The following is a 70,898-nucleotide window of genomic DNA, read 5'->3' as shown; positions in this document are numbered from 1 at the left end:
GTGTGTGTGTGTCTAGTGCCTTCACTCTCAGTCTGTTCCACGCAGGTGTTATCTGTGTTAGACTCTGGGCTGTGTGTGGGGTGCGGGGACAGCAGTGTGGGGAACCGGACCTGCAGTGCAGAAGTCATGTGACTGCCCCGTCTGTGGAGTGGGGTCTCTGAGTGACAGGAACCCACAGTGACATGTTGTGAAGGCTTATGACTCAGGGGTCAATGCCATGTACTATCCACTCATTCATGTATCTCAGAACATTTTAGAAATATTTATTTGGGGGGCTGGAGAGAGGTCTCAGCGGTTAAGAGCACATGCTCTTGCAGAGGACCTGAGTTCAGTTCCCAGCACTTACACAGAGGTTCGCAACCATCTGTAACTCCAGTTCCAGGGGATCCAACACCTTCTACTGACTCTGTGAGCACCAAGCATACATGTGGTACACAGACATACATGCAGGCCGTACATCCATACACATAAAATCACAATAATAAATTAAAAACAATTAAATAATTATTTAAAGTCTCCTGGCGGGGGGGGGGTCACACTGATGATAAGAGGCAGTGCCGGGAGGGCAGGGCTCTTCAAGTCACATCTTGGACACTGTGTCTTTGGAACTGTGAGTGGGATGGATTTTATCTTTCCTGTTTTGATCCTTGGTGAGGCAACAGGTTGGGGTGTGGGGCAGGGTGGGGACAGTTATCAGGGAAGACAGTAACTGCAAGGTTCTTCTTTTGGACACTTTAGCAACTTCCTGTGACTCTTGAGAAAGGACAGGTGTAACCCTTTTCCCCTGAGGTGTGTGGCCTCCAACCTAAGGCCTGTGGTCGCAAGGCCTAGGGCTCCAGCTCAGCCAAAGCAAGTTAGAAACCAGAGCCCGTCTGCTGACCACTGGGCACGGGTGGATGCTGAATAAGTGGCCTCAGGAGGACCTTCACTCGTGAGGAATCCAACCTTTCTTCAGCTCCAGCTCCTATCTACCCTCCCTTTCCTCCCTTGAAGTTTGGGAAGCCATGTCTTTCCAGAGAAACCTCGGCACCAGCAGGAGAAAGCTGTGGGCCTGGCCTTGGGTCTCCCATGGAAGGATGCTGCTGGCAAAGTCTCATCAAATGCACATGCACTTGTTACAACATTTCCCTCTGCCACCCACAGCAGGAACTATGCTGAAGGCTCTAGAGGCTGCCAGGATGTGACCCAGGCCATATCTGGGGTACCAGGTATGCTGCTGTGGGGAGCATCCTCTAGATACAAGCATGCCCTCACACCATGACTAACCTGGAAACAACCTGGCCTTGTGGCTCCTTGTCCCACACACTCAGGGACTCCTAAGCCACCCAACATCATTTCATCCAGGACTGTCTCCTCTCTACTCCAAGGTATTCCAGAATCCTCACTTTCAGCCTGCCTAAAGAGGCCCTCTCCAGCTCTCCCAGGCCTCAGCCAGCTGGCCCTCCAAGCTCCCAGACCATTGTCCTGTCCCATCCTGACTAGGCTGGCTGGATGGCTTTCATCTCCTCTTCCTCCTCCATTCTTTGTTTTTAATTATGGACCACGTGTGTGCAATTCGTGTAGAGGCCTGAAGAGGGTGTCAGATCCCCTGGACCTGAGTTACAGGCTTGTTGTGAGCCTCCATGTGGTGCTGGAACTCAAACCCAGGTCTCCTGCAAGAGCAGCCCGTGCTCTTAACTGCTGAGCCATCTCTCCAGCCCCCTGACCAGGCCCTTTCTCTACCCTCAGCTACCAGCTTCCCTGAGCCTCCCAGCCCTGGTTTCTTACTGAGGGTTGCATCTGCCACCCTCTGTCCTCGTACTCAGTCCTGCCCAGATCACTCCAATCCATAGGCAGTTGACAACTCTGCCTTTCCCTGGCTCTACCCAAACCTTCCCCAAAACCTCTCTCCATCACCTTCCCACCTCACATTAGCAAACAACCAAGTCCCTGTCATTAGGAGGTGTGACAGGACACTGGCTCTGCAGTCCCCTGAGGTCCTTCAGATTTCCCCGCCTGCCTGACGCAGCAGCAGATGGACCACCTGGGAGAGCCACCATGCTGCCCACCATCCAAGATGTCACCTGTCCTGCCTCTGCTGCCCCAGTCTCATTGTTCATAAGCCACATCTGATACAAGAGGGATGCTGGCCATAGAGAAGGCAGGGACAGGGAGGCCTGAGGAGATGGAGGTAGTGTTGAGGGGGCTGGCCTGCTTTCTGGTTCCACTCAAGGTGGGGACCTGTTAAGGGGGCCCCATCTCAGTTCTGCTGAAGAAGCGGAGGCTGAGGGTGGGGCACGTACCAGACACAGATCTGGAGAGTCAAGATGTGAGACAAGAAACAGGGACCACTGGGCTCTGGGAGCCTGGCTTTGCTCAGAACAGAGCAGGGCAGGACTGCTCTGCACAGTGCCATGGGAAAGGGGAGGCAGGATCAGATAGGGGAGGGGAGAGTGGGAGGGAGAGAGGGAGGAGCTGCCTGTGAGGGTCCAAGGGGGCATGTCTGCTAGAGTGTGGCCAGCAGGGACAGACCTCAGAGATGCTTGATGGACATAGCCTGAAGCCACAAGAGGTGTGAGGCAGCAGGAGGTTTCTGCTCTGGTTTCTGGCCTTGGCCCCTGGTGGGTGGTGAAAGCCTTCCTCAAGGAACCCAGAAAAGAGCGGGCTTGCCCATGAAGAGTTGGGTTCTGCTCATGCCAGTCCTTAGTGTTAACACTGTGGGGGCACACCTGTCATCCTTGGGAGGTGGAGGGAGGAAGATCAGGGCTTTGAAGCCAGTAGGCCTGCCCAGTGAGTGCGATTTTCCTGGGCTACAGACTGAGAACCTGTCCGGAAAAACAAGGCCAGGGGTTGGAACTCTTAGAAGAGGACTCAGGGCTTGTGTACGAGCAGGGACACCAGAGTCGGGGTCACCAGAACACAGGTGGGCGTGGCCGACGCCTGCAAACCCAGCTTTGGAAGAGACCAAGGTTTGATCCCTGGGAACCGCGTGGTAGGAGACAGCAGACACCCACAAGTTTTCACTTGACACACGGTACATGAGATACATGTGTTTGCTTTAAAATAAGGAAATGGATTCAATTGCAGAGACCCGAGGATTGTTGAGGACTGTTTCTTGTCAGAAACAAAGAAAAGAAAGAGAGGGAGGGAAGGGGGAGGAAGGAAGGAAGGAAGGAAGGGAGGAAGAAAAAGAGAGATAGGCTTGGTTGGTTATATGTTATTTCCAATGAAGAATAGTATGTGTTTTATTATTATGTGTAAACTTTTAATCATCTTCTGTGTTAGCAAAACATTGTATGTGTGTATGAGTGTGTGTGTGAGTATGTGTGTGTGTGTGTGTGTGTGTGTGTGAGTGTGTGTGTGTCTATAAAGTCCCTTGCTAACATTTCCAGAGCACCACTGGCAGACATCTTGGCTGAAGAGAGACAGCAGCTTGACTCCGGATAGGTTCTAGAGGAGGGGAGGCTTCCCCAGAGGGAAGAGGCCTGTAAGTGGGGCTCAGGTGGAGGGGACTGCCCTGAACCGGCTCAGAGACGGGGCGGGGGCTTGGGAGTGGGGGGGGGGGGTGTCTTAGAACAGTGGGGATGGTTGAAAAAGGCAGGTAACTGACCCACCTCCCACCTCCTCTGTCAAGTCGGATAAAGATGGTTTTGAAAGTAAGAAATGAAGAGCTGAGGAGGTTTGTCTGGGCAGCCATGGAGGGGCCAGGAGGAGGCAGGAGGGGACAAGGAAGAAGAAATGCAGTTTGCACAGTGAGAACCAGAGTGGACAGCAAACCAGAGCCCCAGAACACATCTAGATTGGGATTTCTTTGTGAACCCCGACCAATCCTGGGTGGAGCCCAAGGTTTAGAAAACTTAGGCATCGTTCATTCAGGACCCTCAAAGGCAACGGTCTGAGTGAGGAACTGTACGTAGGCAGCCTGTCGGTGCTGAGCAGGCCGACTGCACACAGGTGCCTTGCTTCTCAGCAAAGTCCAGGCTGACACACGCTCCAGGACCGGGGTTTGCCAGAGGAAGCGTGGTCACATGCTGAGGTTTGGGGCCATTGACAGCACTGAGAAAGCCACTCCAAGTCTCAGGCTCCATCTGCCACCTACTTCCTGTCACCTGAGGCGCTGAGCACAGCACCATGCCCGGTGACTCTGCAGCCAATGGTGCATGCATTTATTTATACATCACCGTGTTATTTTGTAACAGTTCATCATTATTGCAAGTTTAAGAAGCAGGTGACCGGTTAGTGATTTACAATACTGCCCTGCCCCTCAGAACATCCAGCAAGCGCTACCCTGTTTCATGGAACCCAACTGATCCTGCCCCCTAGCTGGCTTGGGCAGTTTTTCAAACTGGTGGGGACCCACTGGAGCATTGGGAGATTAACCCAAGTGTCATTATCAGGATTTGAAAAAGCCAAACAGAAGCTGCTAGGACATGTATTTCCATATTTCGTGGAACCAGTTGTTTGTGTTAGGCAACATGTATACCTTTTTTTTTTTGCATGTGTGTATTCATGTTCCTCTGTGTGTGTGTGTATACATGTGTGTGTAGGCTAATCTCAGGTATCCTTCTTTAGAAGCCATCTACCTTTTTTTTTTAAAGATTTATTATTTATTTATTTGTGTGTGTGTGCATGTGTGTGTGTATGCGTGCACATGCCCACATACAAGTGCCCATGGATGCCAGATTCCAGGCGGTTGTTAACCATCCGACAGGGGAACTGAACTGTGACTACGGAGGAGAGCCAGGTGCATGCCTGGGCACTCTAGCTGAGACAGAGGCTGAGCCTGGCCGGGAAATGGAGAGGCAGTGGCCCCTCGGTTTGCTGTGGGAAGCAGGGGAGTCATGCAGGTCGTCCCCAGCCCTCCAGTGACTTCCGAGGAAAGCAGCAGTTTGCCTGGAGGCAGGGCTCTGCTCACCTGCGTGCCTGGGGAGCAGAAGGCGGCTGAGAAAGCTGCCCTGTCTGGTGAACTTTGAGCCATCTAGTGTAGAAGGCTCATGGGTGAGAGAGACAGGATCTTCAAAGGTTCTGTTCAAGTAGAGAGAGCTTGTGGGGATAAAGAGCCTTGGAAACATCGAGCAGAAGGACCCTGGAGGCTTACGTCCTTGGAAGATGACTCTGGGGGCACATTTTGGTGAGAGAAGCCAATGACAGTGGTGGGCACTGGAGTAGTCTGGACTAGGACAGAAGGGATGTGGAGGTGTGGAGGGAGAGAGGCATAGCAGTGACCCAGAGGGTTGTGGGAGGCGGGGACCCTGCAAGCTGGCTAAGGCTCACAGGAACCTGAGAGTACCAGGGAGAAGAAACGAACGTGTTTACTGTATAAAATACCACTTCCAGATGGCCATGCCAGTGGAAAGCTGGGGCAGGAGAGACTAAGGAGAAGTGTCCAGAGCCCAGCAAGCTGACGGCTGGGTCAGGAGCTGTGGGCTGAAGGGCTGCAGGTGCAGTGGGAGGCCACTGGTATCCTCGGACACAGAAGCCAGCAGTGTGAGAGAGCAGAAGCAACAGTGAGCAGTGAGGCTGCTTCCAGAACACAGGGCGTCTTGGTGACCTGATGCTTCCCTCCCCTCCCAGCAGATCCAGCCTTGTATCCTGGCACACTGGCTTGACAAGATGGTTCAGGCTGTACCGTGACCTTGTGGTAGGACCATTGCCATGCCATGGCTCCTGGTGAGACTGCCAGAAAAGAAAGGAGAGAGTCCACCCTTGTTCTCCGAGATGTAGGAACCAGAGGCCCGGAGACTAGTGCATGCCATCTGGATAGAGCAAGGGACTTATGGAGGATCTGGGGGTTCAGGAACTGAGGGTACAGGAGAGGGCCCCAAACAAGCAGCTGAATAGAAGCTACGGGGTGGAGATAGGGGCCTGGGGTGGTGGAGGGAGGAGATGGAGCAGGTTGCTGGCTATCCGAGGCAGAGTCCAGGATGCAGCAGGAGCTTATTCAGGATTTTATTTATTTATTTGTTTGTTTGTTTGTTTTTCAAGATTTTGGTTTTTGAGGGCTTCTCTGTGCAACAATCCTGGCAGACCAGGCTGGCTTTGAACTCACAGAGATCCACCTGTTTCTACTTCCCAAGTGCTGGGATTAAAGGCGTGTGCAACCACTGCCCAGCTGCCAATTCAGAATTTGCTAGGCCAATCAGGGACCTGAGATACTGCTGAGACCACTTGTCCCCAAAGCAAGCTGCCAAGGGAGCTGGCCAGGAACACAGTCAGCAGGACCTGGGTAGAGAGTCCCTGCTTGCTTTGCTTGCTTTTTTACTTTTTAAGAATAGCCTTTTATATTAATTTAGTGTGGCAGTGGTGGTGGTGGTGTGCACATATGTACCCGTGTGTGTAAATGCACATACCCTTGTACATGCATGCGTGAGTCAGAGGTTGACCTGGGGTGTCTTCTGCAGTTATTAGCTATTCTTTTTTAAGATTTATTTGTCTATCTTCATGTGTTATGCCCGAGTGTATGTATGTGCACCACACGCATGCAGGTCAGAAGAGGGTGCTGGATCCCGTGGAACTGGAGTTACAGATAGCTGTGAATAGCTGTGTGACTTCTGGGAACCCTAACCTAGGTCTTCTGCATGCGCAGTAAGCGCCCAAAACCACCGAGTCCTCTCTCCAGTCCCGTTATCTTACATTTAGAGACAAGGCCTCTTGCTGAACCTGGAGTCCACTGATTTGCCTGCTTGTCTGTGAGCACCAGGAGTAGCCCTGTCTCTGCCTCCCTAGTGCTGAGATTACAGGGGCACACCACTGTGCCTGGCATTTTTGTGGGTACCGAGAACCTGAACTCAGGTCCTTATGTTTGTGCAATAGGCACTTTACCCCCTGAGCCTTGCTTCTCACTTGTTTCTATAGAACTTTTTCTTATTAGAGAATATATTCAAATAATATACACCGAAGAAAACGAATATGAGCCGTGGTTCTACTGCTCCCCCGTCCCCACTACCTGAGTTATTGTTTGGATGTATTTTTCTGTGCTCACACACACATTTTCCTCCGGACTGTCTATCCAGGGGCTAACCCTCTCCCCCAGAGCCTTCCTGTCCGCTGTGTCCACAGTTACTGAGACTCCTGTAGCCTTTATCCCCAGACCCCTTACTACACGGTCGGCTGAGATAAATAAAAACAAACTCAGCATTTTTGTTTACGGTGTACTCAGCACAGAGTTTCAGTGTCTTGTCTGTTTGTTTGAGACGGGGTCTCTCTGTGTAGTCCTGGCTGTCCTGGAATTCACTATGCAGACCAGGCTGGCTTCAAACTCACAGAGATCCGCCGGCCTCTGCCTCCTGAGTGCTGGGATTAAAGGTGTTGTGCTCCAGTATTCCCAGCGTAACTTTTCTTTATTTCTTCCTTTGAAACACTATCTCACTGTGTAGTTGAGGTTCAGGCCTGGGATTTTCAATCCTCCTGCCTCAGCTTCACTGTGTGCAAGCCACCATGTCTCATTAGTTTCTCTTTTAAAGAGTCTTTGATTTTTGGTGATCTTCAGTGATCTTGCTGGAATTGCTGTCACCTTGCCCAGAGTCTCCAAGCATCTGTGTATAATGAGTCTTTGTCTCTCCAGCCAGCTCCCAAATAACTATACGGAGACTTGTTAATTATGAAAGCTTGGCCTTAGCTTAGGCTTGTTTTTAACTAACTCTTTTTGTTGTTGTTGTTTTGTTTTGCTTTTTGAGACAGGGTTTCTCTGTGTAGTTTTGATGCCTGTCCTGGATCTCACTCTGTAGACTAGTGTAGCTAGAGTTTTCCTGCCTGGCCCACAGTCAGGACAAATCTCTCTCACCCGCCAGTCCCAAGCCGCTCAAACCCGATCAAGTAAACACAGACACTTATATTGGTTTCAAACTGTATGGCCGTGGCAGGCTTCTTGCTAACTGTTCTTACAGCTTAAATTAATCCATTTCTATTAATCTATACCTTGCCACGTGGCTTGTGGCTTACCGGTACTTTACATCTTCCTTGTCCTGATGGCGGCTGGCAGTGTCTCTCCCACCCAGCTTCCTGTTCTCTCTATTCTCCTCTCTGTTAGTCCCGCCTATACTTCCTGCCTGGTCACTGCCAATCAGTGATTTATTCATTGACCAATCAGCAACACATTTGACATACAGACCATCCCACAGCAGACTAGGCTGGCCTTGAATTCACAGAGATCCACCTAGCTCTGCCTCCGAGTGCTGGGATTAAAGGCGTGTGCCACCCGGCTTTAACTAACTCTTACAATTTAAATTAACCCATTTCTATTAATCTACATTCTGTCATGTACCGCCCATTCTGCTTCTCCCCTGTCTTTTCACATCTCTCTCTTGCACACATCTCTCACGTGATCACGTTCCTAGATTCATCTCCTACTTGTGCTCTTTCTGCCCGGAAGTTCCGCCTATACCTCCTGCCTAGCTATTGGCTGTTCAGCTTTTTATTAAACCAGTCACATCCATACACCTTCACACCGTGTACAGATACCCCACAACAGCTGTGGCTTCTTTTCCTCTCTCATCTCTCTAGATTCAGAGAATCTGGGTTGGTTTCTGCAACCTCACCTGCTTGTGAGCTCCTAGAGGAAGGCAGGTGTGGGTTCCTCAGAGGCAGGCAGGCTGGACCTCTGTACGTGTGTGTGTGTGTAGTGGAATGGAGCCACAATTTACCATCGATCATCACCAGCTGCACTGTAGACTCATCTTATGCTTACAGTACCTTACAATACCTTATAGTACCAATCACCTGGAGATTTTCACACATTCTTCCAGATGCCTAAAAGAGATCACTCTGTCATGCCAGGGAAGATGCCCCTTCAACTACCCCAGCTCCTGTGATGGGAAAGAGCTGGGTTGGCAATACATTAAAAAAAATAGTGCCCTGTGTGAGGTACCTTAAATGCTTTTGTTGTTCACCACTCTGGTTAGCATTAACAGCAATTAAAACAATTTGGGATCAGTACAAAGCTGCCTTTGAGGTAGGCTCCCACATGGCTCGCCCTAAGCCAGGCTTTCTAGTATCCTAGAAGTCCACTTTGTCTGGACATTTCTCGATCTGTGTATCTTGACTGCCTGGGTATTTCATAAGCTGCAGAGGTCTCTAAGGAAGTGGTTTAATGTCCCTGAAGCTGTGTGGACCTGTTTTTTAAGTCTTTCCAAGCTCAGTTGGGTGGGTGAGATGCAAGGTGTAAGAGAGGGAAGGAGGGAGGTCTTCAGGATCTCTCCTGGATGCTGCTGCCTGGCTAGGCAGAGCCCTTGGAACTTGGTGATTCTGAAGGGTGAAGGGCAGAGGGCAGAGGGCAGAGGGAAACCATAATGGGAGAAAAATATGGAAACTCAGTGTGAGGGCCTGCCCCTGAGAAGGAGATTGGGAGGCCTTCAGGACACTTTAGTGATCTTCATATTTGATTGATAAAGGCAGGAGAGAACCAGTTTTGGTAACTTGAATTCCTACGGGTTAGTCAGCAGATTGTGCCTATCAACCGATTGGCTGGTCCTGGTCCTGACCCCAGATCCAAGGGCTCACAATGAAATGGGGCCTAAGTCACAGCTCCCCATACACTCAGATGGTGTCCCGTGGATCAGTGACTCATTCCACATGTCATACTGCCAGTGTGCTGGATTGGCAGAGGTTGCCATGCTGGACCATTTCCAGAGGCAGAGCTCCTGGGCAGTGGTTGAGGAGGGCAAACAAACCAGAAAGGAGGTTCCAGAACGAGTGCTCAGTGGCATTTGGTGAGGACTGAGCAGAGACACTCCCTGTGCGGAGCTTGGCATGGCCCCAAAAGGCAGACATGAGAGCCATCTTGCCACGTGCCTTGGCCCCAGCTGTTGTGAGCGCTGGGCACTTCCCACCCGGTGGTGGTTCAGTATTGAGGAACCTGCCCTGGAATTCCTAGTATGCCTTGCTTTGATTGATACCTTCCTGGATCCCAGGGTTCCAATCCGAACCCCTAGCTAGATTATTGGGTTGGGCCAGGGTCTCATGTATCCCAGACTGGTCTTAAACTATGTAGCTAAGATGACCTTGAACTCCTGATCCTCCCGCCTCTACCTCCCAAGTTCTGGGATTACTGGTGTGATTCCACCGCACCTGAGTTATTTGAAACAGGGGATTGAACTCAGGACTTTGGATATGCAAGACAAGTACTCTACCAACTGAGCTATATTCCAGGCCCCTAGCTATATTTTGGTGTCAAAAATCAACTCCTCATTTTTCTTTTCAGCTAGAAGACCTGATGTCACAAGCCTCCCAAAGCAGGGGCCAGAAGTGGGGCATGCTGTGGGTGGTTCTACTAGGAGCTCTGCCAAGCCTTGCAGTTCACACCCCTGCAGTTCAAAGCCCATGCAGTTCACACCCCTGCAGTTCACACCCCATGCAGTTCACTCCCCATGCAGTTCACACCCCAAGCAGTTCACACCAGTCCCAGGACAGGGCCTTGGGGCCAGCAAAGGTTTGCGCAGGGTACAGCAGGCAGATAGGAGCCCTTGCCCTCTGTGTCCAGAAAGACTGGAGCGCCTCGTGTCATTGGCCTCATGGAGGAGGAAGGAACCGAGGACAGGATGACCCACTTAAAAACCGGCTCCTTTCAAAGCAGCGTGCCTGTGACTAGGGGCTGCTTTAAGTGGGTTAGCTCACATCCATACGTTGGTCTTAAACTCTTCAAAACACAGCTGTTAAGCATTGGCATTCTGTTTTCATTAGCTTGTAAGCCTCAGCAATGGGGACCTGCCTTGTTTTCTGAAACAGCAAGTATGCCTAGAGGCTAATAAACAGCAGGTGTCTCCAATAAAAAGCTCTTCATTCTCCCTATAAATGGGAGTGTAGCCATGAGAAAGGACAAATTTGAATTCTAGTGCTAAGTACCACTTCTCAGAGCCTGCATCTGAGAATGTGGTGCATACAGGATGCATGTTTGGTGTGTGTAGAGTATGTTTCTGTAGCTAGTATCTATGTGTGTAGCAGGGAGTGTGTGCACACACATGCACACGTGTGTGAAGAGAAGGCTCCATCATTGGATAGGACAAAGTGATGAGAACAAACAACGTTTGCAGGGCCTGGTGCAAAATGAAAGCAGGCACGAAAATCTCAGGCTGGCCGGGTGGGAACATGGAACCAAGCCCAAGCTAGAGCCAAGTCCATGAAGGCCTCCTGGGGGACCCGGCGAAGAAAGCTCCGTTCCCATCTCTCTTAGCTCTTCCGTGCTGCCCTGAAAAGCTCTGAGTTGCAGTCTGCCAGGAGCTGCCGGGAGCCTTGCATAGCCTAGCACTGCCTTGGCCTTTCCTGTGCCTTCTCTTTGAGGCCAGGCCCTGCACAGAACACCACCATTCCTAAGGTGGCACTTGTCCTGGGCTCCTTGTGCAAGGAACAGCCTCCATCTCTCTCTTGCCTGCGTGCTGTGGAGGCTCAGGTCTCTCTCAAGCCTCAGCCAGTTCCCTCGGATGTTACCAGGAATCAGGAACCATTCAGAGGCTCAGGTGCTGAGTGTGGTGGTTCACTTGGGGAATCCTGTAGATCTGAGGCCAGCCTGGGCTGTACAGTGAGTCAGGACAGCCTGGGCTACAGAATAATAGCCTGTCTCAAAAAGAAAACAAATAAATAAACCTATCAATAAAAACAGGATTGAGTATCTCCACTTCCCGCCAAGGCCTTCAGGGTGACAGAGCAACTCTGCCCTGGGTTCCTGTCAAGCTGGCAACTCTGCTGTGGAGAGAAATGGCCAAGACAACCAGGAGCTGGGGCAGAATCTACAGGAGGGGGCGGAGGGCGGAGGCTCCCTGTGTCCTTCCTGTTTATTGTCCTGGTCTGCCTCTTCTTGGGTCAAGTTCAGGGTGCCTGCTTCAAAGTACACTCAGAGGTACTCACAGGTGATAATGAGAGCGTTCCGCCCTAGCCTCAATACCTATCTATACTGGTCAATAATTACACTTGATGTCCTGGGTTCTGGGAGGAGGCTGTGGCTCTCACCTTCCCTGGTGGGTTTAGGTTCTCAATACACCATCAGCACTCGTCACCCCCAAGTCTCCAGTTTTCAGGGTGTTCTGGGTGTGGGTACCTAACAAAAGCTAAGGCCTTGAGAACTCATTTCTGTCGTGTTCCCATGACTAGCCAGAAATGGGTCCTGCATTCAGCTAGCAGTCGCAGAAACCATGTGACTCTGGGCAAGGGAACTGGCCTCAGGACAGAAGCCACCTGCCATAAGCCACGGCCACCCAAGCACAGAGACTAGGAAAGCACTTAGGGGTCTGGGGTGCGGCTCTTTACAAGGTCCAAGTGGTGGGTTGAGTGTGGGAATGGAGACTGACTTGAATTCATGCAGGGGTAAATCAGTTTTCAAGGGGAGGGGAAAATCCAAAATTGGCATTCGCCAATTTCTGTGGTATCATTATTCTACTGCATCCAATTTCAAACTATGAATCTACTTAGCAACCAACTCAGAAACTTCCTGAACCTTTAATAATCATCTCTTGCCTCACTATCTGCCACGGCCACTGCCCTGTATGGAGGCCATCAATAGCACAAGCCCTCAGGTCTTCAGGATGGCCTCCCAGCATCCCAACCATCCGGTCTTTATCTGTATCATGTTGCCCCAGTGCTGGACCAGGAGATCTGACTTCCACATTGAGAAGTGTGGTCTGAGAATTCTGTCTCAGACATCTCACAGCTTTCCCCCTGGGCACATGCCTCCTTCAGCCACATCCTCACTCATCCCCACTTCCAGGGGACCTGGTGTGCAAGGTGATGAATCCTGGGGAGTTAGGAAGCCACAGGGTCAGACCTCTGGTCCCTGGGACCACACTCATCCCCAGGACCCCAAGTCTACCCATAAGCATCTCTTTGCAGAAGGGGCTTTCTGGTCCTGTAGGTGGCTGGGCCCTGTCTCTGGACACGTGTTGTTCATTGCATAATTAATTGTCTTAGAGACCCACCTTCTCCTGATACCTTTCCAGCAATCCATTCCACTCCCTTGGGATCCCGGTATGCCACCTTGGCCCCACCTCAGTTGGGCAGCTGTGATGAGCCATGTTGACCAAATGCCATCTCTGATGGCTCACTGTGTCAGATGGAACATGTTGAGGGGCTTGCAGAGTGGCGGGGACCCTCAGACGACACGGAGGAGGACAGAAGGCTCAGCTAGGTGCTGAGTGATGGACAGTCTAAGGGGAGAGACAGGGGCATGCTCTCAGCCAGACACAGCAGCCACAAGTGCCTGCTGACCTGCCTTGATCTCCATTCTCGAATCTCTCCTCCTCCGTGACTGCACACAGCTGGGCCACCCTGTGTCCCAGGATAAGTTTCTAGAGGAGCAGAGGCAACCGTGAATGTCAGTGTTGTGTGCTCCAGCCTTGGTGCATTGCAGGAGGACTTGGGAACAAGCACAAGAGAGTACAGAACACAGTTCAGCCAGACACATGCCCTCGTGCCAGAACAGCGTAGAGGGCTCCTTGGAGAAGAAGGCATCTGAACAGGACCATAAAACTGGGACCCTTCACGGTCCCTAACTCACATACAGGCCAGCTTGAGCCCTTGACACACAGGCTTGCTCTGTGGTTGTTGGAGGCACAGACAAGTCTGTCCATGATCCCAGCAGTGGAGAGGGTAAAGCGTCATCACGACAATCTCCTCTGGCCAGAGCCTCCCAGACCCTCTCCAGGGGCATGCCCCATACTGCAAATGCTCCCCACTGAGAACAAATTAGTAAGGTTCTCAGTGGCGTTTCAGATGAGGCATGTGTGAGAGCAGGGTTGGAGCATTGGGGGAAGGGGCCCTTGGAAGGCCGTCTAGAAGGCAAGAAAGGAGGCCAGGGAGGGAAGATACCTGTACTCAAGGGGCTGGGTGTGGGGCTCACCCAGACCTCGAGTCTGCTACTGGACTCAGGACATCACTCCAGGAAGTTCAAGATTTGTGCCCACCTGCTTCTGGGTCTTCATGAACCCATAGGCTGAGGCCTCGCCCCATAGTGGGCCGACTCTGAATTAGAAGTGGCTGGTAACGGAAATGACCACAGTAAAATGTGTTTATAAAAAATTATTATATATGGGGGAGCATCCTAACTCACATAGAAACAATTTCTGTCCATGCTTGTGAGGGTGTACTTCTGTGATCCCAGCACTCAGGAGGCTGAGGCAGAACAGCTGTGAGTTCAAGACTCGCCAGGGCTACACAGGAAGACCCTGTCTCACAAAGGCAAACTAAAGAGACAGATGACAGAGAAACATATAGCTAGATAGATAGATGATTGATAGAGCTTAGAGACAGATAAAGATACAGATAGGTAAATAGATAATAGATATAAATAGTGAGTATGTGATTGATAGATGTTGGAGACAGACAGACACATACAGTTAGGTAGGTACATGAGAGATGATAGCTATGTGATGGATAGATGATAGAGGCCGACAGGCAGATAGAGATGAAGATGGGTGGGTAGAAAGGCAGATGATGGACAGGTGATAGAGACCCATGACAGACTTGAGATTTCCTGACTCTGGAATCCCCTCTGTTTCCCTCTCTGAGGAAACTTACAGGATCCACACTTAATCTAGAAGGCCTGAGTCACCTCATCGGTGTGGACACTGAGAGATCAGTAGTACAGGTGCCTTCTCCTGACCACCCCAAGCAGTGATTGGGTAAGGCCAACCAGGTCTCCTCTTCTGAAGCAGATGGAGACCTGCTTCCTGTCTCCCCTTCTCTGGCTAATGATAAACACCGGAATGTCATCACCTCTGTGTCCTCATCTGGGTTATTCTGGGACACAGGCTGGGGAGGGTCCCACAGCCCTGTCCTCACAGCCCTGTCCTTTGACTGAGACTGCCTTCCTCACCAGGCGGGCTGGTGTCATGTGGATGGGTACTGAGGGTGAGGCACTCATCCTGCTAGTCAGGCAAGATGCTGGCGGGAGGGCGGGACCAGGGGGTGGAGCTTCTAGAACAAAGGAGAATGAGGAGCCTGGGGGCCCAGGCTGGGCATCAAAAAGGCCGTGCAGAACAAGCAGAACACAGACAGCCTGCTTCTGTGCCCAGCAGCCAGCCAGACACCCTGTATACCTGCTCCCCTCAACTTGCCCAGGCTGGGCAGGTACAAAGCCCTGTCGACAAAAGCCTTGCTATCCAGCGTGATTGCGCCCACACTGCTCTGCGCCTTTCTTTACTTGGCTTGTGTTACTGCTGAACTTCCAGAGGTGAACGGAGGGATGGCCACCGGCAGAGCCAGAAGCAACGAAGGCCGGGAGCATGCCTTCATCCCAGAACCTTTCGATGGGGCTAACATAGTCCCCAGCCTTTGGCTGAACCGCTTTGAAGTCATTGATGACCTCAACCACTGGGACCATGCCACCAAACTGCGGTTCCTGAAAGAGTCTCTCAGAGGAGATGCCCTGGACGTCTACAATGGACTCAATCCCCAGGCCCAGGGCGACTACAGTATTGTGAAGGAGGCTCTTCTGAGGGCTTTTGGGGGCTCCGGGACCACCCACGGTCAGAAACCCAGAGAAATTCTGTTTGCCAACAGCATGGGTAAGGGCTACTACCTTAAAGGGAAGATTGGTCATGTGCCTGTAAGGTTCCTGGTGGACTCTGGAGCTCAGGTGTCTGTGGTCCACCCAAGCTTGTGGGAGGAGGTCACTGATGGTGACCTGGATACCCTTCGGCCTTTTGAAAATGTGGTCAAAGTGGCCAACGGGGCAGAGATGAAGATCTTGGGTGTGTGGGACACAGAAGTGACCCTGGGCAAGCTGAAGCTGAAGGCAGAGTTTCTGGTGGCCAACGCAAGTGCAGAAGAGGCCATTATCGGCACCGATGTCCTGCAGGATCACAACGCTGTGCTGGACTTCGAACACCGCACCTGCACTCTAAAGGGGAAGAAGTTCCGCCTGCTGCCTGTTGGGGGCTCCTTGGAGGATGAGTTTGACCTGGAGCTCATTGAGGAGGAGCCTTCGGAGGGCTCCCATTAAGAAACCCCTTTCCTTCTACTAGCATTGGTTGGGGGGGACCCTGTATTGGGGGGAGCAGATGTCCTCAGGAGATGTCATTGGGCCTGGTCAGTCTTTACATGTGTTCTCAGCTTCCCTCCTTCTGCAGGAGCCTTACCTTGCCCCTCTTGGGGGAGGGAGGGCGGCTTGGTGGTGTAGAGCAGGGTCTACAAAGACCTTCAAAGCTGGCAGAAGTTTCCAAAGAGGTTAGGACTATTAGGTCCCCTGAAGTGTGGCTCAGTCACCTTCAGGTCCCCAAGCCTGCTCAGCTGAGCATGGTCCTGGCTAAGGCCCCCATGATCCAGATCCTTGGAGGAGAGTGACAGCTGCTCCTGACTCCTCCCCATGAGTCCTCCCAACGGCACAGTGCCGTTCCCTCCTTGAATGTTACTTCCTCGAATCCCATGGAGCCTGTGTTAATAATTCAATTATTTCAAAACACCAATAAAGATCTGTTCGTGGAAAAAAAAAAAAAAAAACATGTCATGTGCTTAATAGTCGTGACAGAGCCGGAGGGGAGTGGGAAACATGAGCATTCCCTGAGTGCTTGGCCTGGGGAGGCAAAAGGAAGTAGTAGTACCAACGGGTCTGGGTTTTCTAAGGTGGACTCAACTGCCGCTATTTGAACTTCTAATCCCTCTCACCCCTTCTAACTACTTCTGATTCCTCCCTGTTAGTCTGCAAAATTTTTCCACAAAAATTATCCCTAATGCCCAAAAGTGACCTAAGACTATTTTGTGAGGTGTTTAGCTTGGATATCAAGAAGTTTCTGCCAAGCAAGTAGGTTTAGAGTGGTGCCCAGGGAACCAGACTTGGAGGTAGAAAATAAGGCCAGGAGACAGGCATGGGCACGTGTGGGCAGCCCTGGGAAGGTCTGGGACTCCGGCAACTAGGGGAAACTTGGCCATGAAGGAGTACCTTGTTCCTGGGAGGACATGGGATGGAAGTGAGGCCATGCCTAAGGCTGGGGACAGGTCTCATCTCTTGTCCAGCTTGGTTTTTCTTCCAATTTCTTGCCTCCTCCAAGAATCAGAAAACTCATCAGTCTTACAGAATGGGCTGAAAGCTCCCGAGAGGAGCTGGACCGTGGGCCCAGGAAGGCTGGCACAAGGTCTGCTGCAGGGTACTGGGGACACAGTTTGGGGAGCCTCTTCTTTACTTGGTGATGCCGGGAATTGAACCCAGGGCCTCACACAATGCTAGGCAAGTGTTCTACTACTGATCTATAGTCCCCTTTCCTTTTTAAATAATTATATTTCAATACGGCGTCTCATTAAGTTGCCTAGGCTGGTCTTGAACTCACTCTGCAGCTCCAATGGGCATTAAACTCGTGATCTTCCTATGTAAGTCTCCTGAGTGTCCGGCCTAACAGGCCTGCACCACACACCCGGCCAGTGTTTTCCTGCTGGGCCCCCTTCTCTAGGCCAAAGGAGTGGCTGCTGGATCCGCCTGCGAGGCTCTCTGAGCAGGGGAAGGAAACCTGGCTGGCCCCGCTGTCTGAGAGACCTGAGGACTTCTGGAGGTTCCTAATAGCAAGGGCATCTTTGGCTGGTCCTCCTTGGTGCCAGCTGTGACTCCCCTGGATCCTGACTCAGGTCCTAATTCCTAGGGTTCACTAAAGCCTGGATCTGGACAGCCAAGGCCAGAATTAACTGGAATCAGCCCCTGAGTGTGGGTGAAGGGTAGGTATGGACAGGGGGCCTGGTCAGCAGAGGGTGGTGGTCTCCCTGAGGTCCCAGGCTCCACTCCCTCATTTCTCTGGAGGCCTCAGGAACGCTGCTGTTGTCCTGGGCCAAGCCCTCTCTGTAGGGAGCAAGCCGGTGACACCTCCCTGTGACCTATTTTTCTCTAGGTCCTTCAGATTCTAGCCACGTTCTAGGTTGAAGGAGGGTGGGTGAGGAGAGTGGGTGGAGGTGAAAAGGGGGATCCAGGAAATGGCTGGCCGGGCCAGAATTCTGGGACACTACCCAAAATGTCCCTGCCCTTCTCCTACCCAGAAAGGGGTTGAGCCCTTGCTGGGTAAATTCCTATGGGTGTACCTGCAACACATGTTGTACCTTGGTTTTGAATAAGGGGGGGCCTGGGCTGGCAACTCTTAACAATGTGCCCCTCCAAGAGGAATGAGGACTCCCTGAGGGGAAGGGCCTTCAGAAGAGCCAAAGGAACCACACAGTGCTGGAGGCTTAAGTGGACCAGGGCAGGTGCTTCGTGGGCGTGAGATGATGAAATGTGATTGATGGAGGAGGCTGAGGCCGGGGCTCTGCCGTAGAGGCTTGCCTAGCATGCAGGAGGAGGCTCTGGGTCCAACCCTCTGTATCACATAAGCTGAGTGTGGTCATATACACCTCTAGTCACAGAAATTGGGGACAGAAGAATCAGTAGTTCAAGGTCATCCTTGCTACAAAAGTTGGAGATCAACCTGGGCTACATAAGACAGTCCCTCAAAAAACTATAGTAAACCAATTTGTTTTGGTTGGCAAAATCCCAGGGCTGCTCTCCAGGGATCAGGACCCAGCTGCCCAAAGCAGAACCAAGGAAAAAAGCCATTGGGTTTGGCCATATCCCTGGGAGATGCACCCACCACCCGAGTCGGGCATTTACATTTCATTTACAGATAGTGTCTGGACTCATCTGGCTCTTGGGTGTAGGATGGAATGCAGAATGAAGTGTGGATGCCCTGGCAGTGTCTAGAGGAAGGCTGAAATTTGGAGGCAATGGAGGAGTGATGATGGTCAGCTCCCCTGTTCTCTCAATGTGCAGCTGCCTGGATCACATTACACTGGCGCTCTGTCTTGCCGGTGTGTAGCTCACAGTAGATAGGCAGATCAGGCTCACCGGGCAGCTTGGCTAGCATAGGCCCCGCCCAGACCCAGGCTGGAGCTGCACTAGACAAGGGAACATCCTGCCTGACAAACCCTTCATTGAGGAGCCAGCTCCTCACCTGGAGAAGCTCCACCTTCTCCGATCACAGCTCCACCCACCAATCCCCCCCAACCCCCCAGAGTGTGCTAGATCATGCTGTGTGCCTTTATCCAGCACGTGTTTGTTCTATTGTCAAACTTTTAAAATAATTTCAGGCTTACAGAAAAGTTGCAATAAAACAAAGCATTTCATGTGGTTCCTTAAATGTTAATAGTTAGTAATTAACTTTATGATTCTTCCGCATGTAGAGGACCCATCTGAAAATTGCACATAGGAAATGCTAACTGCTGTTTATTTTAAAAAGACTTTCTCCCATATAAACATAACAGTCACCAAAATCAATAAATCACATGTATACATGTACGTGTGTGTGTGTGTGTGTGTGTGTGTGTGTGTGTGTGTGTGTGTGTGTGTATGTTGGCGGGGGTGCACACGTACATGTGAAGGCCAGAGCTTCCTGTTGAGTACCTTTCTCCACCTTATTTCTAAAAGTTTACTACATTTTATTTATTTATTTTGTGTATGTGTGACATTTGTGGGTGCATTGTGAAGGTCGGAGGACAATCTGTAGGGTTAACTCTCTGCTTCTACCATGCGGGGCCTGGGAATCGAACTTTGGTCATCAGGCTTGGTGGCAAGCACCTTTACCTGCTAAGCATCTTACCAGTGCCACCTTAGTTTTTGACACAGGGTCTCTCACGGAATCTGGACTAGCTGCCCAGAAAGAGGACCTTAAACTTCTGATCCTCCTGCCTCCACACGCCCCACACCAAGTGTTGGGATCACGGGTATGGTTTATGGAGTCCTGGGGAGCAAACAGGGCTTCTGCATCTAGGCAAACACTCCACCAGCTGAGTACCAGCCCTTGTGTCACCTTTCATCTTGTGAATGAGAATTCATGAAGAGAAACCATGTCCACAAAGACCAATTAATTGACTGTTTAAAACTTGAGTGACTCGGGGAGGTTGGAATGTCGTGGGATCAGAACTTAATTACAATTTATCTTAAGCTATGTTTGGCCTACTAAATAACTACCCTATATCTCCCTCTGTTAGACCTAACCTCCTCTGAGTAATAGATAAAAACCTTTTGGAATGAATTACCTTAACCCTAGTTTCCCACCAATCAAAGGGCTAAGAGTTTCATCACAGCAACCGAGGCCTATAGCTGAGATTCCTCGGCTTTGCCGAAACCACCTCCTTAATGCTTCTGCCAGTGTATGTGAAAAGTGTCTTGATTCATGACATTCTTTGTTCTGTTACTATGAAATCTTCATGAAACTGCCTCCTCATTGGAACATGGAACTTGTGGTAACCTAAATCTGTGTTCCCGGCCACAGTCACTCATTTAGCTCCAAAATAAACTCTCCTTTATTCCCCTTGGCGTAATAACTGTTTTTGCACTGATGATCTTATCACTCACTCAGCCCATCTTCATGACTTTGAGATGTGTGGGATACCTGCCTGGTTATTTTGCAGAATGGCCTTCACCTTGGCCAATTCTCCTGTTTTCTCATTATTAGGAATTTGGTGGGAGAACACCCTGGAGAGATGGTGTGCCCTCAGTCATCATGTCAGGGATGCCGCAGCATGCTCACTTGTTCCAGAGCTGGTGATGTGGGCTCATTTGCTCGCTTAGGGTACCGCCAGCCAAGTTTCCCCACCCTCGGGTGACTGCTTTTCCCTGTGTGATGAGTCAGTGTCTATAAAGACCACCTGAGGCTCTGTGAACGTTTCTCCTCAGATACTGAGGTCATTGATGATCCCGCAAGCTGAGCCACTCTTCCCGGGAGGGCCTCCAGTGGGGATTTTCCAGCTCTGTCCTTCCCCAGCTGGCACTGGGCTCCCAGTTTCCATTACCACCACTCAATAGTACCTGTCCAATATGGAGTTACCCTCAGGTGCTATCCCTGTTGATTTTGATGTTTTGGGTTGTTTGGAATGACTGGCCTCTGTCGTCTTCCCGGGGCGTTTTTCTATTGTAATCGGAGCCCTCCTGGGTAGTGGTGCACACCTGTAATCCTAGCTGGTGTGAGGCAGGGACGGGAGAATCTCTTTGAGTCTGAGGCTAGCCTAGACTACATAGCAAGACTTGGTCTTGAAAACAGAAAAGCAGGCAGTTGTCCCAGAGTTACGAGGGTCTGTGTGGGTTTGCCCACCTCGCCAAGTCCTTCCTGACGTGGGTGTAACACTTTTTCCCCCCTCTTTTCTTCTGTCATTTTCTTTCAGATGCCAGCCAGAGACGAAGCATGCGTTCCCAAACAAAAGGGCTTCATTCTTTTTATAAAGCTCCCCTCCCCCTCGTGGGGCTGCTTGTTGGCCATGGCTGACCTTCGTGCCAGCTCAACTCAAAAGCCTCTGCCTTTCTCTCTCGCTCCATTTCCTTCCTGTAGTGAGTGGCTGAGAGTCCCGATTTGCCTGCTTTGGACGTTTTTTCTTTTAAACTTCAATAAAAATTGTCTTGGAGCTTCAAAAAGCACAAATACATACATAAATAATAATGAAAAGTAAGTTCGGGGGACAGAGCTCGGCTGGTAAAGCGCTTGTGGAGCACGCACAAAGCCCTGGGTTCCGGCTCCAGCACTACCTAACATGGACATGGGAAAGGAGGCTATGATCCTGACACTCGACTGAGTGTTACCTGCCGGTAGAGGCAGGAGGTCAGAAGTTCAAGGTCATTTTCTACTTCGTAGTGAATTCAGGGTTGGCCTTGGCTATATGAGGCCCTGCTTCAGAGAAAGAGAGAGAGAACAGGACCTTTTTTTGTTTTCCAGTACGAGATGGCCCAGGTTTATCTTGTCCCTGCCCAGCACAACTTCTCCAAGGAGTCTTGGCTCCTTCCTTAGGATCTGGTATTCAGAAGCCAGGATCAAGGGTCAGTTACTCTTTGCCTTACACACTAATCCTAGGTCCTCTCAGTGGTCGGAGCTAAAGAAAACCACAGAACTCTCGTGACATATTTCTTTATTGACAATTGTTACTATTAACTATGTTATGTGTGTGTCTTCATGTGGGCATGTGCACATATATAAAGGTCTTTGAGGAAGCAGAAGAGGGTATCAGATGCCCCAGAGCTGGAGCTACTGTTAGTTAAAAGCCGCTTGTCATAGGTGCCAGAGCAGCAAATGGTCTTAACCACTGAGCCACCTTTCTGGCCCCTCCCATGGAATATTTCTATTTCTTTCTGTATGTATTAGGAAGATGAGTTTCCACTGGCACTTCCAGTTATGACCCAGAGTTGTAATCCCCGTCATCCATCTTTCTATCCCTTTCCTTTTCATCTTCGCAAATCCTTTTGCTCATAGTGAGGAGCCCAGCTCCAGGTAATTCTCTCAATCCTGAAATACTGAAAGGAGTTTCTGAATTGCTCACCCTGTGTCTATGAAAAACAACCCAGAAGCAACTAATTTTACCTCCTGGGTGCCTCAGGGCCTGGGCGGCCCTTGGCAGCAAACCCGAGGTGGGGTGGCAAAATCTGAATGCAGTCACAAGACAGGAGCTTGGCCTCACGTGTACAGGGCTTGCATCAGGGCCAGCTGACAGAGGTCCCTTATCAGAGGACACCGAGACAACTGGAGCCAGACCAAAGGCCACCAGTGCTTATCCCGATGGGTGCTAAGGGAGTGGCCAGTCTATGTGCTCCAGAGAGTGACCTGGCCTGGCCTGTCGGGTCCTCTGCCACCCATAGAGGAGACACAGAGACAGTTGACAGTGACTGCAGAGGTTCACAAGTCACAGACCGTCCTGGGCAGAGTTTGAGGGGACCTCTGTGACTGTCATTCATTTGACCCGCCCGAGGGGAGTTGGGTCAGAGGGAAGCAGCGGGCTTTGGTGAACTTAACGTGCTCCCCACATCTGTGTGGGGCGTGGGGACCAGCAAACATCACATTGACTAAGTGAGGCTCCTTAGAGTAGACTGTTACAAAGGCCGGCTAAGCTGGTGACCCAGGGAAGTCAGAGACAGCGCAGAGGGACACCTGTGCCCTTGGAGGAAAGTCCAGGTGGCCAGGGAGGTAGATGCCACTCAACTAAAACCTGGGCTGTAAATTTTGTGAGGTTTTTAAAATTTTTTACTTATTCTTTGGCATAAATAAAAACAAAGCTCATGCCATAAATAGACATCAGTGGCATAGCCTGACCCAAGACATGGTAAGATGTGCTGGGGAAAACCTAGGGACCGGCAATGCTGAGATGAGGGGCAAAGATCCTGCCCTCAACCTTGAGTTTACTCAGGAGGGGAAGGAAAGTGTCTTTATCTTCGAGCCAGCACTGGCTCTTGGCACAATAGGTAAGAGGTCAAGTCCCACTGCCTGCCCTGTTGAAGAAGAATCAGCAAACACGGACGGAGGCAATATTAGGCCCTCTTCATTGCTATCCATGCCACTGTGTATTCCAGCAGCTCAGGGTAGGAGACCAGGCAAGGCCTGAGGGAGGGGCCAGCTGCTCAGGGAAGCCATCTGATGAGGAAGGTGGTCAGAAGGAGGAGGCCATATGCTTGGGCAGGCAGACTGGTGGGAAGGCCAGGATAATGAAAGAAGCTATTTGAAGGAGGCCGTCTGATGGGGGAGGTCCAGGTTGAGGCTGAAGAGGCGGCTGGCAGTGGGCAGGATGCTATTGAAGGAACACTCAGGGGGCATTTGCTGTGCAGGAGAGAGGGCTGGGTCCTGGCACTGGTGGCTCCTCAGGGAATTCCCCAACACAGCGGAGGACGCGTTGGCTGGAGAATTTCTTTCCACTGTCATAAAACATCTCCAGAGGTTTTATCCTGACCCCCACCTCATGCCCCACTCCACTCCCCCACCCCACAACTGGGGAAATTCAAACAGCAGGGTTATCTGTTTGGTATTGCTCAGAAGTGAGGGCCCCACCCCTTCAATTAGTCAGCTGGAGCAGTGTGGACAGAGAGTGAGAGGGTGGATTTGGACCGCTCGCTTTGTTCTAAGTAGAGCAGACAGGACAAAGTGGGCAACGATGAAGTCCAAAGTCAAACAGGCGACAGCAGACAGCCTTGGTGATAGGAAACCTCAGAAACACGTTAACTCTGGCTGGAAACATTCGCTTTTAATCAATTCACGAAAACAGAAAAAAATTAAAAATTTACCAAACAAGTAATTGGTAATTGGCTTTAAAATAAACCCATTGTGTGTGTGCCTGTGGGTGTGTGGTGGGGGGATCCCTAGTATTTCCCCCAAACTCCCAATCCTTCCCTTTAATCACTACTTCTTATTCTTGCTAATTCTTCGAGGTTTAAACTCCTTTTAGTGGGTTTTGTTTGTTTTCAGTGATAGAAGCACTAAGTGCTCATCCTCGGAAAACTAGAAAAAACTGAGCTAGTAAAAAAAAAAATATAAAAAGAAAAGAAAAAGAAAAAAGATCCCTAGCACTGGGAGGCCGAGGCAGGAGGATAGCTGTGAATCTGTGGCTAGCCTAAGCTTCAGAGTGAGACCCCATCTCAAAATACAAAATAAATAAAATAAACGAGACTATGAAGGGCCTTGTATCCTTTGCACCCTCTGTAGGTCAAACATGGCACAGTTTTTCCTTTCTTCTCTGTGTAGACACTGTACGTCTGTCTGTCTACCCATCTGCCTGCCTGCTTTCTTTCTTTTTAGACAGGGTCTTACTATGTAACCCAGGCTGCCCTGGAACTTGCTGTAGAGACCAGGCTAGCCTTAACTACTAATTCTTCTGCTTTGGTGATGGGATCACGACACACCCAGGCAGCTTCCCCTCTCTCCCTCCCTCCCTCCCTCCCCTCTCTCTCTGCCTTCCTTCCCTCCTTCCCTTCTCTCTTCGCTCTGTCTTTTCTTCCTTCATAAAGGTTTTTTAAATCTATTCTTTAACCAGTCCCCTAGTTGGGGGTTCTTATGTGGGTCCCACTACTTTGCAGTTTCAGACCTCTGAGAAGGAATGTGTCCCGACCGCCTGCAACACAGACAAATCTCACGTGCTATGTGAAAGAAGCTAGACCCAAAATGTACACAATGACTCCACTCACACAATTTTCCAAATGAATTATGCAAAATTAAACCACAGTGCATAGAGCTGCGTGCTCGGAAGGCAAAACAGTAAGGCAAGAGAGGACAGCCACGCCCTGGAGACCTGCACGCCCTTTAGCTCGAGAAGGACGCTGGGGGCCTCAGGGCCAGCAGCGTCTTGATTCTTGGGGGCCACTTCAGCATGCCATGTCTTCCTTTATGTGTGCATATGGCATCACAAACCCCAAGCTGTCCTCAAGCTTACGGTCCACCCTCCTGCCTTCTGAGTTCTGGATCACAGGTGTATATCACCACATCAAGCAAGTCCTTAATTTTTAGTGAAAGCCTCACTCTCGTTGTCTGTGCTGGGCCATGCGACCATGGAGACTGGCCCGTCTCAGGGCAGAGCCTAAAGTCTCTTTTCATGGGTGCGTATTGAGGAGGCTGCCTGTGCACCAGCTTTGTTCTGGGTGCTAGTACAGAGCCTCAGGAGGCGAGTCCTTCTGCGATCAGAGCCCTACTGGAGTATCTACTTGAGAAAAATGCAAGCTGCCATGCGAAGATAAGAGAAAGCAGAGTGACTCAGAGCACGGGGACAGTGACTAGAAAGCGATGGGCAGGTCAGGAAGAGCGTGAGTCGACATTTGTACTGGCTCCCAAATAAAATGAGGGAGCAGAGGAGGCAGCTGTGCAAAGGTCCTGTGGTGAGGCACACCGGACATTTCAGGAAGGAGGAGGGATAGGGGACATAGGGGTCAGGGTGAAGCGTGATGAGTATCCGCCTCTGAAGGTACTGTCTACTCTGCCAAGTGGATGGCATTCTCTGAGAGGCTTAGAAATGTGGACAATGAGATCTGAGGCCTGTTCCGAAGAGTCACAGAGAGCAGACAAGTCCGGGCAGAGGCAAGGAGGGCAGTGAGAAACTTTGAGCAAGACCAGGTGGAGGCAGGAGAATTCCCAGGGTTGCTGGCAGCCCTGTCTAGCCAGTGGGTGAGTGAGCCCCAGGTTCAGTGAGAAATGATCAAGGAGACACCAGAAATGTATCTCTGGCCTCCAAGCAAACGTGCACACACAAGCATGCACATCTGCACACACACACACACACACACACACACACACACACACACACACACACACACACACGAACACGTACATCATCCCCACTCCCACTCCACCCCATCCCCCTCACCCCCCGTGATTAGGTGGACACAATTAGGTGAAGACACTTGATTTGAACTTCTGGCTTCCCCAAGGAAGTGTGGGAACACACACATTAAGAAAAGAATAAAAACTTTTGGCCCCTGTACTTTGGGGTTTTGGAGGTACAACATGGCCACCCTGGGGTCACCGATATGGGAAGAAACTCTACCACATTCCCAAGGTGATACTGACCAGGGCAGGGCTGAAGCAGGACCCCAGTTGTGGCCCTGGCCACCTTACTAAAGGTACCTGCTTCACAGGTGATGTTAATAAATGTTGACATTGCCCCCCACTCCCTTTTTTCTGAGAGGTGCAGCCCAGGCTTATTTTAAACTCATGTGTAACTGAGGCTGGCCTTGAACTCCTGACCCGCCAGCCTCCACCTTCTATAAATGCTGGGATTACAGGTATATGCCACCACACCTACCTTGTAAGGGACTTTCTAACAGCGTGAAACAGCAGAGCCAAGGTTAGCGCTAAAATAGCATTCCACTTACAGGCGTGAGCCTAGTGTGGGGACTACACAGCTCCGCAGGGGGGCAATGGGTTATCCCTTCTTGCTTCTGACAAATGCCTCTGGCCCTGGTCAACTTGGCCACACCCCTGGACTCTTGGGAACGCCCCAGGAGTCCCCAGGACCGGAGAGTGTCTTCTCCCCAGGCAGCACCCTTCTACAACTAAACAAACCAACAAAACTCCACACTCACATGCCCACCGGATACACGTGACCCTGGCTGCATGTCAATCTGGCAGCTGGTCAATCTGACCACCCTCTGCTTGTGGAGAAAAGAGGCCACAGCTCTCTTTCACACAGTGAGCCTGCAGACAGCCTGATCCCTGCTCTCTGCAAGGGTGATCTAAAACACTTCAAAAACTACATGCATTGTGCCAGGGGTGGAGGTACACGCTTTTAATCCCAGCACTCAGGAGGCAGAGACAGGCAGGTCTCTGAGTTCGAGGCCAGCCTGGTCTACATACTGAGTTCTAGGACTATATAGTGAGACTCTGTCTCCAAAAAGTAAATAAATGAAAATAATTTAAAAATACGTATACTAAAACGGGAAAATTTAAAAATAGAAATTAAGGTCAGAGAAAAGATCAGGGAAAAATTAGGATATCAATATTCACATCACAGAGACTCAATTCCTGAAGGTGAGGTGTGAACTGGCTCTCAGCTTCCTGGCAGCCAAAACAAAAGGAGAAAGAAGATCTGTTTCCTGAATCAGTTCTCTGAAGTAAACACACGCCTTTCCTTCAGGGGAGGCCACAGCATTCCTACACTGAGTTCTGTCCCAACCCTGAAGGACCTGATGGATGAGAAAGCACCTTTCCCTCCTTCCTCAGGCCCTGTCCAGCTCCTCTGTTGCTTCCTCTGGACCCCACGCTGCTCCACTCTCGGCTCCAGCTTGCACTTGACCGGGTGGCTACAGCCTGCAACCTGCAGCATCTCCCTGTTCACATCTGAGGTGGGAAGGCTTCGCTCAGATTCCCTCTGGAGACTCAGCCTCCCTGAGTAGGCATTTCCTGAGCCAGGGTGAGCCAGGGCCCCCGGGTGCAGTCATTCCCTCTTCCAACAAGGCACTGCCCGGAGTGGCCTTTTCCGAAAGCCTTCCTCCCCACCCCAGCCTTTCCTCATAGGCAGTGCGCTGTGCTGCCTGGCTTCCATGGAGACTCCCTTGGCCTTCCTGAGTGTCTCGGGGTGAGGTCCCACCTGATACTGCTCCCTCCCCACAGCCAGTGTCCACATTCTGTCCTGAGTCACCCTCTCTTCCACCCCTTTTGGTTTAACCACTTCCTGACCTGTCTGTCTTCTAACCAGCAGAGTCAGAACGGCATATTTGAACACCCCTCCACACACACCATGTAATTTTCCCTCCAATCTATTTCTCACCGAGGTTTGGCATAGTGCATTTCTGAAAATTCAAGTGGGCTGGGGGTGGCTTTGTGGTAGAGTGCTTGCTTAGCATGCAGGAGGCTCCAGGCTAAATTCTCTAGCACCTCAAATGAAAACAAAGCACCCCCAAACCTGAAGTGGCATGCATGACCACGCTGAGACTCTTCTCGGCTGTGGTCTTATGGCTCGCCTGCATGGTGCTGTCTGCCTGTCAGTCACCAGGATGAGGCCCTGGCCCACTTCTTGCATAGCCCCGAAGTGTCTGAAAAGAGCCCTTTATTACCCCCATATTACAGATGGGGCCAACACTCAAGACTCTCACCCCATATCCCCAGGGGTTAGGGCAGAGGTGGTCCACAGATGGACATCTGTGCACTTGACGGCCAAACAGGCCTGACTCCTGCATGTCAGGGCTGTGGGTCCTGGGGGTCCCTAGCTTGGCCTGCCCGATTGAATCGTCCCTGTGGTCAGACTGGCTCACTCCAGTGCCCCCCCCAGATGGGACAATCGTGGAGGTGAGGTGGCAGTTCTCCCTGCTTTTACCCACAGGGGCTTTCCAGTAAGCACAGATTGGATTCTCATCCCCCTCGGCCCCAGTGCATGGCTGGGGTGACCTCCCTGTGCTGTCCAGCCTGGGGTAGCACCATGCCTTCCTCCTGTCCCTTCCTGGATTTTTCTGGAAGCAGACAGCTCCTTGTGTTGTCACCCTCCCCTCTGCTCAAGGGGAGGTCACACACACCTATCGTCTTCACCCACAACTCTGACAAAGCCTTGGCTCGTGTGCTGGCCCTGGCCTTTCAGACCCTTTGGATTGGACAGTCCAGGGACCACCTGGTCCTGAGTCTGCCTCAGTTTCCCCAGTGATGCCCCACGGTGCAGCCGAACCTGGGTGGATAGTATGGGTTGACACTTGTTCACTCTGGGTTCTCGGCCACTTGGAGACAAGGGACAGCCCTCCAGAGGCGCCCTCGTGGAGGCTACAGCGACGTCAAAGCAGGGACCAAAGCGGCACTTGCAAAGGGGACTCTAAGGCTGCGGAAGCAGAGGGCGAGACTGGGTGAATAAATATGTGTTCCCCCACCGTGGGGTCCTGGTGCCCGCAGCCCTCGTGGGATCTAGACATGGCAGATCAGGCTTTCAGTGAAGGGCAGCTCCTGGGAACTTCTGGGTTTTTTGCTTTGTTCTCAGGAACCTGAGGTGGGAAACAGCTTTCCTTGTTCAAGGTCTGCAGAGGATAGGTGCTCTGTTGGGGGACTTGGTGACAGTAGACCCCGAGAGGGCAGGTGGGGTGGAAGTCTGAGTGCTCAGCTACCACTCATCACCCTTGCTGTGCATGTGGGGCAAATCCCTCTCCCCACTTGGTCTTCTTATCTGTGAAATGGGAGCGGCAGCACCCACCTCCCCAGATGGGCTGTGAGGGCTTGTCTGCTCCGAGCACCCTTGCAGAATGGCACGCATCGGTGCAAGGCCTGGGCAAACAAAGAAAGCCGGGAAGCTGCAAGGAGCCTATGTCTTGGCGTGATGGGGGCTGTTGTGGGGTGAACCTTGCTCCACAGTTATCTCTAGCTCTGAGCTTCCTCTCCTGGGTTTCAGTAAGCCTGATGCCGAGGAACCCCACTTTTATGGGTGCTGCTAGTCACAGAGTGGGCGCTGGTTTTGAGCTGGAACCTGATCAGAGATGGTCCCAGAGGAACAGGGCAAGGCTCTCCTCCTTGTGAGAGAGCTCACATCCTAGGCTAATTTTCTGAAGAAGAAATAACAGGAAACTCCCTTTCTTCGTGATCTATAGGCTTCCAGGGACACTTAAAAACCTTTCTAGATTTTTGGGTGGTTTTTAAGAATAAGAAGTTGAAGGTCAAACTGGGTGTGGTGTTGAACACCTGTCAATCCCGGTGGCTCAGGGGGTTCAGCCAATCTGATGGAGATGGAATGCCTGCCTAGCATGTGTGGAAACTGGGCTCCATCCCTAGGGTTATAAGAGAAGGGAAGGGAGCGAGAGCCGTGGAGAAAAGACCTCAGTTTCTTGACTCCTGTTCCTGAGGTGAGCAAGGGCACTGCAGGAGGAGTCAGGCTCCCGGAGGAGCACGGCCTCAGGGCTCACTAGTGTGACTTCAGCGTGGGATAGAACCTGGCCCAGAGGTCTGTGGTGTCTATGTGAAGAATGTAAATTACCGAAGGGCATGACCCTTAGCAGATACTGCAGGGTCAGTGAGACAGTTCAGGAGGTGAAACTGCTTGCTGCCAAGCCTGATGACCTGAGTTCGAATCCCAGGACCCACATGATGGAAGGCGAGAACCAACTCCTGCAAGGCACATGTGTGCACACAAATACACACATACAGAACAAATAAAGGAATTCTTTTTGTTTATTTGAAACAGGGTCTCTCTACGTAGTTCTGGCTGTCCTGGAACTCACTATGTAGACCAGGCTGTCCTTGAACTCACAGAGATCCTCTTGCCTCCCAAGTACTGGGATCAAAGGTAGGTAATAAATGTACTTTTCTTTTTTCTTTTCTTCTTCTTCTTCTTCTTTTTTTAAAGATGTCATTGTAAACTGGATGCCTTTCTCCTCCCGTGGAGAGCCACATTGGAGCCTTTTCCTGTGGCCCTCGCTGTGGCCCGCCCAGGCTTTTTCCCAGTGAAGCCCCTGTCCCAGTGGGCACCCACTCTCTCCAAGCTGGCTCTCATGTCCCAGGTGCTTTCCTATTTCTGGGCCCCAGCACAGTGCCTGGCTCACCAGATGCTAACAAAGAACATGGTAAGGAATGCCAGCTGGGAGGGGACATGGGTGCCTGGCAGTGCCAAGGAACCAAAGTGTGATTAGTTCTAATCAACAAATGACTCACTGAACTGGGTGTGGCAATACATGCCTGTCACTGCAGCTCTTGGGAGGCTGAGGCAGGGGGATCAGGAATCCAAGGTCAAGCTTTTGTTTTTTTTTTCTAATTAATTTAATGTGTATAGTGTTTTGTCTGCATGTATGTCTGTGTATCACATATATGCCTGGTGTCCACTGCGGCCAGAAGAGGATGTTGGATGCTCTGGAACTGGAGTTATAGATGGTTGTGAGCCACTGTGTGGGTGCTGGGAATTGCACCCGTGTCCTCTGGAAGAGCAGCCAGTGCTCCTAACCACTGAGACATCCCTCCAGCCCCATTCTTGACTACTTAGCAAATCTAAGGGCAGCTTGGGGGGACATATATGAGACTCTATCTGAAAACATTAGCAAGAGAACAGAGAGGAGGGAGAGGAGAGGAGAGAGGAGGAGAGGGAGGAGAGGGAGGAGGAGAGGGAGGACAGGGAGGGGTAGGGAGGGAGGAGGGGTGAGGGAGAGAGAGGCAGAAAGAGGAAAACTGAAACAAACAACAGAGCCCAACTGAGTGGCCATACTTTCAGAGTCAACAAAGAATCCCAGAGTGAACTTGCTGTCAAATGAAAAGAAACAGGAAATTTGATCAATCCACCTCTTCAATGGAGCCTGAGAAGTGGGACACAAGAAGACCAGTGTTTCTTTAATAATGAAATAATTTATTTGTTAATGGACGGACACATTAAGTTTACACACAGCAAGGAGCCTCTAAATCATGATGGTTTCTAAAAACACAAGTGCTAACTGCAGTCCCCCCACCCCCCAAAAAAGCACCATTCTCCACAGTCTTAACACAGGTTTACATTGGCACCATATTTACATAAAGAAACATCTGGAAACACATTTCCCATCCTTCACCTGCAGCTCTCCTGTGGAGGCTGTTCACCTTTAGAAAGATGGTCCCCCAAACTAGCCACTCAGCAACATTCCAGGAGCACCAATTCTAGGGACAGCGGTCGGGGCAAGCCTGGCTTTTAGGTCAAAGCTAAAGTGAAGAATGCCCACCTGACCCACTGCCCTCCCAGGCAGAGTAAGAACTCAAAGTAAGAAATCCAGATACACCTTAGGACAGAACGCCTTCCGAATTCTCACTGTGTGATTTTGAGATACCATACACACTCGATTTCCTTGGCCATCCACGATCTGAATGCAATGGTGCCAATCAGTTATGTCTTCTTTTAGAAGACCACAGTAAAAGAAAAGTACTAGAAGTATTGATGAATCACATTTCACACCACCTCAACCCAGGATCTTCGCAAACAAAACATGCTGCAGACTACAGCTCTGAGCGCACGGAACGAGAGAAGCCAGCACACAGCCCAAGGGCGGGGCTGTCTTCTCCCAGAAAGCACTAAGCAGGAGTAGCAGCGATTGCAATACCAAAGAGACACAGAGAAATAACAGAAAACACACAGGGATGGTAAAGTAGGAAGACAGAACAATGTAGCCACCCCAGGAAGGAAACCAGAAAACACGATTTCGGTGATAAATTACAAAGCACAATACAAGTGGTATTCCTGCCAATATAGCATGGTATAAAACCTTAATGTGTCTATATACGCTCTTCAAAAAATAAGTTCTCTCTTGAAGGGACAGGGAAGAAGGCAAGAGGGAAAAAGTCCACAAAACTCATCGTCAAGTCCCCAAGATATTGCTAGAAGGTTTTGAGTATCATATGCCATCTCCTGTGTTCTTAGACCCCAAATGCCCTTGGCCACATCAAAGATGGGGAGAAAGGCCACAGGAAACTCAGGGAAACCTTGGCTTCTTTTGAACACAGCAGGGGGTAGGTGAAAAAACCACTACTTTGAAACCAAACAATAAAACTATCCCAGCAGCCACCTCACCCATCCCTGCTGGAGTCACCCAGCCTTGGGTCAAGAGGGAGAATCTAGGTCCTGTGACCTTGCTAAGGAGCAGCAGGTCTCCGAGGTCAGAGGCAGCAGGCAGCTGCTACTGAGTTCAAGATACCTGGTCAGTGAAAGGAAACCCAAATCAACGGTGCTGGGTGCTGGGCGTGCACCCAAAGCCAGTCCTGGGTTTTCCAGGACGGTGCAAATGTTTCCTTGAGGAATGAAGGAAGTCGAAGGCCGAGCCCCTGATTTCCTACCTGCATCATGACAGTGAGTGAAGCTTAGGTCTTAGTTTCAAAAGGAACTTCCACATAAAAATATGCACGTGCCCTCACTGACACATTTCTGTTTGTGCATATTGTCAAAGTCTTAACGGCTAGGGTTCACACCTTTGTCCCCCCCCCCCCCCCCCCAACCTAATAGGTTTTTCCTTTTGCTTAAGAAAACAAAAGCCACCCTCAAGTCTAGCTCTTGGCAGACATGCTGGTGATGAGTGAAGGGGCGGGGATTAGCTGCCCTGGCCTAAGCCTGCCGGCCCCCAAAGCTACAGTTTTGGTCAGAGAAAAGCCTGCCTGCCACACTGACTCAGTCTACCTCCGGCTTCCAAAGCCAGGCCTGACCTGGGCAGTTAGCCTGTCCCAAGTGTTTTAAAACCACAGAGATCTACCACACACAGATGCAAGGACCAGCGGACAGGGCAAAGGTCAAATGATACTGCTTTATGTTGAGACAGTACACTTCATACTTCAACCGAAAAAAAAAGAAGAGCAAAAAGGAAAAAAAAGCAGTTTAACTCAAAGGCAAAACAAGGAAAACAGAAAATAAAGGCATCTCTCAGACACCTTCTGAGTGAAATGAACCTGTGCACAGGTTTTGTCCCCTCCCCGCCTGTGCAGCCCACAAGCTTCTCCCTCGGTCTTGACTTTCTGATGGCTTGGATGCAGTGAGCAGACACAATGCCCTCAGGGCCTAGCACATGGGGACTGGAGGGGACCTCAAGGCACAGCTGTGTCTTTTAGACAAAGGACAGACCTGGCCAGCTCCTTGAACACCATCACTCACTCAGACTCTGGAAGGGACTTTATAAATGCAAACGACCCAAGCTGTGTTTCTGTGCTAATTTTCAGCTGGTATTTGGGAAACAATCCAAAGGGGTGGGGGTGGGGCACAAAAACAGGACTTCAGGATCATTAAGGAAGCCATGACTTCCCCAGACCACAGAGTGACCTTGTGTGGTCAGGACTGCTCTCTCTGCCAGGGTCTGTTTGGATCTGAGGAGAGGTGTGTGACTGTGCAGCTGCCTGCTGCCAAGTGAGCCATGGAGCCTTTCGGTGGCACCTGTGGATCTCAGGAATGTTCCATTACTCCGTGACACAGACTTGACTCCGAGCAGGGCACAGATTTTACAAATGGTTCAGACTCAATGAAAAAGATTCACCAAAGGCTGAAAACAGCCAGACCTCAAAATACAAATGCAAAAATATTCAGGGGAATGAACTAATTTGTAGACAGCTACATACAAAGTTTCTAGAACATCTATAAAAGCAGTCGTAAGAATTTATATTCCATTACATTAGTTTATATAAAATGAATAAATAGTATTTATAGGTTTTGTGTGTCTTATGTACATACACATGTGCTCTGGTTTAGCTTAAATAAAAATGCCACAAGGGAAAAAAAAATCATCCTTTTAAGCCATCACCCAGAAGTCTCCAGAAGAAAGCTTCCAGATGTGTCCAAAAATAACTCAGCAGGAGGTTTTGGTGACATGGGGACCCTCCTGTTCACTTGCCACAGAGAAGAAATGTGGCCTCTTTCTCTCAGAGACAGTGGCCACTAGCTCAGCCAGTGCCGAACTTAGTTATTGCTGGGAGTCCAACGGGAAAACAGGTTGGAGTGGCCGGGAACAAAGAAGCGTAATCACTTTTGTTGTGTGGACAATGGAGATCTCATCTATCTCTGAGGTAGGACAATGTTCCAGAGACAAGTAGCATCAACAAACTTGGGGCGCGGGGGTGCCTTGAGACACAGCACACAGCCAGGCCCCCAGAACAGCACGCAGGGGGCACACTGTTCTCCTGAGCTGCCGAGCGCCCGCTCTTAAGCGGGGACACTGAGGCACCGCGGCTGGGCCGCAGCAGGGCTTGCTGGAGGTATTCCTGGCTTCTCAGTGCTCTTCAGTTTTGCTTTCAAAGCTTCCTTTGGGATTTCTGAGACTGAGTTCCCTTTGAGAAGTTTGTTTGCTTCGATTTCCTACGTGCCAGACAAAGCTTGAACTTCTCTCCTGGGCGAGTACCATCATGAGCCAGAATACTAAGAAGGGCCTGGCCGGCTGCAGGACAGTGCACAGGGGCCGCTGAGAAGTGACACTTGCTTAGGGCTGAGGGTTCTTGGGCTCTTCAAATGGACTGGAATGTACGGTCTCTCAGCGTTGACGTGGAGGGACAGAGAAGCTACCACTGAACGCACTCAGAACCGCAACCCTACGTGCTTTCTGCAAAACGGACAGCTGATTTTGGTCAAGGTGGTACGTGAGGTTGGCGTGCAAGGGCGTCTGGGCAGGTTTGGTACACTACCTAATCAGGTGTGGTGGAGAGGACCTGCGGGCCCTCTCCTATAGCCCAAGACCTGCCTTGTGCCCATCCTGGAGCTTGGCTCTCTTGACGCTGGCACTGGCATAGCCCTCGTCACTGCCCAGGCTCTGCATGCTGCCTCGCTCGTCCGAGTCACTCACACTGCTGCTCCAGCCCAGGTCCCCAGTGAGGTAGTCTGTGCTCTCCACATCTACATCCACGTCCACGTCCACATCCACGTCCAGCTCTTCTGCAGGGGATGAGACACACGGGTGAGGACCTGCTGCCGAGCCCCCGGGACGCCTGAGTTTCCCACACCCCTTCGTGGGCACTGCTATCTAACTCTCGCAGTGGGGCTACAGCAGTCCTGCTGCTCCGCTCCTGAAGGCCTGAGCCCCAGCTTCTTAAAGTTTTAGTGCATTTTTATTTAGTGTGCGCATGTGCGCACCGTGGAGGTTAGAGGACAGCTTTCGGGGGCTGGTTCTCTCCTCCCACCATCAGCCCGGTTTCAAACTCAAGCAGAGTGGCAGGTCCATACACCCACAGAGCCACCCCGACAGCCCCTGTGAGGCCTGCCTTATCTGTTCCGGGGCTGGCTCTGTTGCCTGACGCCCCTCTGGCAGGTGTGGCTCACCTCTGTCTGAGTCAGAGCGCTCTGAGGAGACGACAGAGCCCACGCTGTCCATCCGAGTCCTCTCGGCGCCCAGTTTCTCCAGCCGCCGCTTCAGGTGCCGCTGTTCTCGCTGAAGCTGGTCTATTTGGTGAACAGCTTTTCTGTCACAATCCTCAAGTTTCTGCAAGTCAAAGGGTGGTTGTTGGAGTCCATGGGGCGTGTGGAACACCAGCAAAGAACCTATACCTGCCCTGCCAGCAGGGAAACGTGCTGTATATCCGCAGGAGACAGGCCGTGTGCTCCTTGTCGGGCTTCTCTCCTAGACTGGGAGCTGGCTGGCCAGTTCCTGTGGGCTTTGTCTAACTCCAGCAAGCACTGTGGGGCTGGCTTCTCACAGAGATGCAGGGAGAGTTCAACAGTTTGAATCTTACGCCCCTTACCCTTGGTAACCCAAAATACTACAGCTCCCTGACCTGGTCTCCATATCTCCAGTAACCCTCTGGACACCTCTCAGAACCGGAAAGCCACGTAGCATGTGAGCTATGAAACACTATTTAAAAAGACTTTTATCCCAGCGCAGTTCCAATTACAAAACAAGTTCTCACGTCATGCCAAACCCCAATTAACTTCTGTTGCTAGTGGGAAATCAGGGCCCTTTTAAAGTCCTGACTCTGAATTGTCCAACAGAAGCGTCTAGAAGTGCGATTCTGCAGATGACTTATTCTTACAAATCTGCCCCCAGCTCCTTATATTCTGCAGATAATTAATGAGAGTGTTTAATTGTAGCTGTTTTGTTTCCAACTGAGGCTCTCTCCCAGAGCTGTCCTGTTTGCAGGCCGCTAACCGTTAATAAACTGGTATTTGTCTAACCAAGCCATGGCTGAATGGTGATGCTGACTATGGCTCAGTAGTGCACACAGAGTCGACACAGACAGACATCATGAGGCGCTCAGGACGCACGGATGTACAAAGACCTGGTTCTCTTGTGGAGCAACAGTACAGTTCTAGAGACACCCAGCCACCACACAGGACACTGATAAATGAGTACCACATCCATCAGTGAGCCAGGGGCCCCATGACAGGAAAGAGTCAGCAAAGGCCTCGAGCACTGGGGGCCCTGTGCAGAGATCCGCAGCATGAGGGGAGGCTGGCCATGGAGAAGAGGGGACAAGGGACTGCAGAGGGAATGGCAGCTATGGTGGCTCTGGTTCCGGAACACGACAAGCCCAGGAACAGAGGAGGCTGCAGTGGGCTGCTGCAGAGACAGGAGACCCGGTGACAGCTCGTCAGAGCCCCTGAGGCATTTAGAATAATGTGTGCGGCTGAGCTACAGCAGCTTTGCTGCTCAGGGTGCAACAGATGTGTGTGGGGGTTCAGAGCATGTATGAGACTGTGGGGTCTCTTTCAGTTGACAGTGGTGGACACAAAGGTGCTGTGGGATGGTCTGTATGTCAAGTGTGTTGCTGATTGGTCAATAAATAAAACACTGATTGGCCAGTGACCAGGCAGGAAGTAGGTGGGACAAGGAGAGAGGAGAATTCTGGGAAGCAGAAGGCTGAGGGAGACACTGCCAGCTGCCTCCATGACTAGCAGCATGTGAAGATGCCGGTAAGCCACGAGCCATGTGGCAAGGTATAAATTTATAGAAATGGATTAATTTAAGATATAAGAACAGTTAGCAAGAAGCCTGCCACGGCCATACAGTTTGTAACCAATATAAGTCTCTGTGTTTACTTGGTCGGGTCTGAGGGGCTGTGGGACTGGCAGGTGAGAGAGTTTGTCCTGACTGTGGGCCAGGCAGGAAAACTTTAGCAACAAGTCAACAGGTCAAGCTGTGAAACACTGAGGTCTTGGTGATGGTGGGGATACCAGTGGCTCAAGGCATCAGGGCCTGAATTTCTGACTGGACCCTTTAACCAGGTTTTAGATGTTGGGGAGGCAGGTGGGGTGGGAGGAACCCAGAGACCATTGTGGAGACACACTCCTGTTTGTCCCTCACAGCAGGCCTGAGGAGGCAGAGCAGCAGGCCAAGGCACCTACCTTTATGTGCAATTTGGCTTTCGTCAGCAAACTCAGTGTGGTGTGTCGGCTTGACTCAGGGCCGAGCGGCACCAAGCCCTTCAGCTTCTCGAGGCACAAGCGGAGATGAGCACGCCTGTGAAAACAGAACCATGCAGCACTTGAGATCCCTACATGGGTTCTGGAGTGTAGGATTGCCAGACCCAGCAAAGCCTGGTGGCAGCAACACTAAGAGGCCAGGCACCTGCACTGAAGCCCAGTGAGAAGCAGAATTTGGAGCTTCTAGGCTGATTCCATGTGTAATTCCGGGGCGTGGGGTAGAAATCTGCTCGTATCAGGCACTTTTATCAGCTTCTCCTGAATCAGAAGATGACATGCCCAGGGGAAAGTCCTCAACCTGTGCTTCTCTTTCAAAGTTATTGGATCTAATCATTGCTGTGCACAGAACTTTTATGTTTGTAGTTATTTACTGAGGCTTTTTTTTTTTTTTTTTAAATATAATAGCAAGGATTTCGGGAGCAATCCAAACAACCACTGTTGGGAATTAGTTAAATAAGTTACAGTATATTTACATAGGGAAGACCATGCAGCTATGAACAAGACTAAGCCTGTGCTCGATGGCAGTGATCTGAGCCAACTGAGTCCGCTGTCTGCACATTCACATGCTTGTGCGTGCATGAGCCTGCAACAGTTCTTCACGGTGGCCCTGGCTGGGCAGAGAGAAGGCAGACGTGGGCACAGAGGGAAGGAGGGAGGGACGTTTTTACTGGAAAAGTTGTGGTGTGACTGGTTTTGTTGACTGTGCAAATCAACTGTTATTCCAAGAGTTAAATACATTTTTTCCTACGTACGGGACAGGTATATCACAGGTAACGCTGACAAATGTGTGGCTGAGAGAACCACTCCTCCATCTCCAGTGTGCTGGACAAAGGCTGATGTGGAGGGACCATGGCCACACACAAACCCTGTGCCACAGCATGGCCAGAAGAAGTACAGGAGCCCCCACAACTTTGGATGTTTATGGTTTATTGAAACCTTGGTTTGGACTCCACTCTAGAACGGAACAGATTTTATGGTTATGAGAAATGGCCAACTTCCAGGTGTCTGTGTAGGCCTAGCACCTCCTTAAAGCCTCTCTGAGCCATCCCAGCCAGCCCACAGGGAATCCTTATTTCTGGGGTTCTCCATGTGGTTTGGTGTCTGTCTCTCAAGCTTCACTCCTTGGGAAGCCCAGCTGAGACTCATTCACTGACATTGACACTGACATGCACCGATGACTGCGTCAGCCCTTCGAGCAGTGGACTTTAAGCTTCTCGAAGACAGAGTTCAACTCATCACATCTACACAGAGCTTGGCCCCGGGCAATGCCCATTCCCACACTGCCAGCGCCTCCTGAGGCAGCCCTGGGCAATGTGGCTTGGACCTCGTTCTGAGCCCCCTGCCCCACCTGGATCATGGCGCGCTGAGGGCCTCTGAGCTCAAGGAGCACAAGCAGGCTGGCCGATGGAAAGGCCTGGATGCTGGCTGTGAAGTCCTGCCCTAGGGAAGGGCCCGCAGCAAAGGCTCCATAGCATTAGCTAGATGCTGGGAGTGGGGGAGCAGAAGCTGTGTGTACAGCACGGATGGGGGATAACATTCCACCACAGATCATGCCATTAGAAATACTGTATGAGCAGAAGCAAGATACAATGTACATGTATGAAAATGCCACAATGAAACATTTACCTGCACACTAGAAAATTAATACTAAAGAAACCCCATGAAGGCTGGAGACAGATTAGTGGTTAAGAACACTGCTGCTCTTCCAGAGGACCTGGATTTGGTTCTCAGCACCCACACTGGGCAACTCACAACCAGTGGAAGATCTGATGCCTCCCGTCTCCACAGGCACCTGCGCTCACGGTGCACACCCACACACAGGCACACATTTTTGTTCGTTTGTGTTACACAGAGACAGGGTTTCTCTGTGTAGCCCCGACTGTCCTCAAACTCAGAGATTTGCCTACCTCTGCCTCCTGAGTACTAGGATTAAAGGTGTGCATCACCACTGCCCAGCTTGGAACATAATTTTTAAAAAATCTAAAAAAGGAGAAACTATGAAAAAATACCACTAGTGACTACATATGACACGACTCGTTTACACTAACTTAACTCTCACTGTAAGGCCTGCAGACTAATTATATTTAGAAGTTCACCAGCTTGCTTGCTATCTGCAAAGACTGAAGGGGACAAGTCTGTCCCACTGTCCTCCTGGGATGTAGTCACACACAGACACAGACTGGCAGTGTACAGATCCGTCCCTGTCCCCTGGGTCATCTTACTGCCCCATTAGATGGTCTTCTGTTACCAGAGTGGCCTTTAGCTCCTGTCCTGGTAGGGGAAGGTAGTACCAAACACTAGCTCCTCCTGCCCCTCAGCCTGCTGCTGCTAACAGAGCCACATTGGCTTGAACCCAGGTAACGAACTTGGGCAGCTTCCTGTTGGCTCTTCAGGAGAGGGCTGCAATTAGCACATGTAGACAATAGGCTTGGGTCTACAGCGGTGGTGTGAGAAGCCGTGCTTTTACCTGCACGGCACTGCACGGCACTGCACTGCACGGTACTACACTGTATTGCACTGCAATCAGGGTGCTTACAGTCAGGAGTGGCCCGTAAGCAGCAGTCCACATGGATGGCCCACAGTCCTCTCGGCTGCAGAGTCCCCCAGGCCCTAGTCTTTTACCATTCTCCATCAGTCCGTTGCTACACAAGCCAACACTAGTGTAGGGGTGTGGAGCAGAGGTTGTTGGCCACTTACTCCCCATGTGACACTGAACAAGCTACCTAACTCGGAGGCCTCTATGTGCTCCTCTGTAGAATGTGGGACAGAGCCTACCCCAGAGAGTCTCTGTGGCTCTCTAGAGAGGACAGGGTCTGATGTGTTGCATCCTGCCTTGGCTGATGTTACTCTTCCGAGTTCAGAACTCCTACACAAGGGTAACTATCCTGAGCAAATATGAACAAGCAAGGTACTGCCATGCTCTTCCCGGCCACCAGCAAGCTCAGGGTCCTCACCAGGCAGGGGATGAGTGATAAAACACTCAAAGAAAATGGACATCTTCCGTCCTTGAAACAGCTAGTAAGCAAGCTAACCCTTCTGTGGAAATACAGGCATCACTTATGGAAGGACCAACCAAGTGTTTATAAGCTAGTGAGTGGAACAGGAGGTCCCTCTGAGGCCCTGTGTGTCACGTGGTAGCAGGATCCAGGTCAGGAGGGAGGCATGGGCTTCACTTTCCAGGCTGCAGGCTGTCATTCTGAAGTACCCCAGCCTCCCTCCAAATCTATTCTAAAGATCTTTGAAAAGCAAAAGGTGAGGATGCAGACCTCGCTGGAGAGCCACGTACATCCGGAGAGCTTCAAACCCCTCCCGTAGCAAGAGAAAGGTACCACAGCTAGGAGTGACATTAAAACAATTTGGGGGAGGATTAACGGGAAGAAAACTATCAAATATTGCTGAAGGATAGGAAAATCTGAGTATATGGAAAAAATCCACACATTCCTGGCAATGACCCCTCAAAGCAAAATGCCAGTGTTCCTAAAATTTAATACAAGTTCACAAAAACAAAATCCCTACAGTTTTCGTTTAATGCTGGAAAATTAGCCTACACTTCACCTGGACATGTGAGAGACTGCCAGCATTTTGGAGAAAGCTGAGGAGGAATGCACTGCCCAGATGTTGACCCGCTGGAAGCTGTGATGACCGAAGGCAGCACCAGCACTGCGGCACACACGTCAAGAGTGCAGAACAGACTCTCCAGAAAGAAGAGCTGCGTTCAGCAGATAAAGGGCATGAGTTTGTAGGCTCTGGCCTGGGAGTGGACAGGTCACCACCAAAATAAACCCCAACACACAAAAACACTACAAAACACGCTCACACGAAGATGCACATAGTGCTGTTAGTTTTGCTCAGCGTTCCTTAGTCACGAAGAACGGAAAACCAAATAGCCAAGTGAGAGAGAAACAACCCCAGGGCTCGTGGTGTTCACACGCTAGGGCCTTGTAAAAACTAAGTGCAGACAGGAGCTCCAGCCTCCAGTGCCCACCCTGCGCTCCCTGACTTAGAAGCTGCCAGGCTGCTGTGTGAGCCTATCACCTTTTGCAGGGCCTGACTTTTAAATAGGAACCCTACAGCACGCTGAGCACTTGCTGGTCAAGGGGCAGACACCGAACCAGGGTCAAGGTGGCCTCCATGTGGCAAACGCTCGGTTCTTCCATCCACCCTTTATCCCTTGAAGGGGTTCTCAGGGGACTACTGTGTGCTGCTTCTTCCTCCTGGGCGCTGGAGCCATGCTGGAGAAAGCAAGTCCCTGCCTCTGAGCCATTTAAAATCAGCTCCCACCCGAGCGTCTGAATGGACTCCCTTTGTCCTCTTCCTCACCCACAAGCCCCTCAGAGCTCCCTGCGTGCGGTCTATGATAATCTGCTTTCCTCTCTAACTGGGTCACATTACTCTCTCTCTCACTCACTAACTCACACTGAACTTTCTATGTGGCCAGCTCACTACCAAGGACAAAAAGATGCCAAGTTTTCTGTTTCTCATCAAACGCTGGACCCCGGGAGCATCCTGTGCCTGTCATGCTGACAAGGGTCCCCCAGAGCACGATGACCCGACCCTGCTTAGTGCTGGCTTCTTCATTAGCAGGTGCCCGTGATTACGATCCAGAGAGGAGAGGGTGGGCCTTGGGAGCTGTCTCCCACCGCGGTGTGTGCTCAGAGCCCCTCAGGATCACTGGGTGGCACAAGCTGTGCTGTGTGGAGTCGGAAGAACCCAGTCTCACTAAGGAATCAAAGCCTTCAGGAAGTGAGTAGGGGTCGCCACTGGTTCTGTGCTGAGAACAAAGTTTTGCTGAGCTAAACAGAACCTGCAGGTGCAGATCACACGTCAGGCTTTAAGGGAAGGTACGTTTTCCTCCTTTTCTTTACAGTGATGTCTTCATCGACTGCAGTAGTGATGTCTCACTAATTTGACTGAAGCCCTGGAAGACTCCTCATCACCATGCTGATAATTCTTTGTAGAAATACAAAGGCAGCAACATGCCCAGAGATGCGCAGAAACAGCGGCGCAGTAGCTCCATGCGGAAGACACTGATTCTCTTTACTAACCAAGAACTACGCAGTTGCGCCTCCTTAGTATTTCCTTCCCAGGGTTTGATTTTAATATAAAATAGATTCTAATGAGTACCTGCTAGCTCTGTCTCCCCCGGTGACTGTTAATTCTGGCAATGAAGTCAGAGAGTGCCCTCAGAGCCCCAGGCAGGGGGCTGGAAGTTGGAGAAGCAGACAACACAGGCCTCTTCTCCCAACCTCCAAAGGCAGATGGTACTGGAGGTAAGCACGGAAAGAAGGTTCTAGAGGAACACCATCAGCACAGCCTGCATCTGTACACCGATCCCTGTCTGCCTTCACTAAGGTGCCAGCAGTCAAGAATTGATTACGATATCTTAGAATGAAATCTGAGTGTGGTCAAGGGTGTGTAGAAGCGGAGAAGGTGTGTACAGCACACTCTGGCCCAGTGCACACCACACCCAGGCCCAGTACGCACCATGCCCAGGTCCTGCATATACCACGCATGACCCTTTTGATATAAAGAATATGGCCATTTGAAAAGTCAGAAACCCAGGGAAACAGTTCTAGGGACCTACGATTATCAGAACATTCTCCAGAAAAACTACTGGAATGGTCTCTCATGGCAGGCTAGGCATCACTAAAATCCTATTGGACAAATGAAAATCATAGGACAGACCAAGGCTGTGAATCTCCACAGAGCACACACCAATCTTTAGTCATAGGGTCACAAGACCCCAACCCTGGCAAAGCCACACCTGTATCACCCCAGAAAACACGGGGGCCTGCTATTGAAGGAGAAGCCAGAGCCTTCTGGGCAGGCCCCTGCTGTGGCACTGACTCCAGATCCATCACCATGACTGGTGTGTTAGTAGTCCCATCACCACAGGCCTTCTTAAAGACACTTACATCAGAGCAGTCCCAGACAAGGGACAGAGCAGAACCCATACACAGCATGCAATGAGGCGGAAAGGATTCCTGTGTTCTGAAGCTCACCACCTGTTAACCACAGGAACCTACAGTACCCCAAAACTACACAAACCCTGCACACTTTTTGCAAGAGATGTGTAAGATTTATGGGGAAATGCTTTGCTTAGAGACAGAAAAGAGGTCTGGGTAAATTAAGAAACACACCGAGTCCTGGATGGAAAGATCTAGTAGCTTAGTATATACTCTTTTTTTGCTTTGTTTTGTTCTCTTGAGACAGTTTCTCTGTGTAGCTCTGGCTATCCTAGAACTGGCCTCCAACTCAGAGATCCACCTGCCTCTGCCTCCTGAGTGGGGGATTAAAGGCCTGTGCTACCACCACCTGGCTTAGCATATACTCTTAAAGGCTAATTTTATTGGAATTATGTAGTTTCAACTTTTGATATCCTAAGAATATGGGAGATGGGGAATTGGAGGACTCATTAAAAATTTTTTGGAACTGGGCTATGTGACAGGTTACCACAACCCCAATACATGGTGGCTGAGGTAGGGAGAGCCCCCAACTTCAAGGTCATTCTGGGTTACATAGCAAATCTGAGTCCTGCTTGTGCTACAGTAGTGAAGTTCTGTTTCAAAAAAGCAAAGTAAATTTGTCATAAGAAAGCATGGCCATGGAGGCTGGAAAGAAGAGTCGGTGGTTAAGAGCACTGGCTGCTCTTCTTGAAGAGGACCCCAGTTCAGTTCCAGCACCCACACAGTAGCTCAGCTTAACCGTCCATAACTCCAGTTCCAGGGGAATATAACACCTTTTTGAACTCTGCAGGCAACAGGCACACATGTGGTGCACATACATACATGCAGGTAAAATACCTATACACATAAATTAGAATAAGTAAGTCTATAAAACAAAACAACAACAAAACCTTGGATGGAAGCAAGAATTAAGTACACACAGGGCAAGGGCCATCAGTGAAAACTGGTTTCCTGAAGGAAATGATGAAGTAGACAGCTACACGACAGATGTGCCTTCCGTGCACGTCCTTATCCTGTGAACTGCAGGTGCTCAACAAAGCCGGGCACCATTCTACACCTTTCTTATGGATGCCAGGTATTTAACTGCTGAGCCCCAACCTGGGGTGAGGCTTGTTCCTAATGTCTAAGGTGCCACAGAAACCCAAGTGCATCCAACTCTACAATACCAAAGCGGGGGGAAATCCCATCTTAGAATTTTTCTCTGGGTTGTTTTTATTTTGAGAGCCCTCACTATTTTTATGTGCTCTATATTTTTAAGATTAAAAAATAATGTGTACATGTGTATGTACATGTACTACATATGTGCTTGGTACCCATGGATGTCAGATCCCCTGGAACTGGAGTTACAGACAGTTGTGAGCAGCCAGTATGTGCTACGAGTGGAATCCTAGTACTCTGCAAGAGCAGCCAGTGCTCTTAACCACTGAGTGCACGCACGAACACGAACACACACACACACACACACACACACACACACACTCTCGACTACGTAGATCAGGGGGTGTAACTCAGTTAGTAGGTGATTGCTGGGTTTGAGCCCAGCCCAGCCCAGACTGGGTGTGGCAGTGCACGCCGACAAGGGAGAGGGAGAAGGGTTAGAACACTGGAACCTCTTCCCCTGGGTTGCAGTAACCAAGGTTTGTCTAAATTAAGCGATGGAGGCCTTCCTTCCTTCCCTTTCAGACCACATATTGTAAACAGGCAAAGAACTTGTTAGGACAGTGTAGGGCCAAATCCTAAAAAGAACAGGAAGTAGGAGAGTGGAAAGGACTCCTGACAAGCCCCAGTTGAAGGGCATAGAGAAGCAATCGGAGGTCTACGCAGCAGTGCTGATTTCAAATCACAGACACAGACACACACACACACACACACACACACACACACACACACACACACACACACACAGACACTCAGACACACACACACACACACACAGACATACACACACAGAGACATAGACACTCAGACACTCAGACACACACACACAGACACTCAGACACACACACTCAGACAGACACACACACACAGAAAGACACAGACACTCAGACAGACAGACACACACACACACACAGACACTCAGACACACAGAGACATAGACACTCAGACACTCAGACACACACACACAGACACTCAGACACACACACTCAGACAGACACACACACACAGAAAGACACAGACACTCAGACAGACAGACAGACAGACACACACACACAGACACTCACACACACAGAGACATAGACACTCAGACACACACACTCAGACAGACACACACACACAGAAAGACACAGACACTCAGACAGACAGACAGACAGACGCACACACACACACACAGACACTGTGTAATGCTCTCACAGAAGAAAAAGGCATAAAGTCCCGGGAGGCCTGGGAGGCAATCTGTTTTTCCTTTGCAGTGCTGGGATGGGACCCAAAGCTGTGCATGCCAGGCATGCACTCCACCAGGAGCCCTGGCCCCGAGGGCTGAAACTGGAGAATACAAACAAATGGCCACACAAAAGGTCTGAAAGAAGGATAACTTGAGGCAGAGACGCCCGCTTTACCTAGACTTCTGCAGAGGCAGACAAAAGAGAGACACTAAGGGTGAGGAAGGAAGGTCACAGCGACCATCTTCCACCTGAAGAAAATCTGAGTTTCTAGCCCTGACGTGTGCAGCTCAGCCTTAGAGCAGAGTCACGGAGCAGAGCAGTGGGGAGGCCCACGTGTCACACTCACTTGGAATCCTGCAGGGGAACAGAACTGACAGTTTGGTTTTCTTCCCAGCTCCTGCTGCCTGGTGAGGGCCTAGTCTGTCTTTTCCAGAGTTATACCCGATTCTGACCTGACTTTCAGAGTCTGGGTCCCTTAAGAGGTTTGCTGGACACAGGGCCTTCATCAGAGCAGATCTTCCTGTTCACACAGGCACGCAAACGCCTTTCCACCTGGGTGGGCAGCCTGCATTTCAAGTGGACGGATGCTCGGGACACAGAACGAGGCTGTTCCATGGTCTCAACCCAGCTCCAGTGAGAGTCACCTGGGGAGCTTTTGAAGAATTCTAGTGCAGAGCCCCAGCCCAAAGCAATGAACTTGGATCATTACACAAGGGCTGGCACTATTGGTTTGTTTTTCAAGTTCCTCAGAGAACTATTATTAATTGTTTCTCAGGACAGTAGAGGCCTGTGGTTATGTTTACTTTTTTTTTTTTTTTTTTAAATAAATCTCTACTGCTGGACATGACAGCGCACACCTTTAATCCCAGCACTTGGGAGGCAAAGGCAGGTGGATCTCTGTGAGTTCGAGGCCAGCCTGGTCTACAGAGTAAGTTCCAGGACAGCCAGGGCTACACAGAGAAACCCTGTCTCAAAAAACAAACAAACAAAAAGAAGTTTTTACTGGAATGGGAAATTTGCTTTAACTACTTCATGGAGAAGGGTAGTTGCGAGTGTAGGAACCTGGCTGGGTGGACACACGTAACACTGCATTCATTTTACCTTTGTATGTTAAAATTTCCCCGTTAGGATTTTATTTCACAGAATCAGTAGAAATAAACAGTTGCTCTCTGCCCCAGAAAACTAATGTATGTATGTTTTTAAAAAATTAGTTAAACGTTTTGCCAGTGAGTTTAAGTGCTGAGAACTACTAGGCAGCATGGCTGAAGGAAGGGTAACTTGACTGGAAACAAAAGGTTTACATTAGGAGCAAGCAGCAATCCAGGAGTCAGGCTGGGTTGGGGCGAGGTGAGGCGCACAGGGTGGCGGCCCGCCGCCGGCAACCAACAGCCCAGCCCTCCGGTCGGTCGTCACCCTCCTCCTCCTATTTCCACATGCACACCTGCCTGAGTGGAGACTCTTCGTTCACAAGTTAACTGCAGCCATGTGTGCATGTGCACACACACTGCACATGTCCACGTACATGTGATTAAGAGCATGCCCAAGCTCGTGAACACCTCCCTATCTGTGGGAGTCATCTGACGGCATTCCCTGAGAGTGGGTGGGGAGAGGGGAGGGCAGCCAGCTCTTCATCCACCAGGTGATGCATACATACCACTGGTTAGAGGGCCCGAGTGAACTCTTAACTCAGGGGTCACCACTGGGAACGGGGTGGGAGGGTTAAAAAACGTGATGACTAATAAATGTGTCAAACTCAAGATCCCCACTCACCTGTTCTTCTCCATCTCATTGTGGGTTGATCTGAAAGAGGAGCAAAAAAATAAGATTATTTTTGTCTTTCGAAAGAAATCAATTATTCTTGGCTTTTTCCCCCTCTTCAATTATTCTTGTGTTAAAGAATGACTTCAAGCTGGGCATGGTGGCCTATGCCTTTAATCCCAGCACTCAAGAGGCAGAGGCAGGTGGATTTCTGTGAGTTCAAGGCTAGACTGGTCTGCATAGTGAGTTCCAGGACAGCCAGACTTACATGATGAGACCCTGTCTCAAAAAAAAAAAAAAAAAAAAAGTGCCTTCAACACCAATGTAACTTAATGTGTGTGTGTGTGTGTGTGTGTGTGTGTGTGTGTGTGTGTGTGTATGTGTGTGTAAGCCACAGGGTAATGTTAGCATCTTTTTAGTACTGTTCTCCATCTTACATACTGAGACAAGGCCTCTCAGTGAACCTGGAGCTCTGCTTAGGTAGACTGATGGTCGGAGAGCCTGAGGGCTGTTTCTATACACACTGTGCTGGGGGCAGAGATGTCTGCTCCCAAGTCCGAGTTCTACACGGATGTCAGGCACCTCATGATTGTACAGCAGCACATCACCTATACAGTCATCTCCCTAACCCCATTGTAACTCTTCTACAAAGCTGGTAGAGAGGAGGTAGATGGGGTGACTCCTTGGGATCTTCTAAGGGAGTCTACCTGGGGGGTCGGATAATTAAAAGTCTCTAAAATACAGTTCAAGGGGCTGGAGAGGTGGCTCAGTGACTAAGAGCACTTGGTGTTCTTGCAGAGGACCCAGGTTCAATTCCTACCACCTACATGGCAGCTTACAACTGTCTGTAACTCCAGTTCTCCAGGGAATCTGATCCCCTCTTCTGATCTCTGTGGGCACCAGCTACATATATGATGTATGTGACATACATGCAAACAAAACACTCTAAATAAATACAGCTCAAGGAACTCCAATGACTTAAGAGGCACGCAGTCTTTTATAAGGAGGAAGAGGGTCACTTACAAAACACAGTTGTACAGTGTGCTGTGCCCTGGAGCTGCATAACACTACAAAGCCTTCTTTATGTTATCTGTAAAGTCATGGGGGTGGTGTCATACCCCGGCCCTACCTCCTAAGGGCAGCATATACTAAAACGTGATGCTGTTTGGGTACAAAATCCAATTTCAACTGGTAAAATAACTCCTCCTCAATTCAGCTCCCTGAATTAAATGCCTCATGCACAACCTTAGGAAAGCCGCTGCTGCCCCACAGCAGTGAGGTAAAGCAGCAGTTTGCAAATTCAACATGAAGAAGACATGTCTGGTAAAGCAGGAGTTGGAATGAAAAAAAGCAACCTGGGCTGGAGAGATGGCTCAGAGGTTAAGAGCATCGACTGCTCTTCCAGAGGTCCTGAGTTCAATTCCCAGCACCCACATGGTGGCTCACAACCATCTGTAATGAGATCTGGCACCCTCTTCTGTATACATAATAAATAAATAAATAAATCTTTAGAAAAAAGGTAACCTTTGCCCTCCATGGTATGAAGATGAAATAATTTTACTATCAAGTCCTTGGTTAACCCCTCTGTTAAATGGGAATACAAAATTGCCAATAATCTACTAAACGAGCGCGGATCCATGAGGAAGCAACCATAAAAGGGACTGGCAAGGCTGGGATGAAAGGCAGGCTGGGTGAGAAGCCCATGATTTGCCTTGGACTCCATGGACAGGGCTCCACAGTCATCAGAGTCAACAAGATTCCTTCCACATCTGCATGCAGCTTCTCTATGACCAGGCATAAATGTGAAGAAGCCCATCTTTGGAAAAGCCCGAATATGGACTTATCATGTGGAATTCTGTGGAATCTAACTTGCTTTGGTTGTGAATTCTGTAAGCCCAGGAGGTAAAGTCTCATGGCGGCCATGGCGAATGCTCAGCCATGTATGGTATCATTGGCAGGTTCACTCACAGATCAGGGATAGTGTGTGTGTCTGTATGGGTGTAGAAGGTTGTCTTCAAACAGGAGATTTCTAGCCCAGAACTAAATTTTCTCTTCTAGAGACTGGTGAGAAGGCTCAGCAGATAAAGGTGCTTGCCTCAACACCTGACGACCCAAGTTTGATACCCAGGACCCACTTGGTGGAGGGAGAGAACCAACTTCTGAAAGTTGTCCTCTGGTCTCCACAGGCCGACTGTGGTGCATGTGCACCTACACACATACACACAAATAAATACAGATGTGATAAAAACAAACTTCTCAAAACAAAACAAAACAAAACCCAAACTTCTCTGCTATAAGCCCCAGAAGATTAGCTTTTATTCACGAGGGGAAACAAATGAGAAAATAAGGATGCATTTAAAGTTTTCTTTCTAGGACCTCCAAACCAGTTTTCAGTTGGTTCCCTGGGTTCTCCATCAGTTTAGTTTAAGTCTGTCAGGGACTGGCAGGGACCCTCCGTTAACAAGAATCTGGACCGAACTGCAAACACGTGGCTTCAAACACGTGGCGCTTTACCTTTAACTGGGAATTCTAAGTTCAAAGTCTGATAGGTTTTTTTTTTTTTTTAAATAGAGTTGGTTAAGACTTCCCTGTTTAACTACAGAGAAGTAGCGCCCCCACCTTGTCCCTGAAGACTGGGAGGAAAAAGAGCATCTGGGGTACTCTTCTGGATTCTTTAAAGAACTACAGACAGACAGACTGACAATTTCTATTTACATAAAAAAAAAAAACCTGGATCCCCAGGACAAACTTTATCTACAAATCCTGCAGGAAGCGTAACTCTTTGTAATTTTTGACTCAAGTTTTAGAAATGACAGGTTTTACTTGATTACTTAAGAGTGTTGAACACATGGTGCCTTTTAAAGGGGGCGGCCATCTAAGGTGTAACTGAAGTGTGCTTGGCTTGCTGACTGAGTTAGTCATTAATAAGAAGCAGCCAGCCCATTGAAGGGTGAGCACCAAGATTCTAATTAAGGCATGGGAGAATGCATAGATACTTTCTATGTCAAACCATTTTCGTGCAGTCACCGAGGACTCTGGAATGGCCATAAGGTCAATCCTAACCTATAACAGCATACCCTAATAAAAAGATAACACAGCCTAATGCAGTACGTCAGAAAGCTGCCTCATATTAGGTCGCCTTCACAGCCACTCCTTATAAAATAGTTCAGTGACCAAGTCCCGGACTTCCTCTTTCACATCAGTGGCAGAGCCTGCTTTACTCACGTTAACGAAATACAGAAATACTTCTAAAAACTATTACAGGCAGAGGCATGTTACGGAGTTCTAGCTACTTAAGAAGCTGAGGCAGGAAGAACGTCAGACCCAGGAGTTTGGGCTAGCCTGGGCAACAGGACTGTCTTTACCTTTGGGGACTGAACCCTGGGCCTCATACATGCTAGACAAACACTCTACCACTGAGGTCTTATCTTCTGCCAAGAGATGTTTTTCTTTAAAAACAACAGCAAATAAAAACAAGAAAAACAAAGTTCTCAATTTCAATTCTAAATAATAACTAAGTGATTTTAAAAACCAGAAGGAAAGAAAGAGCCTGTCTTTCTAATCCAGTAGTTCTCTGGATGATTCTAAAGCAACTGACATTCACTATACTTTTATTATTATTATTATTATTATTATTATTATTATTATTATTATTATTAATTTTTTGACAAAAGCAGTTTTAAAACAAACTGCATTTTCAGTTCCCAAGAAGTTTGAAAAAATGGCTGAATCTTATTTTTTATTGTCTAAGGCAAAGTATTTCCTCAGACTCCACAAGCAAAGAGCATACATAATATTTCAACCTGAACATGTTATTGTCAAAGAGTTCTGTGAACTAGCATATCTCCTCGGCCTTTTCATTTCAAATGCATGGTCCCATGGCCCTGGGCAGAAGGCTGACTCTGACTGGTGTCCGGCCACTCTCCGATGGCGACCTCACTCCTCAGGTGAAGGATATGCCAACAGCCACGGAAGAGACCATGCCTACAAAAACCTCCCTGCTTAGACTTTAGTCCTGGACTCTGAGGGCTCCTTCCCACACTGACCGCATCACACCCATTCACTGTTAGTGAAGCACACAGACAGCTACGGCAGCCCGATCTCTAGGAAGAGGAAGCAGGCCTCTTAACAGAAGGGTTTTTCGATTTTCCAAACTCAGGAGCTGTACACTGTCCAGGAGTGCTGCAGGCTAAGGACAGGAGAAGGACTCTAGTCCTTCTGGAGCCCCTCTAGCTTGGCATGGAAGCTCTCACTATGCTTTTTAATCATCCTTCTGGGACCAAGTCACTTCACAAAGCCTTTCGAGTCCCCACTGCTCAACCCACCATCAACCTTCTAAAAAGCAGGAAAAAAAGAGGGTTAAGGCATTAAAGTGAAGACTAGTAAGGTGGACGGTCCCTCCCACCTCAGGAGTGGTAAGAATACGGCAGAAGAATATACTAGTACAGAAACAAAACGCACAGCACACTACCAAAGGCAGTGGAGCCCTTTCTGATGCCGCTGTTGACTCACGTCAGTGTGAACACCCTCCTTAAAAGGCTGTAGTGCCCATGTGCAGCACTACTGACTATCACCATCAGCCTATGCTAGATGAGAGGACGAGAAAAACCCATCAGGTAATTACCGGGTCAGGTCCACCCTTCCTGTGCCTCAGTCAGGAGCGTGGTGCAGTGTGAGGCCCAGTCTGTGAGTCCAACACTAGGGCTGTGGACGGGTGAACCAAGGACAAGGTGGGTGAACTGTAGGTGTGAGTAGGCACTTCCTGGATTAGTGGTCTGTATTAAGCCACAGAGGCTACCCTACGTGGCGATCTATGTGCTCGTGGGAAGTTATTCATGAGGGGGAGGGATTAGGATTCTAAATTGCTGATGAAAATGTCAATGATTTTAGGCATAGCCTAAATTGAATGGCCCTAGTAACATGGACTCCTACTAACTAGTTAGGGTTTTGTTTTTGTTTTTGAGACAGGGTCTCACTAAGTAGCCAGGTAGTCTCATATGTAGCTCGTCTGCAATTCCCAATGTAGACCAGACTGGCCTCCAACTCCACAGAGATCCACATGCCTCCTGAGTGCTGGGACCAAAGATTTACACCACCATGCCCAGCTCCAACCAGTATTTTAAGGGCAAGGAGAGGGACATAGCGACAGTGACAGAGGTGACATGTTGTTGTGGATCAGGGGCTGTGAGCTCCCAGGCATTAACTAAGCACTGTGGTGAAACCGACAGCTTCTGAGGACTGAGGCAGTCGGGAGGCTAACAAGAAAAGGCTGGAACTGGCTGACACCCTAACGCTGCACGCACCTTCCTTCTCCCAGAAGTGTGCTCTAACCTCAATCACTCTGCTCAGGCATCAGAAACAGAGGCCACAACTGGGTTATCAGACAAACTACTGCATTTAATTTACACGTTAAATATACATTTCTACCACCTGTGTCAGGCCGGATACCTCCTTTATAAAATCTTCACTATGACCAGCAAAGTCAACCGATAACATGCTGCAGTTTGAATGAAAGGAAACGTGGGAACTCTGTTGCGTGTAAAGAAGGCAAAAGTAGTGACCCAGCTGCTAGCCCCATGGAGTTTTGCTTTGTTCAGAGGGTGAAGATTAGAATTATTATTTTTTTTTTAAAAAAAGGTCATAATGAAATGTAAGACAATCTTACTTTCTCCTCAGTTTCTTCAACTTAAGAAGAAGGGCTGTTTAGCACCATGTGTGCATAACCAGACCCTCAGTGTATCTGTAGGGCTAGAATCCCAGCAGTCAACTAACAATCAGTCGTTGTGTTAGCTACAGAGAAGGGGAGCACTGAACAGTTACCTGCTACTGGTGCTGTTCTTCTTGGTCTTGTTCCTCCGTTTGAAGGCATCTCTGTCCTTGCTACTGTACGGCAACATGGAGGCATACCCATGTTCAGCTTCTAGAAAACCGAGGGGTCCCGTTAATGAATGGGCCCAGAGCATCTGACACCCTGTCCCCGCGTCCGTTTGTCTGTCGGAGTCCGGGCACCGGGCGGGCGCAGGCAGGCGGAATTCTGAGAACAATGCCTGCTCTTTCCTGGCGTGGACGCCCTCGGTTCGGAGCAGGTGTGGAAGGTTCCAGCTGCTCGCCGCCCCCCGCGCTCGGCTTTTGGGGCGCGGGCCCGGGGGTTGGCGCTCGCGGCCAGCCCGCGCCCCAACCACCCCAGCGGCCGCCCGCCCGGCCCGCAGCCCGCCGTGCACCTCTCTCCCTCCGCTCCAGGTAGTCGGCCGCCTCCAGCAGCAGCTGGATGTTCATCCCGACGGCTGTCGCCATCCTGCACCCGGCGGGCCGCCTCTCCGTGCCCGCGGGCCGCTGGCCGGGAACGCCGAAAAGCCGCCGCGCTGGCCAGCCAGGAGGGGCAGCGCTGGGACGGCACGGAGCCCGGATCCCAGCAGCGGCCGCTGAGTGTTTATCCCGACTCGCCGCCGCCCGCCCCCGGTCCCGTCCCTTGACAGGCCCGCGGCGGCGGTGCCCCTCATTGGGTCGTCCGCAGCACAGCCCGCCTCCAGACCGCCGCAATTGGGTAAGTGTCCGCGGCCCCGCCCCAGAAGCCCGCTCCTCCCGCTGGTTGGCCGGGCTTGACAAGGCCCGGACTCCGCCCCCGACACCCCATTGGCCATAGGACTCGCAACTCCGCCTCGTGCTCCTGCTGCCTCCCATTGGCTGCATGCCGACAGCCAGGCCCCCTTGGGCTCTGCGGGCATTGGGCAAGCACAGTACAGGGAATGCCGCTGCACCCGCGCCTCATTGGCCGAGCCCTCGGAAACCTCCCGGCTACGATGACGTCACCGCTCCGCCTAAGCGGCGGCCCACTTTCAGGCAGCCGATTGGCTACGAGGCAGGAGGGCACGGGCGGAGCCACGCCCACTGGCCGCAGACCTGTTGCCCACTGTCTCCGGGGAGAACTTCAGGCCTAGCTGGGTACCTCGGACAGACGGTGGTGGCACGTAGCTCCCACGCCGGGAGGGAGGGGTGGGGGGAGAACGGCCGGCTCCCTTAGACCACACTCACACCGAATGGCCCGGTGCCTACAGAGTAAGGCTGAACCTTCCATCCCAGAGGAAAACACTCCTGAACAGGCCTCTCATCAGCCCACAAATGGTGTGTGCTCCACCGGCACCCACTGGAAAGCTCACTCTGTAAATATAGGTCCTTGAGCAATCACTGTTTTTGAAATGATAGATCATTCGAGACCCAAAGTGCAATGTCTGTATCTCCAATTTAAAAGGCAGGAATAAAGCTATAGGTTAAGAACTCTGAAAATTGAAACGAGCAGAGGATTTTTAAATGAAACTTCTTAGTGATGTCAGTATGCAGTGTTAGCTTTCTTTGTACACACATGTCAGGTGATCCACCTACACTGTTTCCATCCCTCAGGACAACCCCAAGGGGTTGTCATCCTTACCTACATTTTGCACATGAAGAAAGAGGCTCAGAGACAAGTAATTTTCCTATTCTTCCTTAGCTTGGGGAAAGACCTGAACCCTTGCTGTCTCACCCACAACTGGCCTGGCAATTCTGATTTGCAGTTGTACAAAAAAACAAAACAAAAACAAACCAAAAAACCCATGGCAGGTACACAGAATTGCAGACAGTCACAGAACACAATTCAAACTGTGGGTAACACACAATGGACTGGGGTGCAGCTCAGTGGCAATGTTGCCTGGTATGTGCAAGGATCCAATCCAGGGCTCTATGCTGACACACACACTGAAAGCAGTTTTTCACAAAGGCACAGAACTTGTAAGTAAGAATGGGGAAAGGAACAATTTGGAACATTTTTAAATTGTATGCTGTTTGTTAAAATTTAAAAATTAAAGTAATGTGAGCAACTATTAAAGTAACCAATTTAATATTCCTAAAAATACCCTCTTTTGGCCATTTTAACATCTTGGGTTTTGTACTTTTATATTTCCTCCCAAGTTTCACCTTTTTCAGTCTTTCTCTTTTTCCTTCGAGAGAGGATTTCTCTGTGTAACATCCCTGGCTGTCCTAGAACTAGTTCTATGGACCAGGCTGGCCTCGAACTCGCAGAGATCCACCTGCCTCTGCCTCCTAAGTGCTGGGAATAAAGGCGTGCGCCACCACCGCCCAGCTCAGTCTTTCTCTTTTGCTCTCAACAATTTATTTCAACCTAGTCCTATTTCAGGATAATAATTCTTCTCCCATAATTGCTCCAACTAAAAAGTCACACATTTCTTTTTAAAAGGGTGGTCAGAGTTTGAAACCCAAGATAGAGCAAATAAAGCAAGTAATTTAAGCACCAACAAGTTTAAATTCAACTCCAAAAACAAACAAACAAACAAAAAACCCCAACCCAATTACATAAACATCGGAGACCAAGACTAAGGAATACAGCAATTTCCTTTCCTGGTGATGGAAGAAATGGATTAGTGACACCAACTAGGACTTGACATCAGGAAGAAGAGTCTCTGGTGCCATCTACTGGCAGTGAAGCAGTAAGTGGAAAACAATGGGCACTCCAGCTTTCAGTACTTCCCTACAACCCCAAACCCACAGCCTGTCACTACATAAGTGTCAACTGACAGGTAGGCAGAGTTGTCCGAGTTCAAGGTTTCTTCGAGGGATGATGAAAGACTAGATGTGAAGATGGATGTCTGCCTAAATGAATACACTAAAACTACTGTCAACTTTAACGGAGTATGTTTTATGGTCTACGAATCTTATCCCAATAGAGAAGGGACATGAACACAACTAGGAGAGGGACCATCCCAGAGGAAGAAAAAGAAAGTGGGAGGACTAGGCAGGCACATACCTGGCTTCAAAACACATTAGCACAGCAGATGTGTCCAAGTGCAGTGAGCTATGGTGTGAGTACATGAGCACAGATCACACAGGAGCCTGAGACTGCAGCAAAACGGACTTTCTTCTAACAGTATCACTGAGACCAGGAGCGTGCGGTCTTTGCTGTGGGTGGAGAGTAAAGACGCAGCAAGAGCAGAAAGAGGGGACCCATGTGGAGCTTCTGCAGTAGTCCAGGTAAGGGTGTGAGCCCGGACTGGTGTTGGTGGTAAGCAGTGGCCAAACAAATTCTGAAGGGATTTTCCAGTCAATCAGATCCAGGGCATGAGGATGGGCTCAGAATTTGACTGAATGACGGAGTAAATGAAAGGCCATTTAGTACAGAGCTATTAGCTAAAATGGGGGCATCTCAGGAAGAGGGCAGCAGGAAAGTGAGGGCTCAGTTCAGCCTCACATTTGAGGTGCCTGATCTTCAGGCTCAAGCAAGGCTGCAGCTTAGTGGAGGTCCAGCCTGGCACACATACCCAAGGCTATGCGACACACAGTTAAAGTCACATGGAGTGTAGGGAGAGGGTCGAAGGCCAAAGCCCTGGGCATGCCAAGACACAGATATTGGAAACAGAAGATCTTACACAAAGTGTGGCCCTAGATGACAGCAGTCTATTAGAGGAAAAGGTCCTAACCATACTCCCCATCTCTTCCCAGATTTAAAAATCTAACCAAAAGGAAATGGAGATCATTATGCTAAGTGAAATAAGCTAGACTAACACAAATATTGTTTTCTCTCATACATGAAATCTAGATTTAAATTTAAGTACATGTTTACATACATGTGACTGGGGTCATGAATGTATACAGGGGACCATCATAAAGGGGAGGAAGAGCTCTTGAGCAGGTAGAGGGAAGAAAAGAAGGTACTGGAATATGCATCACATGAAAGTCGAGAGAGGAAAGGAGCCAGCAAAAGGAGGCAGGCACGAGGAGAGTGAATAAAAAAAGCAGAATGATGTATACCATGAAAATGCCCAACAAGACTCATTACTCTATCTGCTAACCAAAAAACTAATAAGGACATTAAAGATACGGCCAAAGAAATACAAAATCATGAGACACAGTGTAATTACAGAACTGTTCAAAATTGCAAAAAATTCGAAATAATCTGAATGCTAACATCAAAGGGGGCTGAAATAACCACAGTCCATCTGCAATAAAATAGAGGGGCTTTACATGCACTGCCCAATGAAGGCTCTGCTAAGAGCAGAGACACAGCCGACTTCCATCTGAAGTAGACACATACAGAAGTATGTCTATGCAGTTGTGGGCTGTCTCCAACGGACATGAAACCTGCTATAGATACCCTTCTCAAAGCATCAGAAAAGGCTGGTCAATTATGATACAGCTAAAAAGCCACAGGATGCCATTGTCTCTAAACAATACAAGCGTCAAATATTGACAGTAAATGAGGCAAGGGTTAGAGGAGGGCTGTATGTACCTTTTACATATTATTCTATTGGTGGGGATAAGAAATATACTTCCATAGGAGCCTGAAAAGACACACAACAGAATGTTTCTGGAGTAGACTGCGGGGAATTTTGACTTTTCTTCTGCTGTCTGGTTCTCCTAAGTGTTTTTAAAGCAAACATGTATCACTTTTGTTTCTGAGGGAGCATAGTAAATGATATTTTGGAGAGAAATGAAGAATACACAAAAATCCAAAGCTATACTTTTTCCTTCTTCTGGCTTTTAAACTACCAAGAATCAAAATGGCTTAGTCTAAGCTGGCATGGTGACATATCTATAATCCCAGCCACAAGGGATGGAGGCAGGACTGTCCCAATTTCAAGGCTAGCCTGGATTACAGAACAAGACCTTACCTCAAAACAAAACAGATCTATGTGTGGAAAAAGAAAATGTCTAGGAGACTCTTTAATAATAAAGATATTTGTCAAATAAATATAAAATGGGTAGAAATACAGTTTTATTGGAGAAACTCATATCTAAGTTACTTTCAGTTTTTTAAGAACTCCTAACAAGCATCCAAAAAGAAAGCACACACAGGTTCAAAGGAACAAGACAAACGAGCTGTATCCACCACAGGGTCACCACCTTAAAAAGTGTCACCTCCCTCCTGAGGAAAGGAAGTACACTGGGGGTCATAAATAAGATGTTCTTACTTTATAGGAAAGAAGAACCGAGATCCTGTTTGGAGGTGGATTAAATACAAAATATAAAATACTCTCTGACCCAGATGAGGGGGAATCCTCCAACACCTCAAGTCTCATGCAATAAAATCCAGAGGTCTGTTGAATCCGCCTTTTCGATTCATGTACTGCCTATGATAAAAAGAGAAAAGTATTTTTAAAAAATGTGGACTCTTATTTTAAAAATATAATAAAACCATACTTCAAAATTCAAACTAACAACACCTTTCAAAATGCTTCACCTGGGTATGATGGTATGTGCCTGTAATCATCACTACTGCAAGGGTGGAGATACAAGGATTGCAAGGTCAAGCCCAGCTTGGGATACACAGAGACCCTGTTCTCAAAAGCAGGGCTGAGGGACAGTATAAGGTAAGAGCGTTTGACTTCCAAGCATGAAAAATGAAAAAAGCTAGGCATGGCTGTGTGTGTGCCTATAACCCCAGCAGTGGGAGGGCAGAGAGCTCCCTGAGCAGTCCAGCCAGCTATGAGCTTCTGGTTCAGAGACCCCGCCTCAAGGCAGCAACAGGCAGAGCTACTTGTTCACATGAATACCGGAAGGAAATTGTAATACATCAGAATCCAAACAACAAAGACAGTACAGTTCACAGGCACCAGTCTTGGTGGCACAGGTTTGTAATCCCAACATTTGGGCGGTGGAGGCCCAAGGATTGGATCATAGTTATCTTTAGCTATATGTCTCAAAACACACACACACACACACACACACACACACAGAGTGAGCAAGCTAGCACACGTGTGCAAACAGTATGGAAAACTTCAACATTTCCAAAACATACACAATTGTCCTGTAACAAAATTCCCTTCCAAATGTGAAACTAATTTGAGGTCAAGCACAGGGGCCATGCATACCTGTATTTCCTCTTCTGAGACACGTTTATGGCATAGGCATTTACAGAGCCATCTACCTTCTTCCCCTGGAAAGAAACAGAATACCTGGGTCACAGAGGGGGATCCTGTGGGTATATTTTGAGTAACAAGAGCCCAGTGAAGGGCAGATAGCCCAAGAGGACACCTCATGAATGCTCAAGTGTTACAACTCTGTTGACACCTAAGTATCAATACAGTATTAAAAAACCAAACATTTGGGGCTGGGGATGTACTTAGTGGTAGGCGCCTGACTAGCATGCACAATCCTCAGCCCCACAAAACAAAAACAGTAAGCATTCACAGTGTTCATGTGATATAGAAGGCATGCTGAAAACCAGAGGCAGATTTTTAACTTCCTTCAAAGATCTTTTGAGGGGCTGGAAAGATGGTGCAGCGGTTAAGAACACTGGCTGCCTTCCAAAGGACCGGGGTTCAATTCTCAGCACCCACATGGCAGTTCACAACTGTCTGTAACTCTAGTTCCAGGGGAACTATGCACATAGACATTAAAACTGAAAAAAAAAAAAAAAAGACTCCTTTGAAAAGTTCTCAGACACATACTTGGTTCATAATAGTCTCAAATCAAGCTGGGACAGTTTCTACATATTTAATTCCCATCTCTTGCACAGAAGATTGACTCTTTGACATTTAAATCAGGAATTGGAAGTTGGAGCTGGTACGAGCTGAGCTGGTGCTGTTGGCTTTTCCAAATGTGCATCTCCCCTCTCACTGTGGTCCAGACCCGCTGCAGCCACTTCACTCCCCATTCCCACTTGTTCCCATGCTGTTCCTCAGGTCTAAATCGCCATGCCTGCCCTTATCAGGCCTGTAGCTATCTGGGTGCTGTCCATGGGTCAAGCCTAATTTAACTGATCCAGCTGCTGACAGCACCATTGTCTTTAATTCCTGGATAGTAACAATGTCAACTGTGCCTTCCTTGAAGCACCACGTGTTACCCTTCAAAACTGTGCTCTTTCTCCTGAAACAGCACGATGCTGCTTTTTGTCTGTCTGTCCGTTAGTTTTTTTTTTTTTTTTTTTGGTTTGGTTTTTTTTTTTTTTTTTTTCGAGACAGGGTTTCTCTGTGTAGCTTTGCGCCTTTTCCTGGAACTCACTTGGTAGCCCAGGCTGGCCTCGAACTCACAGAGATCCGCCTGGCTCTGCCTCCCAAGTGCTGGGATTAAAGGCGTGCTGTCCGTTAGTTTTGAGACGGGCCCTAGCAGCCAAGGTTAGCCTCAGTATGTAACTGAGGATGACCTGAACTTCTTGACTCTTCTACCCAAGTGCTAGGATTAGAGGCATGGTTACCCTACCTGGCTTGAGACGGCAGCTTCGTGATGGAGGCTGTGCTCTCAGGGCCTAGGCTACCTACTTCAGAAATTTAGAAAAATGACAGCTCTCAGTGAAAGTCACTAACCACGGCCACAAAACACACCGGCACACTCTCAACCCTCTTCCGGTGTGGAACACCACTGGACATCTGCGTCAGGTAAAACCAAGGATTCTAGTACTGACGGTTTGTAGAGGTGAGCCCACACATTTGAAATGGAGCTAACATAAATAGTTTTGATTAATTTTCTTTCTTCCTTTTTGTGTGTGGTATTGTGTGTGTGCATGTTCATGCAGGTGTACATGAACATGTCCGTGCATTCATGTAAAGGCCAGAGGTCTATGTTGGGTGTCTTCCTGAAGTGCTCTCCACCTTTAAAAAAATTTTTTTTGTTGTTTTTTGTTTTGTTTTGTTTTTGAGACAAGGCTTCTCTGTGTAACAGTGTTGGCTGTCCTAGACTCGCTCTGTAGACCAGGCTGGCCTCTAACTCACAGAGATCCACCTGTATCTGACTCCATAGTGCTGGGATTAAAGGAGTGTGCCACCATGCCCAGCCCTTAATTTTTTTTTTTAAAGATTTATTTATTTGTTATATATACAGTGTTCTGCCTGCATGTGTCCCTGCAGGCCAGTAGAGGGCACCAGATCTCATTGCAGATGGTTGTGATCCACCATGTGGTTGCTGGGAATTGAACTTAGAACCTCTGGAAGAGTACTCTTAACTGCTGAGCCATCTCTCCAGCATCCCCCCCCCCACACACACACTTTTTTTTTTGTTTTGTTTTTTATTTATTTTTTTATTTTTTAAAATTTTTTTGGTTTTTTCAAGACAGGGTTTCTCTGTGTAGCTTTGCGCCTTTCCTGGAACTCGCTTTGGAGACCAGGCTGGCCTCAAACTCACAGAGATCCACCTGCCTCGGCCTCCCGAGTGCTGGGATTAAAGGCGTGCGCCACCACCGCCTGGCTTTTTTTTTTGGTTTTTTGAGACAGGGTTTCTCTGTGTAGTTTTGGTGCCTGTCCTGGATCTTGCTCTGTAGACCAGGTTGGCCTCGAACTCACAAAGATCCGACTGGCTCTGCTTCTTGAGTGCTGGGATTAAAGGCGTGTGCCACAGCGGCCCCAGCCCTTAAATTTTTGACACTTATCTTTAGTGTGCATGTTGTTCACAAGCACACACACTACCGGGCCATCTCACCAGTGCACGGGAACTCACGAATTCAGATAGAGTGGCTAGCCAACAAGCTCCAGGCATCTACCTTCCCATTTGTGTTTGGGAGACTACAGATGCACACTACTGAACCTGGCTTTTCTGTAGGTGCTGGGGATCCAAACTCAGGTCCTCACACTTGCACAGTAGCACTTTATCAACTGAGCCATCTCCTAAGCCCCAATTTGGACTTAATTTCCTATTCCTATTTTTATTTAAATTTCCGGGGGGAGCAGTGGTACTGAACAAACTACTGAGCTCCTAAAAACAGACAGTAGATAAGACCCAGAAAGACTAGCCTTGAAAAGGAACATTATGCTAACCTTTTCACTGAGTTCAATCTCCAGAGGCTTACTCAATTATTTGGAAGCTTTTGGAGATCTGCATATTACTAACTCTATTCTCATGCATTACATGTTGGGAGAGAAAAATTATCCATTAGTAAAAATAAGGAAACTATGAATGTTTAATAGAAAGGAAAATGAATGAGCTGAGAGCCACATGAAGCCAACTGCACATAAACTAAATTAGCACCTATGTGGGGTAGTTAGAAATAACCATGTTTGGCTGTGTTGTGGCTCAGTAGTACATAAATGACCTATTATGTACTGAGCCAAACCAGACCAAAGAAGAGCCCTGACCCCAGCTGCTCTCATATTATGCTACACTGCATTTCAGAGCATCTAAGAATGCTTACTTAATGTCTCCTTTATAAGCAAACCTCTTCTGACTATAGTAAGGCAGTGTCTTGAGACCTTTAAAACCCTCAGGAATTACAAATATCAACCAGGCAAAAACAAGACTAGAAACCAAGCTCCTTCACTACTATTTTAAGAACATAAAACCATAATTAATGCCAGGCAGTGGTGGTGCACGCCTTTAATCCCAGCACTGGGGAGGCAGAGGCAGGCGGATCTCTGTGAGTTCGAGGCTAGCCTGGGCTATAGAGTGAGTTCCAAAGCAGGCTCCAAAGCTACAGAGATAAACCCTGTCTCGAAAAACCAAAACAAAACAAAAAACCATAATTACTTTGCTCTGTAAGTACTGTTACTTATTGGATTCATATTAATAGTGATTAATAATACATATTATAAAATACTCCAAATTAAAGAAAGAGGACTTGAGCTGGATGTGGTGCTGCACACCTGGAATTCTAGTGATTGGGAGGTTGGAGCAAGAGGGTCATGACTGTCTCAATCAACAATGCCAACCAATACAATAAGAGGATTTGATATATTCAAAGACAAAAAACTGAGATGTTAATAGTGTTAAATTCCAAAATGGGGTTCACATAACCACTGTAAGAACAAAAGCGTAGAGAGGAAAATGTTTCAAGATCCAGTTACACGAGAGCAGTCCAAAAAGGACTCTAGCAGTACAGGAAACAATTCCAAGACACTGGCAGATGGGACAGCTATTAGAAAGCTCTGTGGTGGAGGAACCCATGAGCAGGCTGAAGTGACAGCCAAACAGAGCAGAGAAACACGAACCCTTGCCAGCTACACATGAACAGAGTATTCCCATCGACAGTATACACAGGACTGCAACAATTAAACACCAAACAAGAAAGAAAAAAAAACCTTGTCAATCAATAAATGAGCTAATGAACTGAAGACAATTCCCAAAAGAAAAAAACACAATGGCCAATAAACATTTATCTTTAATGATCAGGGAAATGTAAACTAAAACTACTTCATCTTACCCTTGTCAGAGTAACTATTATCAAAAACCAAATGACAGAGGCTGGAGAGGTGGTTCAGCAGTTAAGAGCACTTACTGCTCTTCCAGAGCACCCAGGTTTGGTTCCCAGCACCCACATAGAAAATTCCAACAGCCTATGCTCCAGTTCCAGGGGACCTGGCATGCACTTTTAGCATCTTCAGGCACCAGGCACGCATGTAGTGCAAGTACACACCACAGCAGGACACTCATAAAATTTCAAAGAAAAAAAAATTGATTAAAAAATAAAATAATCAACAACCCATACTGTCAAGAATATGGGCAAAAGGAACCCCTCCTCACTACTAGTGAAATTATATAAAACAGATGAATGGATAAAGACACATAAACTGGGCATGGTGGTGCCTGTCTATAAATCTCATCACTTGCAATGTAGAGGCAAGAGAATCAGACGTTCAAGGTCTTCTTCAACTACATAACAAGTCTGAAGCCAGCCTGGGCTAAGTGATACCTTCTCTTAAGAAAAAAAAAAGGGGGGGAGGGTTGGGGATTTAGAACACTTGCCTAGCAAGTGCAAGGCCCTGGGTTTGATCCTCAGCTCCCCCCCACCCCACCCCCCAAAAAAAAAGAAAAGAAAAAAAAAAGATTATGGACTAAAATCCTTGCTGCTGCTTCTGCTTCTTCTTCTTCCTCCTCCTCCTCCTCCTTTTCTTCTTCTTCTTCTTCTAAAGATTTATTTATTTATTATGTATACAGTGTTCTGCCCACATGAATGCTTGCAGGCCAGAAGAGGGCACCAGATCATATTACGGATGGTTGTGAGCCACCATGTGGTTGCTGGGAATTGAACTCAGGACCTCTGGAAGGACAGCCAGTGCTCTTAACTGCTGAGCCATCTCTCCAGCCCCAAATCCTTGCTTCTTAATCCTAGCACTCATATGACTAAGGCAGGAGGATTTCAAGTTTAAGGCCAGCCTGTGCTACATAGTGAAACCCTTCTGAAAAAGAGCAAAACTCTTCCTTGCTCTAAAACATCTACAGATACGAATCCCTTAACATGGTAAAGGGAAAAAAGAGTCTGCCCTAGAGCCCCAGGTAGTCCTTAGCATTGACTGGTCACTACACTGCACTGCACACAGGGGAAGTCTCCACCATGCACCCTGTATCCTCATACTTACTGAACAGCACTCTGCTTCAAATTTGTTCCTTGTCTGCCTTACCACTACCTGCCTTTGAAAATCGACATCCTTTGGACTGGAGAGTCCCAGAATATAAAGTAGCTTAGCACTTTCTTTGTGTATGTTTAAAGCCCCTCAAAATCTGTCTACAACAAGATAAGTTGTGCTTGTAGAAGAAGTTATTAGTGACAGCAAAGAATATGGAAAAGCAGGACAGGTGTAAGGGACAAACAACCCGGAACATGTAACTGGTTCCATCTTTTACTTACTTTTGTGGAGTCAAAAGAAGCAAATCCCATTAATTTCATCATTTCTATTTCTTCCTCTGTCTTACCCTCCAGATCTTCCTCTGCAAAAATAAATGAGTTTTTGAAGTCCTATTATTATATGTGTGGATGCACAGAGACGTTCATCTGCACAAATGAAAAAGTAGCAACAGATGTGCAGACATGTCACCTCAGCAGCAGAGACTAAATAAAATGTGAACCTATCAAGAAAAATTCCTATTAACTTTGACATGCCAGAATATCCATCATGTGCTTTCCACAGAGCCTTTAACATCAGATACAACACCATCAAGTTTGGAAGATATTCCCCAGACAGAATTTTTTCATGTTTTTAAAAATACCTTTCCTAAATCAGAACCAACACATACTGGAAATTCACTAATGTACAATTAAAATTAAACCTCAAAATCACACACAATGAACCCTATAAAAGGTTAATATTTACATGCTCAAAATTACACTTTGTTTGTTTTTTTGAGACAGGGTTTCTCTGTGTAGCCTTGCCTGTCCTGGATCTCACTTTGTAGACCAGGCTGGCCTCAAACTCAAGAGATCCACCTGCCTCTGCCCTCTGAGTGCTGGGATTAGAGGTGTGCCAAATTTACACTCTGAATATGACTGAAATTATCTCAACAAGTCTGCTCATCTAGTAATATTACCAGTGATCTGACGTTCTTTGCTCTTTCCTTCTTTAGGTTCTTTCTTCTCTTCATCTCTTCGTTCCTTCAGTCGAGAAGGGGAAGGAGATGTGGATCTATGTCGCCTTGGAGACCTAATATTTATCATTTAAAAGTTGTTAGAAACACATACTAGGCAATTCTGTTGATCTGCACAGTTACCCATGAGCCCCTTACAAGTGAAGGCTGGACAAAGCCAGACCAGAGGCCAGAGTCCATTAGGCTCTGACGGTTGAAAGAAAAACTTTATTCACCAGTTACCAGTACAACTAAGGTCTAAAAAGTTTTGGGAGACAGAAAAATCTACCCTCAAAATTCTTTTTTTTTTTTTTTGTTTGTTTTTCGAGACAGGGTTTCTCTGTGTAGCTTTGCGCCTTTCCTGGAACTCACTTGGTAGCCCAGGTTGGCCTCGAACTCACAGAGATCCGCCTGGCTCTGCCTCCCGAGTGCTGGGATTAAAGGCGTGCGTCACCACTGCCCGGCCTACCCTCAAAATTCTAAGAGGAGGCCAGAGATGGATCAGTGGTTAAGAGCAAGTACTGGCTTTGCAGGGGACCCAGGTTTGGTTCCAGTCACCTGCAGTTCCTGGGATCCAGCACCCTCTGGCTTCCATGGGCACCTACAGGCATGCATGTGGCACACGTAAAACGCATGCAGGTGTGTGTATATGCTCCCTTACTCTCTCTTACACAACACACACACACACACACACACACACACACACACACAAATTGAAAGTATCTTTAAGAAAGTTTGTAATAGTAATAGGACTGGTGAGATGGTTTTGGAGATGAAAGTGCTTGCCGACCTGAGTTCATTCCAAGGACCCATGTAGTGGAAGGTGGAAAGTGACTTCCCAATTGTCCTGATGTCCACATGCCCACTCCACACCCCCTTCAAATGTAATAACAAAATTTAAGTTCCTAACAATTACACAAGCCCTCCTAAACAGCTGCTGATGTTTCGGAGGAGTCCGTTTCTACTGCCCTGCTAAGGTCACCTGTTCTTGATTACACACTTAAATTTCTTACTCTACCAAGCACCATGCTAAGTGGTTTCCACTCATTAGTCCTCATTGTTCTTCAAAGACAACTGTCTTGGGCTGGAGAGAAGGCTCAGTGGTTAAGAACCCTAGCTGCTCTTCCAGAGGGGATTGGCTTCCAGCACACAGCTCACAACTGTCTGGAACTTGTTTCAGGGAATCAGATGTATCACACACAGACATACAATGAAGGCAAAACACCCATCCATACATAGGAAGTAAAAGTAAGATAAACATCTCTTAAAGACTACTTTCTTATGCAGTATAATTAAACCATTTGCCAGGAGTACTGCTAGCTTCAGAATAATGTGTGATTAAACTCTGCCATTTCGTGAAATTGGAAGTACCCTTCTAAGCGATAAAAGCAAAGTTAAGGGCATCTCCCAGGCTGCTTTTTATTTTCTGCAGCTTTGTAGTCAAGCTTCTGGTTTTTTCTCTACACTCACCTGGAGCGTCTTCGGTGTGGGGATCTTGAGCGGCTCCTTCTGCGATCCCTCTCCCGAGACCTGGACCTTTCTCGTCGCCTTCTTTCTCGATCCCGTGATGTGGACCGGGACCGCCTACGCTCTAATACATACACAAAAATAGCAGAGACAAAAGTTATCTCAAACACCTAGAGCTGTCCTACTGAAGTATAATGCAAGCCACTTCTAGTAGTCACAATGAAAGATTAAAAAAAAAAAAAAAAAAAAAGCCGGGCGGCATTCGCGCACGCCTTTGATCCCAGCACTCGGAGGCAGAGCCAGGTGTATCTCTGTGAGTTCGAGGCAAGCCTCGTCTACAGAGTGAGATCCAGGACAGCCACCAAAACTACACAGAGAAACCCAGTCTCGAAAAACCAAAAAAAAAGAAAAAAAAAAAAAAAGTCAGCCGGGCATGGTGGCCCAGTGTTCTGGAGGAAGAGGCAGGTGGCAGATCTCTGTGAGTTCGTGTGAGTTTCAGAATAGCCACAGCTATATAACAGAGAACCCCTGTCATGAAAAGTAAACAGACAAACAAAAAGTAATTCCTGGGCATAGTAACACACACCTGTAACACCAGGACTGGGGAAGTGGAGGCAGAAAGATCATCGTTCAAGACTACCCTCTGCTACGTAAGGCCCTGTGTGGAAAAAGAAAGGTAGGGGTGTTGCTCAGAACACTTGCCTTGCATGTGAGAGGCACTGGGTTCTGTTCTCTTCACCACACACACAATAAAAACAGCCCAAAAATCATATTAACATTTTTTGACTCAATATATCCAAACTATTAACACTTCAACACATAATTTCACTTAAAGTCAGGTAATGTGGTATATTTAAAATCACCCCATATTTCTACTGTTTATACAATAGCTTAGTATTCAATTGTATTACTTGATAAATTATATTTTTAACACAAAGTTTTGTGCTTTTTGAAAATATGGCTGTGTATGAGGGTATAGGTCCCCCCGCCAACTTGTTCAATCTAGCATTTCTTGTACTAATTAGTAAATTGGTCAAAGTAAAGGATAATGCTACAAAATAAGTATTTTCCCCCCAAAGGAAATCCACTGACTATTGTAAATTTACAGCACTTTAAGGGCTCAATTTGCTTGAGGTCCTGGCTGTCTAGTAAGAAAATCGAGAGTATTTACCAGCTGAAGACGAGCCTTGTTCTAAACATCTAGAGACTCTAATTCTAATCCCTTAACATGGCTAAGGGCACAAAAACTCTCTGAGTTTTCCACAGTCCCACCTTACCCCTGCCTCAGTACTGTACCCTCGGGGGCTTGGGTACAGAAGACATTAGGCCACCCAGTATCAAATTCTAAACACTTCAGACTAATGACCTGGGCAAGGCACTAACATTTATAAGCATTTGTGAGCCAGGGCAATCACATGATGAATGTTATCGAGTGTGAGGTTAATTCCCACATCAACTTTTCGATGTAAAGTTACCCACGATGATTACGGGAACAGAACTAAAAGAAAGGTGGGTTGATGTACGCACGGTCACCCAGAAGCTAAGCGAAGGAGTTGAACTCTAACTGAGGGCCGGGCTGAGCAGCGCAGGCCCCGGCCTCGCCCCGTCCCGCACCCTCTCCGTCCCTCCGGGCTGAGGACGCAGGGAGTGCCTGTCAGCGTCCCGAGCCGCACGACCTTCTGAACTCACCCCTCCGCGGGGAGCGGCTACGGCTACGACCCATCGGAGCTCCACTCCTCTGGCCGCCCCGGAAACGATCCCACAACTTCCGGAACAGCCGGAAGTTGCTTCTGCTCACCGACTGGAAACCTTCAAGGACGCGCTGCGAGGGTTCCGGGTGCTCCAACAAGCGGATGGCGCCAAATCCTGCCCCGGATGCAACTCCAGGGCCTGGAGTTCCACGAGGAACTGACAGTCGCTTCCGTTTCTTCAAGTTCGTTTGTTGTTGTTCGCTATTTCCCCTTTTGTCCTCCTAGAGAACTCACCTAGCTGTGTACCCCTCCACCCTGCGCCATTCTCTCCCGTTTCTCCATACGTATAAGATACATCACACTAGTTCTTTTTTGTTGTGGTTTTTTGAGACAAGTTTCATTATGTCGCCCTCGTTGTCCTGGAACTTGCTATGAATACCAGGCCTGTCTTGGGATTAAAGGCGTACACAACATTTCTTTTCTTTCTTTCTTCTTCCTTCCTCTCCTTTCCTTCCTTCTTTCCTTCCTTCCTTCCTTCCTTCCTCCCCCTCTTCCTTCTTTCCTTCCCTCCCTCCCTTCCTTTCTTCCTTCCTTTTTCACTTTTGCTCGTAAATGTCGTAAGAAACGAATAACCAAAGGACGCAGTCAGCTTTATGTTTTCTCAGATGACAACATTGGGACTGTGCCCTAAACTACTATGGTGGTTTTAGGAAGTTTTATTTTTTATACATACGAGGGTGTCACCAGAGGCTAGAAGAGGGCTTGTATCCTTAGGAGCTGGCCTTAAGAGCCTCCTGACAGCAGGTGCTGAGAAAATGAGCAGCAAATGCTCTTACTGCCCTGCACTCTGCCATCTTTTCAGCCCCAGCTATGATCTTTTCTAAGTAAAAGGCTCTAATATCCTGTTCTATTCCCTCAAAGAACCCTCCAGAAACTGCCATAACCTTCAAAATGAAAGGCTTTATAATGCAGAAAAATAAGGAAAAAGGCTCCCTTGCACTCAAAAGATGAAGCTTTCTGCAGTAAAACTTGAATGTTCTAAATGGAAAAGGCTGGAGCCTCTGCTGCCAGAAGCAGTGCTTTTTGCTAGTCTTGCGAGGGTCAAAGGCTGAGGCCCAGCTTTTAGAACAAAAAGCTGGGGATAGGCTAGATTTAGTTTGCAAACACTTGGCCCACTAGTCATCATGTAAAAAAAAAAAATTAATATATACATTTTGATGTAGCCTCTTTAATACCTGTTCCCAACTAAACTAGAATTTTCACCATGAGGCCTGATTCCCATAGTTTTGAGATTATGGCATAATGTGTGTCAAGGTATGGAAGAGAGGGTTCAAAGGAACAGGAGTCTCAGTCTTTGAGAAGGAAGATTTCGGGATATTATTAGATAAACACTACTAACAGTTGAAGTCACTGTCCATAAGGAAGATAGGGGTATTAGA

General features: G+C 48.7%; 2 protein-coding genes across 5 annotated transcripts; one reads left to right on the top strand and one right to left on the bottom strand.

The window, feature by feature from the left end:
• Positions 1–14,792: 14,792 nt before the first annotated feature.
• Positions 14,793–16,380, top strand: Asprv1 (aspartic peptidase retroviral like 1). The gene is made up of 2 exons (XM_052721548.1): positions 14,793–14,836; positions 14,914–16,380. Exons 1-2 carry the CDS (start codon positions 14,793–14,795, stop codon positions 15,902–15,904), a joined length of 1,035 nt encoding a protein of 344 aa, XP_052577508.1. The 3' UTR covers positions 15,905–16,380.
• Positions 16,381–31,422: 15,042 nt separating this feature from the next.
• On the bottom strand, positions 31,423–69,581 carry Mxd1 (MAX dimerization protein 1). Of its 4 annotated transcripts, none has more exons than XM_052719338.1 (12): positions 69,458–69,557; positions 68,355–68,426; positions 67,772–67,892; positions 66,266–66,378; positions 65,589–65,668; positions 59,908–59,972; positions 54,271–59,166; positions 53,870–53,969; positions 48,062–48,091; positions 37,864–37,978; positions 35,845–36,004; positions 31,423–35,460 (listed from the first exon to the last, which is right to left on the bottom strand). In XM_052719338.1, the coding sequence occupies exons 7-12, from the start codon at positions 54,737–54,739 to the stop codon at positions 35,252–35,254; spliced, it is 1,083 nt and encodes a 360-aa protein (XP_052575298.1). In that variant the 5' UTR covers positions 54,740–59,166; positions 59,908–59,972; positions 65,589–65,668; positions 66,266–66,378; positions 67,772–67,892; positions 68,355–68,426; positions 69,458–69,557; the 3' UTR covers positions 31,423–35,251. The 4 variants fall into 4 exon arrangements, with proteins under 4 accessions (XP_052575298.1, XP_052575299.1, XP_052575297.1 ...); XM_052719339.1 differs by lacking the exon at positions 69,458–69,557 and adding an exon at positions 69,296–69,451; XM_052719337.1 differs by lacking the exon at positions 68,355–68,426 and having other exon boundaries at positions 69,458–69,581.
• Positions 69,582–70,898: the final 1,317 nt, after the last annotated feature.

The sequence above is a fragment of the Peromyscus californicus genome, unplaced genomic scaffold, assembly GCF_007827085.1.
Source record: "Peromyscus californicus insignis strain IS unplaced genomic scaffold, ASM782708v3 Scaffold_6__1_contigs__length_162567912, whole genome shotgun sequence".
NCBI lineage: Eukaryota > Metazoa > Chordata > Mammalia > Rodentia > Cricetidae > Peromyscus > Peromyscus californicus.
Note: the sequence above shows the minus strand (reverse complement) of the source record. Positions and strands in the feature narration are given on the sequence as shown.

Bases quoted from the DNA above. Each gene is read 5' to 3' on its own strand.
- Mxd1 (XM_052719337.1), bottom strand. From the start codon at position 54,739: ATGCAGCCAATGGGAGGCAGCAGGAGCACGAGGCGGAGTTGCGAGTCC. The intron at 48,092-53,869 runs GTAACTGTTCAG...CTCCTCTTTCAG, and splicing joins AAGAACAGCACCAGTAGCAG to ATCAACCCACAATGAGATGG. The intron at 37,979-48,061 runs GTGAGTGGGGAT...CTGTTTTCACAG, and splicing joins AATGAGATGGAGAAGAACAG to GCGTGCTCATCTCCGCTTGT.
- Asprv1 (XM_052721548.1), top strand. From the start codon at position 14,793: ATGTGGATGGGTACTGAGGGTGAGGCACTCATCCTGCTAGTCAG. The intron at 14,837-14,913 runs GCAAGATGCTGG...CTGGGGGCCCAG, and splicing joins GCACTCATCCTGCTAGTCAG to GCTGGGCATCAAAAAGGCCG.